The following is a 72,089-nucleotide window of genomic DNA, read 5'->3' on the forward strand; positions in this document are numbered from 1 at the left end:
CACCCAGAGTCAGTTCTCCTTCCATCACCGTATATTTGACCCCCTTTACCTTCATCTATCACCCCCCTCCTCCCTTACCCTCTGATAACCACTAAACTGTTGTCTGTAAGATTTTTTTCTTAAATATCATTTTATTGAGTCTGTCCTAGCCAACTTTTTTAAAGTTATAGTTCTCACCTCCATTTTTCTTCTCTCATTTGATTGCTTTACTTTTCTCTATAGCATGAGAAATAATCATTATTGTATGATTTTACGTGGTTTTCATTGCATATTTTCCTCCCACTAGGATCAAGACTAGACTGTAAGATTATCAAGACAGGGTTTTTTTGTTTCATTTAATCACTGATTTATCCCCAGTGCTTAGAACAGTGCCAGGCACATAGAGATTTGTGATCCAATGAAAGACCTCACAATTTCCTTTATCCTTTTTGTCAGAGGGGATAGTTCTTCAGCTGTGCTCTTCTTGTAATTCTGATCCATCAATATTCTCTCTGTCTCTGTTACATCTCTATTCTTCCTTCTTCACTTTATCCTCCCTGTCCACTGACAACCACACTTAACTATCTACCACTTTCTTCAATCCTAATTCCTCCTTTCTACTCCCTTCCAGAATTTCATTCATGAATATGCTTGCTTCATCTGCTCCCTCCAATTTTTGGTCCCATTTATCCACAATTCGTTTTGTATCGTCCTTCCATTCAATCATTTATTTTACTCCTCATGTTACTGACATTTCTGCAGCCTTTTACTGTGCTGATTATTCTTATTTTATTGTAAAAAATTGTCCTCTGAAACTTGTGACATCTCTCCTTATTCCTAACTCTGTGTCTATACTTTTTCCTTTGCTGTGATTGGTTTCTGGTTCTCTGACTACCTCTTAAATTTCCAAGAAGCCATCCTCAAGTCTCTTACCTTTCACTCTACAAGCTCCACATAAGTGATCTCAACACATCCTTAGCCTCAATCACCAACTAGAATACACAATCCTCAAACTTATGTCTTCTGCCGGGAGCTTTTTCCTGAATTCCAGTATTATATTTCTAACTAGTATACCATTCAATTGAAGAAGAAGAAGAATGTGGTATAGAGAATGGACACATAATCGTAAATTGATCATTTTATTAAAATGTAATCAGGGCCATTTCTCAGCTCATCTCATTTTTTTTTAAACCGGCAATTTGTATTTTTTTATTGCTTAGTACTCCACTGTATAAAGGTACCCCAATTTGTTTATCCATTCACTGGTTGATGGATGTTTGGATTATTTCCAGTTTGGGGCAATTTGGATAAAGCTGCTACAAACATTCACAGTCAGGATTTTGTGTGGACATATATTTTCACTTCCCTTAGGTTTTGTGGTAACTTGTTTAACTTTCTATGAAATGGTATAGTTAATTTAACAACAGTTTGGTAGTCTCATATCATTTTTATAGAATAAAAATGGGCTGTTATGATTCCTTCACCTTATTAGTTATGTGACTTGGCATTGTTACATGAAAAGTTACATGAGTTTTCTGTATTCTCATCCGTGAAATAGGAATGACACTAGTATCTACCTAATGGTTCTGTTGACAGGGTAAGATGAAACCATCAGCATAGATAGCATTTAGACCTATGCCTAGAACTAAGTGTTCAAAGTGTTTGCTAGTGTTATTGGTTATTATTTTAAAATTTTGTAGCACATAGTAGAGTCCTTGAACTCATATGAGGGTTTCAGGTAAGGTTTCCTGGAGGAGGTTATGTGTTTGCTGATTTTTAAAGAGTGGGTAGGAGATGAACCAATTGATGAAGGGTAAGGAGGATGTTCCAGGCACTGGAAACAATATAAATAATGACCTAAAGGATGAAAACATCTACTATGTGAGGAAAAAATGAAAGCAGGTAGATATTTCTAGAATGTAATTTCAAAGTGGAGAATGGCCAAGATAAAAGTAGAAAATCAGACAGAGGGCCGGTCATGGAGAATCTTGAATGCCATACTAAGAAGAGTGGCTGTACTCTATGGGTGTTCAAAAATTTGAATTTTAACCCTGGAAGTCATTAAATTGTTATCTTTTTTCATTCTAGATAAAATCATTTTGGCAACAAATAGTAGGGTGTCATTAAGAGTAATAAATCAAAAAGTGCATCCAGTTATGCAAAAACTGAAAGGACTGTGTCCATAATAACATGTAAGACATCTCTTAGGAACTCCCAAAATAGTTGGAAGTGTTGAGGGATGATAGAGATGTCACACTGGTTAGCTGGGGCAAAGTCTGAGAAATACTGATGATGACTGTTCCTATGGCTGGGTGCAACACAGATTACACAGTTAACTGTAATGTGTCGAACAGTAGTAAATGCAATCATAGAAATATAAGTAAAGCACAATGGGAACAAAAAGAAATAATTAATTTAGAGAGGTAGAGATGAAATATGGAAGTATAACATTTTAAAATGCACACAAAGAACATCCATTGTGGTTAAAACAGTGAGAAATATGGAGAAGTGGTATAAAATAAAGCTTAAAACACAGCTTGGGAGTAGATTGCGAAAGGTATTTATTCTCTTGCCAACAATTTTTAGTTTTCTTTTATATAGGTAGCAGAAATTGATATTTTGTCATATTTATTGGTTTCTGAGTGTGTTTTATTTATTGTTGTGGAAAATGGAATGAAAGAAATTAAATTACTATGGGGAGACAAAAAAATTAAATGCTGGATGACATATTTAAATTCTGATTTTCTGATTATGTGTGTTAGGTAGTAGATTTAAAATGTCTTTTACTTCAGGAAAGAGTAGAAAGGAAATACCAATCAAATGAGAACTGAGGTCTTAACATTAAAATGTGCTTTACAATATAGTCATTACATTTGTAACTGACCCATATGATAGGTTGGCCATGTTTATCGCAGTTATTAATTTGGAATATCTACAGCATTAGGGTGAAGTAAGATGTCAAAACTATTTAGTGAAGTCTATATTCTGATTAAGAATATGTGTGCTGAGTTGGTCATTCATTCAAAGTAATCACAGGTAATCATAATCTATTTTATATTTATATACCACATTTAATCATGAGAGAGTCCGGAGCATTTGATAAACTAAAATGATTCAGTGTTCAGCTACAACAATAATTGTTATATTACTGAGTGAAATAGCATAATACAAATGACAAGAACCTGAAAAAAATCTTAAATATTCATGTGTTAAAAAAACATGGTTTAAAGTAAACACTGTGAGTTCAAATTAATGATCTTGTTTATATACAGAATAGAATCTTAGAATTATAGCATCTTAATAAAGTAAGAAGGGACCTTGACAGTCACCTTCTCGAACCACTTCATTTTACAGATGAGGAAACTAACTTTTACAATTTTGATTTCTTGCTAGTTCTTATTAAATTGCAATATTACCTTCATGCCATTGCTTGCAAAGATGATATCATATTATTTACTAAAGTAATATGAAAAGTATGTATTACTGAATTTGTATTACTACCACCACCACCCAATTCAGAAATTCAGATTCTAAAAGCTCTACCTATAAACTACTCAAGGTGTCAAGTTCATTGCCAGGAGGTACTTCTGTGACTCAGAAATAGATTAAGGTAAGGAGTGATGCTAGTGTAAAATTGGAATGCCCCCATCCTGATATTTTTTCCCCCAAAGTGCAAATGTGCTTGCAATCAATCTAAAGACAGAGCTGATGACAAGCTCTTTGTCATCATTTGAGGGTTCAAAAACCTTCAGGAATATATAATGACCCAGAGATTGTCCCAGCGTTTGAACTGGGGACAATTTTTAACACCTGTTTTCATCTGTTGACTCTGCTGTTAAGAACAGATCCTGAAGTTTCAGCGAACTATCCAACTCCACGGGCTAAGTTCAGGCAACTGCTTTCCCCTGCCTTGCTACTTTTTTAATAAAAGTGTTGATGCAAACTCCTTCTACAAGCTGCTGGCTATGTTTTGAGTTTTATCTTCTCTACCTCATTTCTTTTGCACATTTAATTCCTTTCAATTCTAAAAATACCAGCCCACAATTCCTCTCATGTCTTGATTATTCCAGCCAGCACTTAGGGATCTAAGCCTTTTTATAAACTCAGGGTACCTTTTTCATCTCTATATCACTTAACTTTACATGACCATAACTTCTTACTTGACTGTTTCATGGGAATGCTTTATCTTCTTAAAATAGGTTATAAGCTACTAAAAGGCAAAAACCTGTTTTACATATTCCCTCAGTGCCTACCAGCTTCTTAAGGACATTTTGGCCCCTCGATAAATAAATGTTGATGCTAAGCCATGGAGTTTGCTTAGCTAAACTCTGTCTGTACAGTGACATGTTCATATTGGAATATGCCAATATTTTAGAATGTTATAAAAACATGACTATAGGTGATCAATTTGATTAAAATCAAAGTTTTCAATTATTTAATAATTTTTTCTATTTCTAGAATTAAGCCCATAGAATCACAGTGCTTAAAACTCACTGAAAAAGAGCTGTCCTAAACGTACATTAAAAGAAAACCTTTCTTTTTAAAAAATAAACAAATATTTCATGAATGAAGTAAGAATCACTTTCTTAATTATTCCGATGAGACTGAAGTGAGGCAATGAAGTTCAATGTCAAGAACATGGGCTTGGGGGGTTTATATAATAAACAAGGGGTGAGGTTGCAGCTCAATCATGTGTGAGATGCATGACTTTGGCAATATTACCCTATTGAATCTGCGTTTTTATATATAAAAGGGAAATAATAATAATATGTCCTTCATTGGGTTTAAGAAACTTAAATGAAATGAGAAATGTAAATTACTTAGTCTGGGGTATCTCACGTATCCGCTGAGCCAGCACTCAGGTTGAATTCTTAGCTGTGCGTGCTTAAAATGGGCGTTTGTTACATGAGCACATTGGTGAGCTCCACATGCACTGTTGTCTCTCGCATGTACCAACATGCATGGGGAAAGAAAAAAGTTTGTTTGGTGCCTACATGGTAGGAGAGAGGAGGGATAGAATGGTGGAGAAGTCAGCATGGTGTCTGTTTATTACAGTAGAAGTCTTCAAATATGGCCGCCAAGCATTCTTTCTCTCCTGGATGCACACGACACTCTTTACATTAAGAGGTGGAGTCTCTTTACCCATCCTTTGAAACTGAGCTCGGGAGGCCCTGTGACCTGCTATGACCAACAGAACGTGGTGCTCAGACTGTGACTTCTGAGCTCAGTCCTTAAGAGGTATGTCAGCTTCTGTGTTCTTTTTGAACAACTCTGGCTTGGAGACCATCTGCCATGTTATGAGGAAGCCTAATTTAGTAGAATAAATAAGTAGAGGCCACATAGAAAGAGGCCCTGGAGAAGGAGAAATTATCTTTGATATTTTAATTGCAGCTGAGCACCCAGTTGAATGGATTCATATAAGTGATCCCAGCCAACATGATATGGAACAAAAGAACTACCCATTAAGGTACCTGTCCTGCCTTAATTACTGACCCACAGAATCTTAAGAAATGATAGTCATTGTTTTAAGCCACTAAGTGGGTGGTTTGTTACACATCAATTGGTATTTAAAACAACTACTACTCACCTAGGAGTTATATCCAACCTCTATGCAAAAGTGGTATTTCTCCCATCTATGCAGGACTCAGATTGCTCTAGTTCAATGAGGCCCTGAGGGTATGCAGTATGTTTTGCAATGTGAGGATATAAAGCCTTGGGGACAAGCGGGCACTGCACCCTGAAGGCGGAAGCAGCATATCTAGAGGCAAGGATAGCAGTGGCTTCCCTGGAATGACCTTCCAGACAGCAACTTCCTCAAGGAGACCTGTGCAGAGTTACAAAGGCACACCTGAGCACGTGTAGGCCTTCCTCGGAGGCTGCCACAAACAGTGGAGAAGGGACCTGGGGGCAGATATTGAGGTCCTGTGGTGTGACAAGCCAGTAAGTGTCGCAGATGTGAGCGTGCAATGAGTACACCTGCAAAAACCAGAAGCCAACCTCCAAGAAGGTGATTCTAATTGGTTCAGCTTAGAATAGGTCCCCACCTTTGAAACAACCAACTTGGGGAAAGGTATTGTATAAATGTGGCTACTTGAAGTTAAGCCATGGCACATGTGGAATGTAGGAAGGAAGGGAGGATATAACTCAACTGAATTGCAATTATTTATTAACTTGTGTCTTACTGAAGATTGGGATGCTTTCTATATGTCTAGAAAATGAAAAGTCGCTGGTACCGAATCCGTTCAATAAATATTAGTTTCCTTTCCCCTGTAGCGATTGGAACTGTGTTTCCCCAAAAATAAGACCGGGTCTTATATTAATTTTTGCTCCAAAAGGTGCATTAGGGCTTATGTTCAGAGGATGCCATCCTGAAAAATCATGCTAGGGCTTATTTTCCAGTGAGGTCTTATTTCAGGGAAACACGGTATAATCCATGCCTGTCACTAGTCTTGTTTCCGGCAATATGGCAGTGTGGTCTGGGCTAATAATGATAATGAATAAGGTGTGTTTGGTACTTGAACATTTATCAAAGCACTTTGACATCGTTACAGAATTTATCTCTACACAGTAACATAAGCATTATAATGTTGACCTCTCGGTAGAAAAGGAAGCATTCAGAGAGATTAAGTATCTTGTGTATGGGTTTTCTAAGGGTCAGAAGAAGCTAGATAAAAGTGTAACATTCTTGCCCAGCAGGTCAAGAGGAAGAGCTCGGGTAGGATCCAAGACACAACCACATTTACAGGGTGCCTAAGAAACTGGGTAGTTTCTAAGGTGAAGAGTGAGGGGAATAAACAGGACATTGAGTGATTCTGAGAGTTGAGAGCAGGACCGGGCCCTGTGTACCATGCTGGTTACTTTAAGTAGATGTGGGATTTTATTATTAGCAGGGCTGCCCATTTAAATGGGTCCCAGAAAAAAATTTAAAGGCAGAAATAAATGTTTCCTTAAAGAAGTCTGACAGTACAGCAGGGCCTAGCACAGCGCTTGAGACTCAGGAGGCTCTCAAACTTGTGCAATGCCCCCAAGCCCTCCTGATTTGTGCTTAGCCCAGTTCATGACATCTCCTGCAGCTGCAAATGCGCTCTGCCTCTGACTCCCGGGCGGCCACTTGTTAATCGTGATATCTTGGGCCCCTTTCCTAACCCCTCTGATGCTTAGCTTCCTTCCTTGTAAAGTGGAATCAGGCTATCTGTCTCATATGGAGAAGAGTACATAAGGCAACAACATACAAAGCCCTGATCCTAATGCCTGGTGAGAAAGGCCTTTCTACACATTAGCTTCCCTAATCTCTTCAATGGCAGCAAGAAAAGACTCCGAATCCACTTTAATCCTGTTACATGATTAATAATTGAAAACTTTTAAGTAGACAAAAAATGTTTCCCCTCCAATTTACACACAGTCCTGAAGACTCTGGGTCTCTTGGAATATTGACTCTACAATGAAACTATTGTAGCAATATGTCGCACATACCACATCTTAACTTGGGAAAGTTGCTTCATATATTAAGCCACAGTTTGCTCATCTATAATAATAATAATGCCTCCTTCCTAGAGTTGTTGTAAGGATTCAGTGTGTACTTACAATGGAAATGGAAATGGAAAGGACTTAGCACAGTGGGCATTCATAGGAAGTGCTCAATAAATGTTAGCTAACGTTATAATCATTTAAGCATCAGTTTACTGACCTACAGATTGGGTATTGTAATATCTACTTTGAAGAGTATTTTCAGGATTAAAATGGAGATTATTTATGTAAATATGTGTAGGTTAATACTGTGTACATAGTAAGCACACAGCCGATGTTGCTTCATTCCTTCTTCTTATAAATCATTGCTTACTTAAGATTGGTACTGAAACAAATGCTAGCCTTCATTGTTTGTAAGTACTTGGTGTTCGTGTGCAATGGAACACATTCCTGATACATAGAAATTAGGAGATGTGTATCTCTGGATGTCTTTTGGGAGAGGGATGCAGGTCATTGAAGAAAAGATAAGGTGATTATGAAGAAATCTTCATTTCTATGTAAGATCATCGACAGCAAAAAGAAATGTAAAATTACTAACTGTCAATAAATACAAAATAGGACTGAAGATGACACAAATAAAACAACTGTCATAGGCTGTGGTGTCCTAGCCATACACATGTGAGTGCCCACCAGCAAAGTCAATTTACACTAGGTTTTTTCACGCCCCTCAGGAGACGGTGGTGATCTTGCCTCACTCCCTTACATCTTTGAGAACAAAGGAATTATTAAATGTTGTTTACTGTAACACTTCATTTTACACACATACACACACACACACACACACACACACACACGGTGCCAAAAGAATATATACTCATTTTAAGATCTGCTAACAATTTGGTCAGCGTTGCTCAAGCAGTAGTTCACCGTAATCAGAAGTGTCTGGACGCTAATGTAACCACTTTGAGCACCTCTTGTAATTGCAGAAGTCAAATGTGACTTGTATTCATCTTTTGTTATCCGTATATATTAATAGAGTTTTTTTCTTCCTTAAAATATGTATACATTTTTTTGGCACCCTCCATATATAGGCTAGGGTACATAATAAATTCTGGTATGGGTTCAAAGATTGATAAAAATAACATTCCAAGTTGGCTTAAAGTGATTTCAATTTTGTTTTCTACCAAATTAGCAATATAAGAACTATATGAGAGAATGATAGAACTCAATAGAGAAGACCTACCTCCTAGTTCTTTCCAGAAGTTACATAGTCAACTCTGTGACTCCAAGAGCTAAGTTCTCTCCATTAGGCCAGAACATGAGCTTTTCACCATTTAAGGGTCCAGTTTTACAACATATGCCAGTTTTTGCTATGCTACAATTATACACTTCTGTGTTCTTATCATGTCATTCTAGATTGCAAAGAGACTTGGCCATGTATAGCCTGCCAAAATATGTCATTACCCCCTTTGTAGTATAATAGCTTATATTAGACTTTGATCATCAACTTGTAATTATTTCTAAATACTTATTTTTATATAAAGAATTGCAGAATAAGCATTGTTCTTGCAGTGGTTCTACATGGGAAGTACCCAAAAGGTAAAATATTGGTACCTAAAATTAAAGGAATAAAAAATACATAAGCTGTTTAATGCATAGATAAAAGGAGAATTCAAAGTTTTCTTTATAAGGAATTTGTTTTTTAAGAAAAAGCTTCAATTAAAATATCTGATAAATAAAACTACAGAGGGTTTTAAAGCATTTTGACAAGAAAATTTGATAATTTAACACTTCTTCTTTTCCTTTGAAAGAATGTAAAAATGTAAATCTCATTTACTTAAATGAGATAATGTAGCACTATAGAATTGTTCTTAAAATGAATAAGATTCTTATTTTATTGAACAAGACTAGAGAATTAAAATACAACAAAGAAAAACAAAATAAAACGTGTTGTGGAATGAAATCAGATATATTGATTTCAGATTAAGTTATAAGGAGATATCCAAATATTAATGAAGAAGAATTGGAAAGAAAGCATGTCTGTAATCCTAGGAATTTTTGTGGCGACTTAGAGGAGTACTAAAAATGTTAAGTCTTAAACCAAGAAGTAAAGATTTAGATAAAATAAAAACAAATAAGAAAATTGTGTTAATGTTTAATTTGATTTGTATACTTGAAACCTATATAATTTTGTTAACCAATGTCACCCTAATGAATTTAATAGAAAATGTTTAATTTGAAAGAAACATCTTCTGTGAAGCTTACATCTCGATAGGTGGTCAAGTTGTACACACACATTTATGTATTCCTATTCAAATCATTCAAACTCCACAGGTAAATGGGTCAGGTAAATGGTTCACCCTTATGTCATTCTATGACAGAAGGGAAGCTTGCAGCCAATATGTACTAGTTTGTTATATACCACATCTCTGTACTAAGAAATAGGGAAAGGGAAAAGGAAAGGTCTTGGACTCTTTCTTTCTATTGACAGGACTTTGCTTATTGTCCCTGATGTATCCTACACAGAGTAAGTGCGCTAGCAGATTAGAAAAGAGGATGGAGCAATATGTGAGCACTTGAAATGACTAAGGATAAACATCTACCAGCGTATTTGTCACGTACTTTAAGCTTCTATGATCAAGGGATTTCCAAGAGACAGATCTGGCTCCCCAGAGCTGCTTAATTACATTACAAGTGCTTTCTTCACTCACAGGATGAATGTGAATTATAATAATAATATAGACAGTAACCAAATAATTGTTCCATAAATAATAAAATAAATTATATCAAATGTTTATTTTTGGGGGAACCCTCGCTGATTTAGGACAAAAGCATTTTATCGTCTGGTTTGTTGTAAAGAATGTGCAGAAAACAAAAGATTAAAATAAGAGAACTAAGGAAGAAATATTTCTCCTTGTTTTATCTCTCTTGTTCATTATGTAGAATAACTTTAGAAAATGGTACAAGTAGTATGTTAGTTGTATAGACAAAACCCTATTCTTAGATTGACCTCAAAATAGCCAGGACAATTGCTCCAGGTTTCTTGAATATTTTTTAGCTCAGAAGAAACTATACTTAGACATGAAGGACCCCAAACCAGTTCTGCCAGCATTGGCTGCTACCAGGAGGGAAGAAAAATCCAAAGGAGTGGCATAGACCATGGTCTCTAAATACTATTTCGCGTAAAATGATGAGGGATTCTTGGAGAAATAGCTGGTTTCAGGTCTTGGAAAAGAAAGACACAAGGTGAATCTGGAACATCTTGTTAGTCAAAAGGGGAAGGAGATATTAAACTACTAGGGACATGTCAAAAGGAGGCAGGAACCTGCTTGAAGGAGTCCCACAAGCCATAGACCAGACAATTAGAGTATCAAAAATAGTAATGACTGCAATGGATTAAAATGTCAAATATTTTTAAATTTCATGAGTTTATAATTAACTAAAAAACAAAACAAAACAAAAAACAAACAAAAAACAACCCTCATTGATCACCACTAGAGGTTGCTAGGGTACCAATTTATTATTCTAAAAACTGTTTTTAACAAACTTGGAGTAGGAGGAAAAACTGAGCATTTATACCAACTTTCCTGTTTGAACTATATTTTATAGTTAACAAAGAGCTGATGAAAGAAAATCCTTCTGTATTGAAGAATTCTAGCTAATAAAAGCAGAAAGAATGATAGAACCAGAAAGTTGCACCATTTTACAACTTCTAATGAAATAATGTATCATCACTAATAACCAATGGCTGCTAAACTCTTATTTGAAAGGCCAATGAGGAATTTTGAAATGGATGGACCAGGCTGGCAATGTCCAACCCAATTTTAACAATACTACAAGTGGGATAGCCAGACTTTATATGTTTCCTGATATAATGTAAAGGAATATATAGCACCACTTATGCAGTTTTCTTGCCAAAAACTTAAACCAAATCTAATCTACCCCCTAAATCTAAAACCCAAAAATTCTATGGCTAGAGGAATATGGCATAGAGGCCCATGAGGAAACAATTAGTCAATTTTTTTGACGTTCAATATTATTTTATATCAATTTCAGGTGTACAGCATAGGGTTAGATATTTGTATAATTTAAGAAGTGATTCTCCCTGATTAGTCTAGTACCCACCTGTCACTACACACAGTTATTACCATATCATTGACTATATTCCCTATGCTTTACATCACCGTGACTATTTTGTAACTTCCAATTTGTATTTCTTAATCCCTTCAGCTTTTTCACCCTGCCCCCCACCCCCCTGCATGCCGGGAAGGGGGTGGGCTCCACAAAAAACATTGGCTTCCATCTGTTCCTCCCTCTGTGAGAAAGCTGCCCATCCAGCCTTCACCTTGAAACCAGGCAACTCACTTCCTCCCCTGTATATCTCTGGCACCTTTCAAACTACTGCCCCAGCGCTGGAGCTCAGAGCGGGTGAGTCCATACGTGGCTAAGTCTGTGCCTTTTAAGGGGCCTTTTAAGAGGAGGTTGGGAGTGCAGCCGCTCTTGGTTCCACTCAGCCACAATCTCCGCTGGTTTTCACAACCAGAAATTACAGGGACTTCCTTCTCTGGCACTGGAAACTGGGCTGGAAGCCTGGTGTGGGGCTAGGATCCCATTCTTCTCTTGGGGGGATCTCCATAGCTGAGCTATCCCTCCCTATTTGTGGGGACAGAGTCCCAGAGAGCAGTTTCCAGGCTGTCAGCCTCATGTGGAAAGGTGCTGGCTCGGTTATTAGATGGCTGTCAGCTGTAATCAGATGGCCATCCACTGTGGCTAGTTGGCCATCATCTGTTACCGGTTAGCCATTGGCTACCAATATAACTGACGTGGCTGAGCTGGCAATGCAGTTGGTTGGTTGGCAGAGAAGCTAGCAAGTTTGTTGGTTGGCGGAGAAGTGGGGATAGCAAGAGCAGATGGTGGATTGTGAATCGTGTGGATCCTACTTCTCGAGTCTTTCCCTGCCGCCAGCGAGACTTGGGTTAAGGAGGACCCCCTGTTGAGGTGCTGGTGGATGTTTGCTTCCTGTGTCTCCAACCCAGCCGCCAGTGAGAATATAGTGGTATGACTCCCCTATCTATGCTTCTGTTGGTGTTTCTTTTTGGCCTCACCATGTCCTACGTTCTTGTGCGGGGAGCGGGAGTTGAGTCCCTGCATGATACTATTTTAAATAGTCACACACAGGTGTGGGCCTGGGTCGTTCTGCATCTCTGCCCCTCCTACCAGTCTTGAGGTGGCTTCTTCTGTATGTCCTTAGTGTAGGGCTTCTGTGCAGCTAGACTTCAGGTGATTCTCAATAATGGTTTTTCTGTGATTTATTTGTAATTTTGATGTGGGCGTGAGAAAAGGTAAGCACAGCGTTTACCTACTCCGTCATTTTGACCCTACCCATCAAATTCTGAGTGTGGGTAATTTTACAAGGCAGATGACCCAGATATTTGACTAATCAATAGCACGAAAAAAAAAGAAAAGAAAAAAGAAACGAAATGTAGAGAGGGTGACATGTGATAGGTTAAAAGAAACTTACATCAGGACACCAAACAAATGCAAACCTTGTATGGACCCTAATTTAAACAGAGAAACTGTAAAAAATGAAAAGCATCTTTGAGAAATTTGAACATGAGCTGAGCATTAGCTATTGTTGAAAAAATATTGTTGATTTTGTTAGGTGTGACAAAGGTGTTGAAGTTATGTTAATACAAGGTTTGAACATAACTGAGGTTTTTTTGGAAAGTCAAGGTTTCCATCTAAGATCAATGTTCACTGATACATTCACAACCTAAGACAAGGTTTGAACCTGAGAATTACATTCATAGTTCTTATTTTTCATTACCATGTTCAAAAATTTCCTTCCTGATGACTGTTTTCCACCAGTTACTTCTCATCAGTACTTCGTCTTGTATAGCTATCTTCTAGCTACTAAAGACATTTAGTAAAAGAAGCAATAGAGCTCAGTAGAAGGACAGGGGTTTTAAAACTTTTGCTTAAATCTTAGACATCATTTAGTCACCCCTTTCTGAGCTATGCTTATAGTTTCAAGCTGACCTGTTTTTCTGAAATGCCCTTGTAAAGGAAACCATTCATTTCCCAAAGTAGATAGTGCCACTGCCTTCTGAGTACCAGCTTCAGCAGGTGCAAGGTAACCTAACTGTACGAAATCACAGGGAGCTAAGACCTAAGCATTGGTCTTTCCTGCATGATACTGTCTATACCAAGGACAGAAAGTGAGAATAAGAAAATGGAGGAAAGGAGAAACACCACACTTAAAATATAGACCAGGAATTTGGGGAGACTGTAAATAATCTTCTATAACCAAATCCACATAATCCCCACACACCCAAATTGACACAACACACTGAATTAAGATTTTTTAAAAATTAGGTATTTTCTCCTCTTTGGTTCTATATTTAGTGATAAAGTGGCGATATCATAATTATCTGGTAAATTGGTTCCCTCTATACTACCAAATTGAACTGTTCAGGGATAGGTTGGTTTGTGAATTATCTGAACTGCGTACCCACACTAATCATGAATATTTATGAAATCTGAACCTCACTTTGTGCTCTGTAAACACAGCCTGAATTATTCAGATTGTTTGTCTATACTGTAATAAGTGGAAAATTCTCCTTGTACCTTATTTTTAGTATTAACAAATAGGAACTGTTTTGGGCAGAAGGACAAAATAAGACAAAGGCATTTACCTCCCTTATTATAGCACCCCATTAGTCATGTTTGTACCTGTGAAATGATTTTTTTATGTTAAACTCTATTTTGTGTTTGATGGTTCAATGGTGTTTAACCTATGGCTATGCTTCAAATTAGTTAAGCCTTTAAAACATTTCAGTGATTGTGTAATTCAATCAGATAGCCTAGCAGGAGATTAATTGGGAGCATATGTGACACAGTGGCATCGGAAGTCCCTCCTGTCGTAGAAGAGAAAGGGATTTGCTCTGTGCTGCTCCAAAGCTGTGCCGGCAGAGCAATGGTCAGCACCTTAATGCAGCTGACATGGACCCATTAGGATGCAAACCCAGAAACAGGCTTCAACTGAACATTTAAAAAACTAGGCTTAATGACACACCATTTTATAATTACAGGAACAAGAAGATAAAACTAAATGATTTGTTATTTTATTCCAAAGACTATGTATCTTTGTGTGTGCCTGTGTTTATATATAAATATCATATATAAAAAAATATATATATATATTTTTTTTTTTTCTTTTTTTTTTTTCTTCAGCATAGTACCTTCAAGATGGCGTCAGCATACCAGTAAAATAGCCTGTTTTATTTTACAGGTTTTGCACACTTCTGTAGGCAGCTGAATGGTAGTTCATCAAGTGTGAATTGTTTTGTTTCAGGTTTCACTAAGAAATGAGATTGTCTAGATGATATAAGGAGACAGGATACCCATTTCTTGAGTTGCTTGTGGTCTGTATTGCAGTTGAAGACTAAGGGAGGAATACAGCAAGGGAATTCCCTGGGCTCTTACAGTAAAACCACACTTAAACTCTGAGATTTGAATTTTAAATAACTAGAGTAGATCTAGGTCTATTCAAAAGAGATGGCATATATAAATCCAAAAGCTATGTATTCTCTACCTTTTGTCTTGCTATATTTGGTGTTTAGATATGGCATTTGTGTTATAATTATTTACATGATTTATATATAAGGGGATTAGAAGAAGGAAAACTATATTTTATATGATTTGCTGCAGTACTTCCATAGATAGCTATCATCGCGTGGTATTTCTGTTTGTTAGTTCTAGAGAGTCTAGGCTGGAAATGATGACCTTAGCTGTGAAAACAAGGGACTCTGCAGATCACCTGGTGATATGACTTAAAGACAGAATATGGAGAAGATCTGGCTCTACCCCTCTAAATGCTGGTGAATGAAGGGACTATCATAGTAATGAATGAGACACTCTTCTAAAAAAAAAAAAATACTCTGAAAATGTGGACTAAAATACACCCAGGTTATTTTGAATTTGAAATAAATTGTCAAAGATATTCATCTGCCTCCCCCAATACCACTAAAATGTTCCCAAAAATCATGATAATATTCTCTATTCCTCTTGATTTAATTCTAGGATAAATTGGTACCTTTATTGAAATGCTAGTTCTAATGGCAACAGATATCATCAAATTTGAATCAAGGGGAATTGAATAATGGTTCCAGTGGGGGTTCAGTCAGCATTTGTTGAAGGAACTACTAGGGTATGTCTAGCTGTCCTGGGAGAGAGCTCATTAGATTTCTAAGGAGCACATTCCACCAACAGAGTGTGAGTCAAAATCCCCCTTCTTTTTGTTTCCTTGCTGTGTTAGTTTGCTCAGGCTGCCATGACAAAATACCGTAGAATGGGTGATCAAACAGCAGATAATTATTGTTCCCAGTTCTGGAAGCTAGAAGTCCAATCAGGATGCCAGCATGGTCACGTTGTGCTAAGGGACCTCTTCCTGGTTTCAGAGAGCTGCCTTCTCTCAGTGTCCTCACATGGTCAAAACAGAACAAGCTCTGGTGTCTTATGTAGACGCTAATCCCATCATGGGGGCCCCATCCCCAGGAACTCATCTAAACCTAATTACTTTCCAAAAGCCCCACCTCCAAATACTACTAGATTGGGCTAATTATGGTTTAATATGCAACTGTAATATGCTGTGATGGAGGCTTTGCTCCAGCCCTAGTCAATCAGCTCAGCATTTATGGTTTAGTGAAAGAGACTCCAGCTCCTCCCTATTGCGATAGGGACTGGAATCCAAGATCTGGGTTGCAGCTCTATGATATGGCAAGCTGGGTGTCACCACTTCAGTATTCATGGTTAGAGAAATAACCTATTCCTAGCAATGGGAGTAAGATTTTACACCCAATAACGATGCAGGCATGTGGGGTGTCCCCACACCACCAAGCATTTCTCAGCACCAGCTGGGTGTCCTACAAGTTAACTCAATTTTGAAACTGTCTACCTGGAGAGAGGTCAGATCCCACAGGTTAAAGGCTCAGTCCTACATGAGTCCTCCCTCCCCTGCTCCCACAACTTCAGATGTTAGTTGCAAGTCCAGGTTGTCACCTTATCTGTCACCTATGCTTCAGACGGACTGACTATATACATTGGAAGTTCCAACAGCTCCCTTCCCCCCTGGGGTCAATTAATTTGCTAGAATGTCTCACAGAACTCCGAAAAACACTTTACTTACTACAGAATCAGTTTATTATAAAGGATATAACTCAAGAACAACAAGATTGAAGAGATGCGTAGGGTAAGGTATGTGAGAAGGGTGCTGAGTTTCCATAACCTCTCCAAGGGTGCTTGCTTCTCTGCCTCAAATCTCTACATGTTCACCAACCTGGAAACTCCAAACCTCGTTTTTTGGGGTTTTTATGGAAACTTCATTTATAGGCATGATTGACAAAATTATTGGCCATTGGCAGTTGATTCAATCTCAAGCCCCTCTCCATTCCCCAGAGGTCAGAAAGAAGGAAATGAAAATTCCAACCCTCAAATCACATGTTAGTTCTCCTGGCAACTGGACCCCATCCTTAGATGTTTTCCAAAAGCCACCTCATTAACACAACAAAAGACACCATTATCTCTCTCTTAACTGAGAAAAAACCAAAGTTTTCAGGAGCTCTGTTCCTGAAACAGGGACAAAGACCAACTATATAGGTCTTATTATAAATCACGATATCACAGTGGGCACCCCTATCAGTGGGCAAGTTTGCAGCTAACCAGGGTGTTCTATCTTAAGCAGTGGGCCCACATGGTTCTCCATAGACCTTTGCAGGAGGTCAGTTTTGCAAGAGGTCAGTTTCTTTCTCTTTGAGAATGCAGCTTGTGGAGTTCAGTTTGGGAGAAATTTACCTCTAACTCTCACACCGCGTGTTCATAATCCTCCTTATTTGCAGTTTCCCTTTCCAAGGTTTTAGTTACCTGTGATCAACTGTGGTCCAAAAACAGTAACTGGAAAATTCTAGATATAAACAGTTCATAAGTTTTCAGTTGCTCGCCATTCTGAGTAGCATGAAGAAATCTCAGATATCTAGCCTGGGTTGTGCCTCATCCCTTTGTCCAGTCCCTGTGCTGTAGATGCTCCCAGCCCCGCCCACTGGAGACTTAGTAGCCGTCTTGGTTATCAGATCCACTGTCGCGGTATTGCACTGCTTGTGTTCAAGTCACCCTTATTTTACTTAATAATGGCCCCAAAGCTCTAAAGGAGTCATGCTGGCAATTTGGTTATGGCAAAGAAAAGCCATAAAATGTTTCTTATAAGTGAAAAAGTGAAAGTTTTGACTTAATAAGGAAACAAAAAAATTGTATATTGAGTTTGCTATGATCTACAATACGTATGAATATTCTATTCTAAAAATTGTGAAGAAGGAAAAAGAAACTCATGCTAGTTTTGCTGTTGTACCACAAACTGTGGAAGTTATGGCCACAGAGTGCCATATGCGCTCATTAAGAGGGAAAAGGCATTAAGTTTGTGGGTGGAAGGCGTGATATTATCATGGCTCAGCGACCCTCTTGCTGACATAATTGTCAGAAGGTCGATACAGTCATGTGCCACTGCATAAGGGCATTTTTGTCAATGCCAGACTGCATATATGACAGTGATCTCATAATATTATAATGAAGTTGACAAATTCCTATGCCCTAGTGACATGGTAGACCTCATAATGCAGCCCTAGAGGGACCTGGAGTGTGTCTGTGAGATGGCCGGAGTATAACCTACCTGACTTCCTTTGGAACTCATCCTTCCATCCTTCCTTTCCTCCCTCCTCCTCACCTTCTCCCTTCTCCCTTCTGCACCTGGGCACAGTCCAGGTGGTGACAGTGACCCATGAGCCAGACCCATGACACCTTTCTGGAAACTGGTTGTGTTGCCAGAAAATGGGTTCTAAGTGTACCCCACAGGAAACAGTATAAGGACACACCGAATAAGTCAAAAAAGCAGCAGATTTATTTTAAAAAGAACAGTACATTCTCAAGAAGGTGCAAGTGGGTAGGCCCGGAGAAGAGCAGCTGCCCCAAAGAACAATGAAACTTGGGAATTTATTTCACTAAAAGTGAAGGCACAAAGTATTCAAGATGTAGGATTGGAGTTATAGGCATTCCTAGGTGGGTCCTCACTGATTATTTCTTCCAGTTGGGAGGAGGGATTTTTGTCCTTATTTGGCTTGGTCAGATCTATCATGGTGATACAGGGAGTGGAGATTTCCCCTAACTGCAATGCTAATAATATGATAATCTATTGTAATTAGGGAAAGTTCACCTTGAGGGGCAAGATGGTGCCCTGGATCTGCTGTCGGCCACCAAAATCTAGTTCTGGCCGATCTGGTAGCTGCACTTTTTCTTAAGGAAGATCTCATCTCCTCCCCTCTTTGCCTCCCCTTACCTCCTCCTTCCTTTCCTCCACCTCTCTCCCCATGTCCCTATTCTCTCTGCATACGGTAAGAGTTGTAGCATCGAAAGGCATTACTCACGTGTTAGTAGTGATGCTGGTGTAAACAAACCTACTGCACTGCCAGATATATAAAGGTATAGCACATACAATTATAGCACTAGGCTATCTCACCCAGGCCGTGTCAGTGCACTGTATAATGCTGGCACCAGGAAGAAATTGCCTCACGTTGAATTTCTCAGGATGGATCCCTGTAGTTAGGCTGCACATGACTGCAATGGCCTAACGCTAAGCCACTATGTTGTTTCCCACCCTTTATCTCCTCATGTAGGCATTGTATCATCTCACACATCATCATCAGAAGAAGAAGGGTGAGTACAGTACAAGAAGATTTTTTGAGAGAGACCACATTCACATAACTTTTTAAGGGTGTATTATTATAATTGTTTTATTTTGCTATTAATTATTGTTGTTCATCTCTTATTGTGCCTAATTTATGAATTAAACCATAGGTATGTGTGTATAGGAAAAACATAGTATATATAGGGTTCGGTACTATCTGTGGTTTCAGGCATTCATTGGCAGTCTTGGAACATATCCCCCAAGAATAAAGGGAGACTATTACATAAGATTTAAGAAATATATTCTCAAATTGCTTAGGTTTTAAGATTTTTACATGCATATTATTGAATGTAAGTGTTTAATTTTTACCCTCATATTGTTCTTGTCAGGTTTTCAGTATAAAGATCTTGCTGGCCTCATATAAGTTATGGAACATTCTTTCTTTTTCTGTTATTTGGAATAGTTGGTATAAAGCTAAATTATTCATTCCTTGAAAGTCTGATAATATTTGTTTCTTTTATTTTGTTATTGTGGAAAATTAACTACTGATTCAATTACTTGAGTGGTTATAGAATTATTTAAATATGTTGTTTCTCCTCATGGAAGATATAGTAAGTAAATTTATTTTATTTACAAATGTGACCATTTCTTCAAAATTTTAAAATGTGTTAGGAAAAATTAATTTTTACTATCCTTCTACTTTTTTTAAAAAAGTTCTGTGGTATCTGTGGTTGGTCCCCTTTTTAATCACTATTATTAATGTTTATTTATGCCTTTTTTCTTCTTGTTTAGTTTTGCCAATGACTTGTCAATATTATTAATTATATCCATAAACTATATTTGACTTAGCTGAGCCTCTCTTTTGTATATCTACTTTATGTTTCAGTAATCTTTGCTATTTTCTTTCTTCTCCTTTATTTAGTTTCATAAGCAGTTTTTTCCCTTAACTTTTAAAATGGTGTACTTAGCTCATTAATTTCCACTCATTTTTTTTCCAAGTTAAACATTTAAGACTACAGATGTAACTCAAAAACCACTTTTGCTACATTCTATGATTTTTGTATATCACATTTTCATTATTTTTTTCTTGACTTGCTGAGATTTTGAGTAAGAATATGAATAGGACTGGTAAGAGCAGATACCCTTGGTTTGTTTTAAATCTTACGAGAAATGTATTTAGTCTTCTAATATGAAGCATAATGTTGCCCATAGGCTTTTTAGATGCCTTTATAAAGTTAAGAAAAAGCACTTTATCAAGTTCCTTTCAGTACCTTCTTGATGAGAGATTTTATCATGGATGGATGCTTAATTATATCAAGTGATTGTCTCTATTAAGATGATTATATGTTTTTGCTTCTATAGTCTGTTGATAAGATGAATGACGACTGAATGTGAGACCACTATGCATCCCCAGAATGAAACTCACTTGCTCATGATGTATTTTCCTTTTTATTTGTTGCTGAGTTTGATTTGCTAATATTTTGTTGAGGACTTTTTGTGTCTATGTTCCTGAAGTATATTGGTTCATAATTTTTCTTTCTTGTAATGCTTTTTTATCTGGTTTTTATATCAGGGTAATGCGGTCTCAAAAAATGAGTGACAAGTGCTCCATATTCTACTGTTCTCTAAATGAGATTGTGAAAAACTGGTATTTTTCTTTCTTTCTTTAAATACTGAGTAAAATTCAATAAAACCATTTGGGCTTGGACTTTATTTGTTAGAAAGTTTTAACCATGTATTAAATTCCTTTGGTATATATGTAACTATTGAGTTTATTTGTTCTTTAGTGAGCTTTGGTAGTTTATGTCCTTTGAGAAATTGATTCATTTTATTTAAGTTTCCATATTTATGGGTGTTTGTAATATTTCCTAATTAACTTTTTAATATCTATAGTGTCCCTGCTTTCATTCCTGGTATTGGTAATTTGCATCTCTTCTCTTTATTTTGTTGGTCAGTCTCTTTAGAGGTATATTGAATTTGTTGTTTTGGTTTTCAATTTTATTAATTTCTGCTATGATAGTAATATATTTTTTTACCTGTACTTGTTATTGGATTTAATTTGCTAGTTTCTCAATATATTACACAGAATGTAATAAACATTTTCCCTATTAATTTAGTCTGTTTTCACCAGAGTTAGTGAGGATACCCAATCAAGCATAGTGACCTTAGTTTGGGTTCTGAAAAGAAATCAAAAGAGAATCTTTATGAGAAAGAATATTACCTTTAAAAAACACATTTTTATTTTTTAATCAAAACTGAAATAGTGGAAATGAAAGGAAAAGGCAGGGACCTGATCCAGAAAATAAACCTGGAGAAGGGAGAATAAATGTGAGGAAAACCTAACATGATGCTGAAGTTTTATAAACTCAGCTGGACCTGCTTGAAAGGAAAAAGAAACATTAAAGGTTAACATTTATATTTTGGTTCTACTGCTGCAGGAAATTAGATTATGGGGGGAAATAATTTCTTTTGCTATTATAATAGCAAGTGTTCTCAAACCCTGGAAAATTCAAAGGCTCTGAACAGGCTAAGATTGGGAGAAGAGAACATGAAAGAGGCCCTAATATTTCTAACAGGTCCCTGATTGTCCAAACTCAGAAAGCTACTGCACAGATACACAAAATATAGGAAGTTATGATGTTCTGTTGGAGTTGGAGAAATCCAGCGAGAAGAGTCTGAGTTTGGGATAGTAAGAAATGTAAGGTCATAAATTTGACTCCAAGAATTGTTCATTAGAAAGATAAAGTCTTTTACAGTTCTCTTTAAAGGTGGCTTTCTAACAGATGCCTCCTATTTTTCAGTTCTTTGTGGTGGGTGGAGACCATAAATATATTTGAAAATAAATAATTGGCTGTATTCTAATAAAGAACAGGTTTCACAGGTTACCCAATCTGGGTGCAAACTAAATATGAATCATACAGGAAAACTCACCACATTTTAAATAACGACTTCAGAAAAATAGTTTGTTTTAGAGCCTGCTGACTAGCCTAGGGAGGGGCAGGAGTGGCCCTCATGGGGTGGGTGGGGGGTACCCAGAGACAGACATAGTTGTGGAAGAGATCCCTCTATGTGCTCAATGTATCACAGACTGGGTCAAAGACTTCATCATTATAGCCCTTCAGCTCTCCTCACAGACTTCCAGCAGAGACTACAAACACTTCTGACAAATTCCCAACAGTTTATTTGTCAGATATTTTATTCAAATTGCTCCCTTCTCCTTGCAAAGTATGCAAAAGAACAGCAATATCCCGTCCCCTCTGTACCTCCTGACTGCTGTTTCAAGGGATAACGAGCAAATTTAGATCTTCATTACAATGTTAGTTTGTACAGCAGATCTATTTATGTTCTCTACCTTGCTATTGTAATCACCAGAACAAGAAGGCTGACTCTGGATAAAAGTATTTATTTGGGACCAGTGTTGCAAAAATAATCATATGGTGAAATGGTAAGAACTGCCTAGTGCTGTTCTGTAGGGAGCAGACTGAAAAGCTCATTATGTCTCAACCACAAAGACTGTCTATGAGTATTCGTGGTCAGCTGGCGTCTAAAGGAAGGATATTTTTAATTATCATCCTTTCTGCTTCAGCGTTTTCAAACAGGCAACAATTATCCCAAATATTTGACTGTCTTTTGGAGTTGGAATTTCAGTTTCAAGTATCCCTTTCCTGGGACCTCAGTATAAAATCACACTGATACAGTACACTATAAATATTTAAGTTATAATCTAACAGAAATACTAAGGCAAGGGAAAGTAGGGGGGGAAAAAAAGACCTGGACCAACTGAGACTTCATTTGAATCTCGTAAGAAATATTGGTTCTGAGAACCTAATGTACGGGATGGTGACTAGAGTTAATAATGTGGTATTGCATACTTCGAAGTTGATCTTAAGCATTCTTACCACACACAGGAAAAGAGTTAACTATGTGAGGTGATGGCTGTGTTACCTTGATCTCGATTGTGGGAATCATTCCACAATGCATATGTATATCAAATTATCACGTTGTACACTTTAATTATATGTAATAATATTTGTCAGTTATTCCTCAAAACATTTTTAAAAAGAAATTTTAGTAAGTATTTATTGAAAGAAGAAACACATCCTGAGATAATAGCAATCACATTAACAATCTAAATCTGTGTAATATTTTATAGTTTACAACACAGTTTCAAATTATGCAGCATTCGAAACTCTTTTTTAACAGATCAGAAAAACTTATGTAAGTCTTGAAAATTAAGTAAAATTCTATAATTCAGAAGGAGATTTGGGGCTTGCAGAGGGTAGAATTCCACCAGAGACAATTCCCTGCTTAATGTTGCTATTCCATCAGATAACCAGCTTTTCCTTTTCCTCTATTCACCCTTCAATAGAAGTTTGTATTCTTCTTAGCTTCTTCCTCTGGCTTCTTCTCTTTATGAATACACACTGTTGGTTTCCTTATGCTCTTGGCAGCCAAATCTATACATCCCTCAAAAATAATTCTAGAAGAAAGACTTCTCACCTAAAGAAAAACCCAAGAAGTCATGTTACTAGGGCCTCGGAGAACCAAACAGAAATTGAATAAAGACTACAACTAGGTACATGGGAGGTCAGAATTACAAAGATGAAGATATCCTCCTAAATTTCCAAGAGAGATAAGTAGTTACCAACAGAAGAATAAAAATAGTGTTGACGTAAAATTATTGACATAAAAAATAATACTTGAGGGTGGAAGAGAAAAGTAGCACTATCTCTAAATTTCTAAGGGAAAATGTTTTTGAATCTAGGCAGAATAATGGCCCCTAAAGACGTTCACAACCTAATCCCCCAAACCTGAGAATATATCACATTATATCACAAAAGGGACTTTGCAGATGTGATTAAGTTTACGAACCTTGAGATGGGGAGATTATCCTGGAATATCCACATGGATGGTGCTGTTTTAAAAGAACCTTTTCTGGCTATGTCAGAGAGAGATGTGACAATAGAAGAAGGGTCAGAGTGATGAGATGTGTGCATTCAACACACTGTTGCTGGCTTTGCAGATGGAAGCAGGGGGCAGAAAGCCAAGGAATGCAGTGGTCTCTGAACTCTAGGAAAAGACCTCAGTTTACAACCAGCAAAATAACCGGCACATTGGTTTTATGAGCAGAAGGACCTGAATTCTGCCAACAACCTGAATGAGCAGTAATTAGATTCTCCCCTGGATCCTCTGGGAAGGAATGCAGCCCTGGTGATACCTTGATTTCAGTCCAATCAGGTCCATGTTGGACATCTGACAGACAGAACTGTAAGATAAATACATTTGTCTTGTTTTAGGCCAAGTTTGGTTATTTGGTCACAAATTAATACAAATTTTATGCCCAAAGTGTCAGTTAGTGTGAAGGACAAGTAAAGCGTTCAGATATGTACAGCATCAGGATATTTACCTTCCAATTACTATTTCTGAAATATTCACTTGATAGTTATCTCTGAAAAAAGTACATCAAAAATAATAACAAAATTTTGTAAACAGTTGAACTAACTAAGCAGATGTAAAAAATAAAATCGCAAGATGACATTTGTGCATCGGGCTTGGAAACCTATCATCAGTCCACATGAAAACATTGACAATGATTTTCAAGGCAACGCTAAGGCAAATAGAATGTATTTCGTACAAAAAAGAATAAAGAACAGAAAGATTTTAGTAATGGTGTGAAGCAATTATGTGATTTTTTTCCGCCCACACACAAAAAATCTGAGTGATAATTAGAAACTGCAAGAAGAAAGCACTCTGTAAGAGATGGCATAGTTTGTATTAGAAGTAAAATAAAATGTGACATTATATTGAGCAAGTTGTGGTATGGAAGGAAATCCACATAACTGTGTTGGTGGCTTCCTTCACCTTAGAGTGGGCCAGAGATGCTGAAGGTGAGTTTGTAGAGAAATCCTTGCCCCCAGCTTAGCTTTGCACTGACCATTACTTAATGCAATCCTGATAATGTAAATGTCTGTAACTGGCTTTCAGCTTTTGGAATCAACTACAGACAAGGCAAAGGAGACTTCATTATGGTCCTAGAATGGCATATAAATCTTGACAATATAAGGTAAATGTATATATTACAAAACTAAGAAGGTAGGTAGAGAAAGAAGAAGAAAGAGAGTGAGTAGGTAATATCCTTCATCCTACAAATTGGGTGGGGTCAATAAATACTAGTGAATGTATAAATATAATAGAATATGGCAGTAGAGAAATAAAGACAGAAATAGTTAAACAGTTACATCTGCAAAGTGAGATGAACATATGGGAAAATGAAAAGAAGCCTTTTTGTTGTTGACAACTTCAATACCATTTTATTTATTACTATTACTAATATTATTATTATTATTACTATTACTGTTATTTTGTCTTGTGTGTGTATCACCTGCATAGTCTGTAAACCTCCTCTTCATCACCGAAGACTCAGTTTAAGGTCAAGTTCTGTGTGAAGCCTCTCTTATCTGGACACAGTAAATATTCTCACCTCTCTAATCCCTTTGCACCAAATTCTATTACAATTTGATTTAGCACCTTCTGAAAGTTTTTGTTTACATAAGCCTTCCCTACAAACTCTAAGTTCCTGAAAGGCAGGGTTTTTTTTTTTTGTTTTGTTTTGTTTTAATACTTAGTTCACAGCCTGGAAAATAATAGTCCTCCTTTCCTCTTTCCCTCCTTTTTCTCTTTTTCTTTCTTTTCTTTGCTCTCTCTTTCTTTCAAATGCATACGAACACACATACATATATACATGCATACATAAATCACATTGAATGAATAAATGCCAAGTGAATCGCCAGTGTTCATGTCATCTGCAAAACTGGATTCCCCAAAGCATATATAATAGATAATATAGTAAATTCATAAATTGCTTTATATTTAGTAGTCTTATGTTTAATCTGAAAATCCTAACCTTAGAATATATCTCCAGCAAGTCAGGTCAACTGATTCATATTTTAGTTGAGAGTTTCACTCATTGTCTAGATCTGCAAGTCCTAATTTTTAAAGACACCAAATATTCACAACCAATACAATGTGTTTCATATTGTCTAAAAATCCATTTGAACAAAGTGAATCAACTTACAGTTCTAGTAAGTTTATTGGGAGTACATTGATCTGAAAGGAGATTATTTTTCTTTGATCTGAAATTAACTTTGACTACATTTAGTTTTTGCCTTAGTGTTCAAACAGTAAATTATAGGATGACTGTTAAAATGTGGTTGTTCACCTAGGAGACAAGAGTAAGCTATGCGTGCTCCACTTCCTGGAAAGTTAGTAAATACAGTTTTTAAGCAAAATGTCAAGTCAAATCATGATGAGTAACTGTACAATAAAGCTCTCTTCATATATTTTTGTAGTACATCAAACACTAGATACAGCAGAGAAAGAAATATTTCCTTTCTAGGTCCAAACAGATCAAAAGAGTTCTGAAAAATAAAAGGGGGAGGGGACTGGTAACCCACTGGATGCTGTACTTTTAAGGCTTCCATTAAACTAATTATCATTTAGGGATTAAAGTATAGTCCCTCAGAGAAGACCCTGACATGACGTCACGTGACGTGCCACTTCTTATGAAGATCACCCCTAAGTGGAAGAGGTGCCAAGGTACAATCTGACTCTTGGCAGATTGTTTATTGAAATTTTTTTTATACCGTCTGATAGTGGAACCAAATTGTATTTTTGACTGGAAATAACTCTCTTTTGGAGAACATTGATTTCATAAAGACACATCTACAAGTGTTCAGCAGCACAGCTGAAATTTCACTTTCCTTTTAGCTTTAGGTCATTGTTTAAGTCCAGGTTGAAAATTTCAGCTTGTTAAGTCCTTGGTGGACAGACGTCCACAACATAAACCCATTGTACATAATCTTGTAACTTTTGCAATTCTATGCATTTGAAGAGCCTGAAAAGGCTGCTATGCAGAATACATGACTCTAAACATAAGACAAGGGGAGTGAGTGAGGAAGATGGAAAACCCCTTAAGATCAGCACAAAAACATGATAAATCTGATCTTTCTCACAATTACAATACTTCCATTTTAATATTGACATCTTTTTAATTAAAAAAGAAAATGACTTTACTTTGAATTTTATACCACAAGTATTTACCAATAAATGTATATGAGACAATGACTTACCAGAGTCTACACATTGTATATACACATTTTTTATAAATCCACTGATAGAAAATTTTGTCTTCATAGAAAAAGTATTTTTCTAATAATTTAATAATTCTTCTCAACAAATTATCAAAAAATCACATAAAGTCACACAAATAAATTGAGTTATAGATAGGAGGAATTATACATTTAACTACAAATGCAATTGTAAAAAGAAGAATGCTTAAGGTAGAAACTGATGTTTGTTTTGATTAAATTTATTATAGTTTTATCAATAAGTTTATATCACAATTTGCAAAGTTAGGGAGACTGAGAAATTTCCTATTTTAAAAATCTAGAAGTCTCATTAAAATAGAGAACTGAAAATAATGATTTTTATTTGTTAGTAAAATATTTAATGGAGAACCAACTAACATCCCATTTCAAGTAATTATTAAGTCTAGGTCAGTCCTATAGTGCAGGACACTTACTGGTTTTAATGATGACAAACAGTATTGCCAATTTTCAGAGAAACTGCTAACATGTAACTTTATTTTACGCCTTGCATTGAGATTTGACTGAGATGTATAATGAAAATAATCCTGAAGCCTAGCTGTAAACCAACTTATCTCCAGTCACAAGTTTTTTGACAGGTGACCTTGGAAAAATCATTCAAACTCACTAAGTCTTGATTAATAATATGCAAGTTTTAGTTCATTCAAAGTAATGGGAATGAAACAGCTGGAGCATGCCTATGAATATAGCATATATGTATATATATGCTATATATATATATATGTATCTCCAACTGGCCAACTGGTTCTGTTTCTCTGGTGGAACCCTCTACAAATGTATTGTCTGCTGATTTTGACAAATTTTGTCATATCAGAATTTCATTCACTAATTACTCAGGGTCTTTCTACTCTTAAATGAAAGCTTTGCCTTTTCTTCCCTGTCCCCTCATCCCGTGGATTGAGCCCCTTAATTAATCTTCCAGTTAATAGAACACATAGAGGCCTTTTTCAAAAGCTCTTTGCCTCTGTGTGTGTGTGTGTGTGTGTGTGTGTGTGTGTGTGTGTGTGTGTGTGTGTGTGTCCCAGCGGGTAAATATGCATTCCCTCTTCCTCTTCCTTGTTTAATAGAAGTTAGCAATGATAACTTTGATAAATTCTATCTGCAAACACTTTTACTAAAGAAATAAGAAACCTAAGTATTTTCAGAAGGCCATCACAGTTGGGAAGTAAGCTTGTTATGCCACTCTCTTAATTTTTACAGTCCATTATGTAGTTGCTGTGAAGTTGCTTTAATGTCTACTCATGCTTGCTATTTCTTCGGTAGGTTTCAGAGAACATGCTTTTTATGGTAGAGTTATTACCCTAGAATTATTATGTTGAAATTGCTAATTGACTCTTTAAGTGATGTCTGTGGTTTTAGAAACGTTCAGGAGAAGAATTCTTAATGCCTTTCAGGCTGACTGCAAAACCCCAAGTGGAGCTAAGTAACAAGAGGAACAAGGCTCAGAAATCCCTTTCCCAGGAAAAATTCTTTCTTCTATAGAACTTGCAGATTCTCTTTTAAAAGCCAACTTAGGTATAATTACCAAGCATAAGTAAGCATTTTATTCAAAACAACAATAACATATGCACCAAATATTGTTTAACTGATTTTAATTCATCATCGAATAGAGTTCAAAGTCTCTTATTTACTCTACAGTCACCTTCATCAATCAGAAATTATGATTATTACATTTATGTTTTGCTTATTTTCCTTTGCTTTCTAAATAAGTTTTCTCTTTGCTATAGGAGGTCATTAGATGTTTATTATGTATGCTAACACTGGAAGTGACTCATCACTTTATAAATTCTGGTGGGAAAATCTTGTCAAACTTGTTGAACATGACAATGATTATCATATTTGATAGTGCCTGAAAACAATAAAACCTAGAAATCCAATTGTTGAAATGGAAAACACCATGGAGAACAACCCATTTAAGCACAAATGGGACAGATTGTACATCCTAATCCCTACTTAAATGGACAGAGGTCATTTAAATTTATACAACTTTCATATTTTCTTCTGTAAAAAAATTCCTTGTACCACTTTCTCATTTGAAAGATTATATTGCTGTCTTCTGCAGAAATGCCCAAATTTTATTCTGAGAAATGTTCCACATTGTAAAAAGATGTTAGGCAAAACTAAAAGTTTCGAGATTAAAAATGATGAGAAAAGGTTAAACATGGTTAGATGGCATTTTTAATAGCAGGTCATCTCAGCATCTGTAAAATGCTAATGTACACATCAATCTCCAGGAGGGGGTTTAGGATTGGCAGGTTTCTTCCAATCATTTAATCACAATTCTTTATCCCTAATAGCGTTTTGTGTGCAGAGGAGCATTTTGAGAAATGCTGATCTGTCGGAATCAAATCCATAGTTTGTGGTGGGCCTTCAAGATCTATTATTTTTGATTCAAAATTAACTTCTGCTACTTCCTTATGGGTTCTCCATTGGAGCCAGATCGGCCAACTCATGGTTTCTCAAACACAGCTCATGCATTGTCAATTCCAAGTCTTTGTAGGTGTTTATCCCGAGCCCCAAAGCGTCTTTTCCTCCACTTAACAAAGTCTAACCATCATTCAAGACAGATCCACTTTTTGACTTCTAGTGATTCTGATATTTATGACATATTTAATTTTAGTTGTATCTTTTTACAAATTACTTTTTTACTGTGTGTATTTTCCTATTACGATAGTTACTCTTTGAGAACAAAGATCATATGACTTATATTTTCTTTAGAGCTCTACTTAAATCTCATGCAAAGTTTTATGAATATAGCCATTATTTAGTTTGTTCATAAATGATTAGATGAATATTTGAAGTACCGTGGACACTCCTCATGGCTAGGAAGAAGTAAACCCATTCTCTAGAGATGACAGACAAATGTGAGAGTCCCAGACATGTTTCTTACTTTGAATTACTTAGATTTGCTTTCTGCTCAGAAGGTATCTGAGTATTTCTCACTATTTTGTTTAGATTGTTAGGGAATAAACAATAGAATAAGAGAAGAGAAATCTTGGAGATTCTCAGGAAGAGAGAAGTATAAAACCACAAATTTCAACATGATAGAAAAGCATAAAAAATTGTCCTTTCACATATAATCTAATCCATGCTTGGTTTCAAGTGTTTTCAATTTCTCCTTACTCCCATGAACTGGTTCCCCAAAGTATGAAATCTATTAATACAATGGAATTGAGATGGACTTGGGAAGTGTTTGTCAATTCTCCCTATGTGATTTAAAAAAATGATTGAAATAATAGAACAAAAGTCTTCTCTGCTAAGATTACTTGGAAAGTTTGTGTTTAAAAATAAATAATAATACAGATTGGTGTAAAAGGAAACATCAAATAATGTCAGGAGCTGAATTTTATAGAGAAACGTCTCTTTCTTATTATCCATCTCCGTGACCTCAGGCAAGCCTGAAGGCCATTGAAGCCCAGGTTTCTTCACGATCTCTACATTTTTTTCTGGTGCTAAAATGCTATGATTTAATGAATGAATCATTGCTTCTATTTATTAGAGCATATGCTCACTGACATATTAAAAGTGTACTATCATTAAAATACAAAAGGAAAATTAATATTTTCAATCTGATTGTAGCATGTAGTACATAGTGGATAAAATGGGCACATGGGATGGCAAATCCCCCTTCCTAACACCTCCATGCCATATTAACACGTGGTAACCCCAAGGTAGGCATGTGCACATCTGGTCAAATGGATGAAGAAAAGGAGAACAATATTGTATTTCACAAAATGCTCAAATGCATTTGAGCAGTTTGGGCATTACTGTCATGTTCCTATTTCCATTTATAAATTAATTCTAATTAGTGCTGCTTTGAATTTCACCATTCTTAAACATTTTACATTGATACAAATGTGTGGTACCTTTTTAAATTTTAAAATAAACCTTTCATATGTGTTTTTAAAAATCAGCCTGTAGTGTGATCTCAAAGATCAAGGCAAAACCCCACCCCCCACCCCCCAGTGATCAAAGTTTGATGACCTCCAAATAAGAGAAAACACAATAAGTGGACTTTAGATCACAAGAACAAAAAAATGCCCAGAAGCTACACAAGTCACTGCTGGTGTTCTTTACTTAGGATCCTTTTTATGATGGAAGAATAAAGCACAGCCTGTCAAGAGGTAGCAACTTCCAATTCCTTGGTCTGAAGCCTCCGTCTGAGTAACCAAACAAATAGTATATATATATATATATATATATATATATATATATATGCACAAACACACTCAGGAGAAAAGATATAAAACTACAGAGGGTGGGGCAAGCCTCAAGGAATAAGATTTGAAGAAGAAAATAAAACAACAGGTCAGAAGCAGAGATTCAAACTTGAAATTAGTAATCATGTAGCTCACAGTTCAGCTGTACTGAAGAACTTCAGAATCATGGAAAAGGTTTTCTTTAACAATTATAGATAGAATGTTTTTATAGATAATATGAGTTGTGAATTATAAAGGATGTCCTTTGTTCTCATACTTGAAAAAATTATTTCATTTCCAAAATGACAGAATCGCTACACATCAAGACAACATTCATTGAAGTCCCGCAGTCACTTATAAACATATCAAAATATTCTGCAAAATTTAAAACCATTAATTTGGGATCCACTAATTTAGAAGTGTTGATTTATTGTTTTACACAACATTTATCCTTCAATTAATCTCTGCCTAAAATTAGTATTGTAAACAGGGAAATTCTTACTTTACTGAAGAAAATAGTTTTTTTTATTTTTTTATTTTAGAAAGCACTTTAAAATTGCTATTAGCAAACAGTTGAGTTATCTCATTCTTCTTTTTGCACAAAAGTATGTCTGTTTGACAAAATCTCCTCCCTATACTTCTTGAACATGGTTTTATTATAGTTATAAGTTTCTCGCTACAACCATTTTCACCAACAACACTACCTGCTCTCTCTAAAGACTGAAAGACTTCAGAATATTTAAACCCAGACAGTCACAAAATCTGGGAAGTCTTTGACAATCCAGATGTGGTTTCTCCACCATGGTCCATCTTACACAGTTCGGAAATTGTCATCTCCCGCAACTGTAGCGCATAGTATCACTCTCCAATTACTAAGCATTCAACATTATATAAAGAACAAATTATAAAAGCTTATTATGGCAGTAGACATATTTCTCTCTCTACTCTCCTAACAGACCCGAAAAGCCAATGAAACCTGCTCATTATTTCCCAATTCATCTGTACTCTCTCCATACGCTTTCTTAGACTCATCTCTTTATCCGAAATGCTGAACTTTTGAATTCTTCCTAGTCCTTTAAGGCTTGGGTATCAATCACCTCTTCCAGGAACCCTTTCATGCTCTTCGTCCCACCCCAGCCCCATCATCATCTCCCTGCTTGGTCCTCTCATCACACCGCGTTTGTCCTTTTCCAAGAGCACTTCCCACAGTTGGCTCACGGATGAGCTTTCTGGGAAGAAGTTCCCTGCCCTGGTGGATTATGAATTCCCTGAATCAAGGCTCCATGCCTTGCTCATTTCAGTGTTCCTCATATTGTCTGGTGCATCCTTTAATCCTAGTGAGTTCCAATACATGTGTATGGAATTGAGTTGAATTAAATGAAAATATTTGCTTGTGTTAACTTCAAAATATTACTATGATCATCCAGAATCCTCTACTGAATATTTTAAAATAGTAGCATTAATGTAAAGTAGCAAACAACAAAACTCTGTTTTAGGTATTGAAGATCAGATAGAAGGAACAAACAACACATTTTTATCCCTCTTTAGAAAAATCATTACATTTCAATGATAAAATGAGTCCTTCCAGTGAAAAAAACAATATAACTGTAAGTTAAAAGCATTTTGTGTTTCTCTTTTTTCAAAAATGAAAAGAAAGTGAAAAGGAGTTCTGATAAGTAATCTGATCCTGCTTTGGAAGCAGTTTAAGTTTTCAGGATAAGACTCTATATAAATCTGACATTATTATTGTTATTTTATCCCCTTATGAACTTTCTTGCTCTCACATTGAAATATTCAAGATGCTAATGGCACACCACTAAAATTAAAAAGTATCCAGGGACCAACTTCTCATTCCGTGCTGTTCTAACAGAAAATTCCTTTCTTCTCACTGAAATATGGGTATCTTGAGTGTGGAGGTATAATACCAGCTAACACTTATGACTTCTCAACAGGGTGATAACGTGAGGTAATGTGTGTGCAACCAGAAGTGAGAGATAAACACATTTTCAGCCTCTGGTCAAAAGTGGTATTTACGAAATTCCTTGGGATTAATGAGAATTATATACATAACCCCCTGAAGATACAAATTAATAATTAGTGCTGAATTGTGAAAATGGCATCCATCAATAAACATATACAGAAACCAAATTGCTTATAAAGGTGAAGGGATCATTCTTCTTTTCAAATAAATCCTTTGCTTACAATCAGACAAATGGGAATTGTTTTATTTATATACTATGCTCATGGCTGATAATTTTCTCACTGACACATGGAGTCGTGTGCATGTGAAAGTTTAGAAAACAAAAATGTATGTATATTTATACTCTTTAAATTAGCATATTTTATTGAAGGTAAAATTGTTCTTCACTTGGTATTTATATAGGATATTAGTTATCTTTTAATGTAAAGAAACAAATACTATTTTAATATCTATAGCAAGTACAATGTAGATTTCTAAGAATTCCTTTTCTCTAGCAAATATTCACTGGAATTGGTTCTTGATCCTTTATTTTTTATTGATGTGCAAATTTTAGATTAAAACAATTAAATTATATTTAAACATGAATTTATTTATAAGTGAACTTTACTTTTTACTGTAAAATTCAGAGTACCTAAAGCCCTGTCTCATCTGAGAGGGGAAAAATGTGTGTTCTGTATAAAACTGTGGGGCTCATCCACTAAGGATATTATAAATTTACAACAGTTTTTTCTTAGAAGCATTGTGCTTGAATATGTTATTGTTTTTCTTGTTATTATTATTGTTTTTATTGCTACCACCATTATTTACTCCATGACAAGTATACATTTTTACAGTACTTTATCTAATTCAAAATAGACAGTACTAGAATTATTAGCTTCATTTTACAGGTAAGAAAATCATAATTGATAGGAGTGAGACTTGTGCAAGTTTGCTCTTAGGGAGGCGCAGAACTGGGATTTGAACCCAGCTCTTCTGATATCTCATTTTGCTCTTTATTCACCTTTGCCTCCAGCTCTGTTGTTATTGGGAGGGAGAAATCGGTCACCGCTTTATCTGATAAGGAAGTCCCAACAGCAGCACGTTGTTCTTTCAAGAGTAGATTTCTCAAGGTCTCCCTTCCCAGAGGATACTAGAGTTGAGTAAAAAATCAACTCTATTCCTCACGTAACTGGTTTTAGTTCAATTCTCCCTCCATTCATTCATTTATTAACTTATCCAAAATGTATTGACTGAGCACCTACTGTGTGCTAGGCATGTTGCTAAACACTGAATTCATGAGGTCTGATCCCTACTTAGGACACTTAGAATACACTGCATGGTCCTTTCTAAATACCATACAAATCATGATCCACTCACCCAGTGAACAGATAGATAAATGATTGAAAATATATTTTTTTAACTTTGGTTAAGTTGTATAGTTCAATACCATGTGTTTCCACCTTTTATTTTTCATACCACTATAAGCATCTACCACACTTTTAACAGCTTAAACAATCCAGGCAAGTACATTCAAATGTCCTATTCATAAAATGTTACTATAGGAAACGGCTACTTTTTTTGGAAGAAATAGTAAGGAAAATTAAGAAGTCCTTACCCAGGACAAATAAATAAAAACCTGCCTAATCTAACGTGCACCTGAGGTTTTAGTGACTCACAAATAGCATTAAATGAAACATAACTTTGTTGATGGCATTCACGGGCTATCAATAAATTTTATTTGTATTAGAAACATTTTACAGACATTGGAAAAGCAAACAGGATTGAATCAGAGCCCTGACATGTGGGCTCTGAGCCTTCCAGAGATAGTCAGTCTCAGCCCTTACAATTGGTTACTTTGCCCTTGTAAGCTTCTATTTCGACATTTGCTAAGTGACTGGTCTTCCTGTTTTCTGCACTGGGAACTGAACAAAATAATTCATTTCCTTTATTTTCCACATGTTCTTTGAGATGGCAAGGCAACCTACACTTTTGGCAGAAAACAGCCAAGGAGACGCCAAATAGAATTAAAGTAGCTACTTAATTTATTATTACATTTTTTATAAACTGATTATTATTCTGTAACTACTATATTAATTATCCATAAAAATATGCTTCAGACATGAAAAATACATGCATTCATCTACTTACAATAATTTGAGTGGGTTGTAGTAACAGAATAATGGGATTTATAGTAAGAAAACATGGGTTTAATTTTGGGTTTCACTCATTTAAGTAGCTTTTTAGGTTGTGATGAGTAAACATAAAAAATAAACTCTAAAGCCCTACAGAGATTTTAATTATTACCTGTGAACTAATGCCACTTCAATTCTCATCTTCCATGAATAATTTACTCAATACTCAATTTGTCAGTAGTCTTGCAGGTTTACTTTTCACCTTTCTTAATTTATCTCTTATTAATTAATCTAAGCCTGATGTCAATAAATAACACTACTCATTTTATTTGAAAGAAACCCTCTAGAACATTTTCTGTGCAAAAGTGATCGAAGTAATGATAGACATTTATCCACCTTTGGCTAGAAACATAGGAGATTTACAAGAGTACCAGCAACTTGTTACCCAAAATTTAGACCCATAAGTGAAGAATGCCATATTAAAATGAAATTGATACAGAATGTTGAAGGGAAGAATACAATTATCTAGACTAGGATAATGAAAGGACAGCACTACGCTTTTTAAATACATCAAAGTATCTTTAACAATTAAAATCTGTCTTTTTGAACATTTTACCCCAACCTAGCATATCCAACAAGGAAATCCACCCAGAGAGAACTGGCCCAAGTAGCTCCCATGCCAGGGGAAGGGCGCCATCTGCTGCAGCTTTGCCAAAGTCCTTTCTATACTGTGTGAGATGTTTTGGGGGAGATGTGCTGACTGCTGACCAATTGTGTATTGCAAAAGTCCGTTTCCTTTGTATTTTAGCTCCACCATCTGATGGGCATAGTTCAGAGAATGCGTAGTAGTCACAAATAAATAGCCAATAGCAAAATTAATAACATCCTATCAGTCAACCATATTTAAGCTTTACAATAACATTGCAAAATGTCTATTTTGTTTAACGCTTTTTCCTCACTGAAGTTCTAGCTTTGTTATCCTACATCTCCAGCTGACATGAATTTAGTTCTCTATGTCATTTGAGTAACTTCAACGTGTGATTTCAGTTTGTCTTCTTTTTCCCATCATGAAGAAGCAGCTCTTCCTTGAGCTGTCTTCATTTTTAGATGTTGGGAACAAAGGATTTTACATTTGGAGGATTGGAGCCTAGTGAATCTTAAAATGCTATTTTCTCAGCAAATCAATAGAAGACATTGTAAGGTGAACTCACATCACCTCCTCTGCTTCTGTTTTTTTCCACTTGAACTTGAATGCAGAAAATATACTGTGTGACAGCCTGAAGGAGATTATCTCTCTTTCAGAAGAGTTGCAGATTAAGGGAGAGGTTAATTGGATATTAGCAGAGACCTCAAAATGATATTACTACTTCATTTTGGGCCTCCACAGGGCATAGAGGGAGGATCCAAGTGTCAATTTCTTTTTGTAAAAGACTGATGTTTGGAATAGGAAACGTCAGAGGTATCTCCCAATGTATAAGGCTTTAAAAATGAAATTACCTAAAAACTTCCATGGTGCCTGAGCTCTAGCTAGGGCAATTTTATGCTAGTGTCAACCATGATTGGAAAATGGAAACAAGAGCACAGAGAAAATTTAACATTTAGCTTTAGTTCACACTCTGAGAATTATATTCTTTAAGAATGTTGATATTTTTGATTGAAAATGAAAATTAACCATTACCAAACCAGCATGTGAACAGATTCACAGAAAGCCTTTTTGATTAGACCTCCTCAAGTTGAGACTTTAGATAGACTCCTATTTTACCTCTTGATTTTTGTGACAAAAACCTGAAAATACGAAATTTAGTGACACCATTCACATTATTCTGTTTAGCAGTTACACAAAATATCTTTGTTTAGGGAACCTAATAAAATTGGTCATATAAAGAGGAAATGAGATTTTTAATGCAAAATGAAGCTGACAGTGCTCTTCTATTACCAGGGTCTTATTAGGGAAAAATTCTCTGACATCTGTTTATCCCCTGCAGCCAACCTTGTATTCAGAATACAGTAATTGATTCACAGCATCCACTGGGGATCTAACTGGCTCACTTTTCCACACCGCACTACACAGGTATCTCTGCAGCTAATTCTGAATGTACATCTACATCGTTATCTCCTGGTGAACTGTGACCCTAAACACTTTGGAGGCCCAGATGAAAGTGCTTCCTCCACCCTCCAGTGCTAGGGGTGTAGCGGATTCTGCAGCATGGCAATTCACACAGGACATCCAATCAGAACCATCCCCTTTGAAGCCCTTCTCAGCTGGGAGACCATGAATGATTCATAGCTTCTCTACACAGACTAAAGAGGAAGAGCAAAGCTAGTGTGTATTATTCAGGACTGCATCCTCAATAAGTCTCCATGTTCAGCAAATTGCTACAATGTTTTTTTGCTTAGTCTTTACTTCCACACAACATCTCTTTTGTGTACAAGTTTTAACAAAGAAAGGTCGTCTGTTTAAGCAAACTTGTTGATTGGGTTATTTCCCTCCCCTTTAATAAACATTAGTGGAGTCATAGATTTCATGCAAAGGAAAGTGGCTGGCAGGGACCTGGTTTCCAAGGAGGACCCGGAGATCCCAACTTCACGATTAACTTAGAAAGTAAATTTGGTGCCAGCTTTCCATTTTTTTTCATGATTAGGGTCAAAATATTAATTTTGCAGTGTACCCAGGTGCAAAAGCTAGCTTCATCATGCCACATGTAAAACTAAATGAAATATTTTACCCATTGGAAAATACTTTATGCTGCGCAGGACTGATGTGCTGTCTAAGAGGCCTAAAGCAGGCCCCTCTCGTTCAGCCGCCATACCCAGCGATCATCACAGTAACAATTACTAAGCATCTTCTCTGTCCCGTGATTCTGCAGGCACAATCACTGGATATTACCCCCCAAAGAAACATCAATTCTGGAAGCTTCATTATTAAACAAGCAGGATTTTCCTTGTGTCACAGAGGGTTTATTATCCAAGCTGAAATATAAATACCAAGAGAAAACTACAGAAATCCTACCAGCAAGGGATAATGTCACTCAACATCCTGGAGGTTTTGTTCTAGAAATACCAGTTTTCTTTTACTTGTGACCAAATCTATGGGCCGGATGTTAGTATTCACAGCTATAACCTTGGTATTCCCAAGCATCTTTTAGCAATCCTGAATTTTAGAATTTTCCTAAGCATCTTAAATTTATTGCTTTCACATATGTAAGAATGTTTCCAGAAATAATGTATGCCAAGAATTTTTTAGAATTAATTTAGTGACAGAGTAAATATTTGGTAGTTTGGAAGTATTTTAGCTTAACCTGATAATTTGAAGAACATACTCAAAAAAAGAACTAAAATTAAACAAAAGTTCCCAAAATGTATGAAAGAAAAGTTATTAAAATATGAGAAGCTGTATTTGTTAAAACTTCCAAATTGTCCATATTTAGACAATATGACATGCTTTTTTGGAAAAATATTGCCTTAAAAGTAAATATATGAGGATTTTATCCATCTTAGATCACCTTGCATTTTTTTTCTTCTTTGGCCCAGGTTCCCATGTGGACTACCTGATTTGCTCATTGCTGGAGCTGATTGACAGGTATGGTGACAAAAATGCAAATGATATGCAAATAGACACATTAGGGCAGTCCTTTGTAAATAGAATTGCTGCTTATGTACATATGGTACTTTTTAACAATGGGCTTCTATCTTTGTCAATGCAAAACACTCAATTTCCACAAACATGAAATGCTCAGGTTTTGTTCTACTATTTTGAAAGTAAAATGCAAGGTGACTAGATAACTAGATATGAATCATGGGAACAACTTCAATATATACATTTCTTTATCCATAATTATATACACTTAAAATGTCTTCATCTCTTTTATTATATTTTTGTAGTGTGTGTGTGTGTGTGTGTGTGTGTGTGTGTGTAATGCTTATGGCACTGTCTTAATAAATGGTTATAAATGTGGGCTTGTTAGGATGAACTTATATCTCTGTATATTGTCTATAGAATCGCTTAGTTTTGCTTACTGTATTTTTTGGTTCTCAAATTTACATTTGATTCTTCTTGACATCTTCCATTCCTTTGCTAAATTTATTTTTCCATTGGTTTCAAGAGTGTTCATGATTACTTGAAGCAACATTTTTATAATAGCTGCTTTAAAGACTTTGTCAGATCATTTTAACCTCTGTGTCATATCAGCATTGGTGTGTGTTGATTGCCTTTTCCTGAGATCTGAGATTTTTTTAGTTCTTCACATGTTGTATAATTTGGGATTGTGCACTGGATGCTTTGAATATTGTTTTATGAGACACTGAGTTTTCTTTAATGCTATAGGTAGTGTTGACAGTTTTGTTTTAGAAGACAGTTGATCTGGTTAGGTTCAGGTTGTAAGTGCCAGCCTACCCTTGGTGTGCTGCTAGTTCAGTGTTCATGGCCTTTGTGGTGCTATTTGGATCTGGGCCATATATGTGCCACCCAGTCCATCATTTTGAAACCAGAGGGCAACCAAGTCCACTGTTTGTGCTGCCTGCACCACTCTGCCAATAGACTGACACAGGACTTGGGCTATAGGATAAGTGTTTGTTGTCAGAGCACTGGAGGTCTGAGAAGGCAGCAGGTTGACACCTTCAAAACTTCCTTAACATTCTAAAACAGCCTAAGGTATTTAAGGGAAAATCTGGGCATTCTTCCAGAGGCTACGTGATGCTTCTGGGGGTCTGTTCTGCTTCATGGAGCCTTTCCCTCTGTCAACCGGGCTTTTGGTGGTGTTAGCAACCCAGGAACAATGATGGGAGTAGCCTAGAAAGAATGCTAGACCAAAGAGATTGTGATCAATAAGCCTAAGGGTATTAATACTAAATTTCAGGGTAGTTTTCTCAAGCAGGGAGCTGGGTAAGACAGGGGACATTCTGAGCTCACGCCACAGGGGGACAATCTATTACTAAGCTATCGGTCAAGGAAAGGTGAGACTGGGGACATGGTGAGACCTCTACTATGGGGGTTCCAACTGGACCCTGCTTCAATATGGAGGTTGCTCTAGTTGTTAGTTTAGATCTCAATGTCTTCAATATGATGGATAGAATCAGTTTCACACGTGTGAGCTCAGAATTGAGCCCATAAATTCATAAATAACTTTATAGAATCACTTTCCAAAATTCTTGTCTCTTGATGATTTCCTCAGTACTTCCAGTTTCTGGGGCTCATCATTTTGGTCTTCTGGCTAGAAAAGTGGGGCTTTCTTCACCTTGCTCTTCTGTGCACTTCTGCATCTGAGTATTTGTCTGATGCTAAGTGACAGGAATAAATAAAAAAAGAGAGAGTTGGCTCATTCTTCTTGTACCCATAGACCCACTGAATGTAGAGAAATGTACTCTACCTCAGATTTTCGCTTTCTGTAGTCTCCTGGTACCAGTCACTGCCACTCCTATCATAATATTATTTGGGGTGTGGGCATGGGAGAATGGAGAAAAGAAAAAGGAAAATAAAGGGAAGAGTCTCACATTTCTCTCTGTGTGTCATGAGTTCCGTTTCCCGCTCTTTGAGGCAGAACTGAGGACTTCTTCTGGAGTTCCTTCTGGCTTCACTCCAGTGTGTGCATCTACACATTGATTGAGAAGTACTGGAATAATATTTTTATTGGTAAATTCATTTTTTAATGATAAACTCATGCTGGTTCAGTGGTACTTTAATTCTGGTATTCTTCCTTAAGCCACCCGTTACTGTTTATTTTCAGAATTCTCAAATAGTTCCGGTTTTATACCCACATTTAGTAAAAGTGACAGCGTAGAGTGTGTTTATTCCATCTTACCTGGAATGAGAACTTTTTACAATTACTTTAAGTGTGATGATATTCTTGGTGTTAATCATGAGAGCAGAAATTGGATTTTCTTATCTAGAAATCAGAACTAAGAAGGAAAAGGATGATTCAAGTTACAATGTGGGAATATGCTGTTTTGGGTTTGCCCATAGGGATGATGAGAAGTCTAGGAAGAAGTTGCTAGGCGATGGCGTGAGAGATGATGCCGTCCCCATGAAATCAGACATGAAGCTGGGCATGGTTTCTACAAGCTTAGACCAGCCCGTTGCCTATTATAAGATGGCTGATAAAATGAATGCAGGATTCAAGCTAGTTTTAGGTGGAGGAATAAGTTGAAGGGGATTAAAGCAGTAATATATCTGTTATGAACCTGCCCCTTATCTCTTTTTTCTATTTCTTGTTTTTTAAGAATTAATGAATTTTTCTGGAAGTACTATCTCAACTTGTCTGTAGGAAAGGGAAGCAAAGAAAGGAGGATTCAGTTCAACATTTATTCCACACATGTTTATGAAGAACTTGTGAGTGTCAGCACTGTTATGAGCATGGGGGTACACTAGTGAAAAATAGTTTCTGATTTCACGGAGTTCATGTTCTCAGGATATTCTAGTTTTCTTATTTTCCAGATCTTGCCCAAAAGTGTGATAGACGGAAGTGATATTGTGATGATTCCAGGATATAAGTGTGAGGCAGCAATTAAGAGAGTAAGAAGACACTAAAGAGCAAATTTATGACATCTACCATGGCTCACCTGCAGATAACATTTCTTCTCTGTACTAAACCCTGGAAGTTCTGGATTCTAACTGAAAAAGAAAAGTGATATTCTCATTTTCATAGAAAGCGTGTATGTTCACGGCTTCATACAAATTCTTTATATTGATCACTTCGACGATTATATTTTCCCAATCTGCCTAAAAGTGGCTTTTCAAATGTATTGAGTCCTTACTTACTTTGTTCAAGAACTGCGATCAATACTGGAACCAGAGATAAGTAAATATGGCTACGATATTCAAAGAGAGTATAAACTAATGGAAAAGATTGAAAGAAATTATTTAAAACAATACAAGTTCCAAGATTATAGGTTTTATTATACACTGAGTGCGTTGAGGAAAAATCTTTTAGGTTCTTTGAAGGTTCTAAGTTGATCCTTAAAAAATGGTTGAAAATGAGAAATGCTTTCAGTTAGTATAAACAGAATTTATAAAAAGCAAAATAAGAAAAAACAAGGCTTGAAGCAGTATTGTGATTTTGCACAACATGAATTTTGGTAGAGAGAAATCTAGGTTTGAATTTCAGCTTAGTCATTACTGACTATGTGAACATAGACAAAAGAGTTCTCTTCTTCAAGCCGGAGTATCTGCATCTAAGGTGGAAAAAATGGCATCTACATCAAGGATGGTGAGACTTTAATGAAATGATAAACATAAAATGTTAGCACAGTGATAGCATCAAGCATACGTTATGTTCATAGTTTTTCTCTTTCTTTCCCCCTCCTCCTCCTCCTCTCCTGCCCCTTCCCTTTCTTGACTCCTCTTTCATATATTGATAATACTAATTACTACAGTTATTATTGTTATCATTAAAATGCCTAGTGTGAGATGGGGAGAGGTGCGATGTACAGATGGACATCTAGGGACTAAGTCACGGAGGATCTTGTATATCTTTCTAAGGAACATAGAATTTATCCTATATTTTACATGGGGAAATTGGAATAGGGACGTAAACATGGTCCAAACTGCATTTTCTACAATGGGTTTAAGTTTAAAGGGGCAGAGGGTGAAAACTGGGAGTGGGGGAAAAAAAAAAAAAAAAAAAAAACAGAAAGTAACTGAAATAATTTAGATAATGATGAGAGCCTCAAATAAGATAGCGGGAAAATAAATAGAAAAGTGGGACTGATTTAAGAAATATTTATAAGTAAAATTAGCAGTAATATATGACTGTATGTAGGGAAAACAAGGGAGAGGAGAGAGAATAGAATGACTCCCAGTGTCTGTTTTATCTGAGGGGATGAGTGATTGTATTGTTTTTTCTCAGCTTTACTGAGGTATATTTGACAAATAAAAATTGTATATGTTTAAAGTGTACAATGTGATGATTTGATATATGTATATATTGTAAAATATTCACCATAACCAAGTTAATTAACATGTCCATTACTTCACATACTAACTTTTCTTTTCGGTGAGAACTCTTAAATCAATTTTCTTAGCAAATTTCAAGTATACAATACAATATTATTAACTGTAGTCGCCAATAGATCCTCACAACTCATTCATCTTAAAACTGAAAGTCTGGACCCTTTAATTAATATCTCCCCATTCCGTCAATCCCTAGCCCTAGCAATCACCACTCTACTCTCTCTTTCTATGAGATCAACATTTTTTTTTTAAGATTTCACATATAAGTGATATTATATAGTATTTGTTTTTATCTATCTGACATATATCATGTACACTAAGTGAGTAATGGTATTATTAACTGAGAAACAGAATGCTGTAGAAGAAACAGTTTGTGGGTAAAAGGTCATGAGATGAAGAAAACACATGAGCATGAACATGTACCCCAAGCACTTGTTATCTAACTAGTCTGGAACTCATGGAAGACCTGAGAACTAGAACCACACATCTAGGAGAAACACAGAGTGTGGGGATGAATGAGAACAGTAGAATGATAAAAGCAGTGGGCCAAGAATCGAACCTGTTGCACGAGAATTCTTAAGAAACAGAAACAAAGTATGCATTCCAAAGAGGAGATACATAAGGCACACTCAGAAACACAGGTAAATGGGAGTGAAATGGGAAGTGAAGCAGTAGAGAGAGAAATTTAAATTTTTTTTTCTTCAAAATGAATGACTTTTGAATAGATGAGAACAAAAGGAATTTCAGCTGTTTTGGGTTATTTATTGTTAAGCATTCAGTGGAAATAACATAAAACAGCTTTATGCTCCTAAAGTTATTTGTATGAAGTGAGTCCATATACGTTTTATTTACGGACACTGGTTTAGAAAGAATGTTACTGATTCATATACTAATCTTTTGGATGGCACATTTACCAGTGCAAAGGCTGTTAATTGATTTGATGGGTAAATTTCATAGCGCCCAATACACTGGCTTGCGCAAAATTAAGTGTTATTAAATGAATATTGAATCAAACTGATGTGCTAGGTTAGTGGGACTCCATGTGATCAGTCCATGATCACCAGGTAAATCCACATGCCGCCGCTTTTATCCAGAACGTCTTTCTATTGAAAACAAAAAACAAAGCCTCAGCTGAGCGAAGTAATGGACTTAATATTACAATTGATTCAGTTCCAGGCCAAGGGACTTATCTTTTCTTGGGATAATAGCAAACAGTTCGTGGATCTGTTACTTTGAATAGCACTCCTCTAGGTCACTGTCCTCTACTGTGGAGCACTTACAACCTCTGAGGGGTGCCCACAATTGTCCACTGGGGTATAAGAAGAAAACAATCATTGTTTTGTATTTATATTTTTATCGAAAAATAATAAAGAAATGGAGCTTTATCAATAATGTATCAGTCAGTTGCTAGAAGTACAGTATATACTATATGAATTAATACTATATATATATGGGTTCTATCTCACTTTTCATTCTTTTACTGCATTAGTAACCATGACTTGAACAGCTATGATGAGCAAGATACTGTTCTTGGTGTCTATGGGAGTAAAAAGATTAGCGACAGATACTACTGTAAATAGATTTACAAACTATTGGGTAGTTGGGTAGACAAGATATAACCAAATGAACTGCAAAATACAATGTGAACAAAAAAGATCTTGAAGGAAGGGTTCAAGACAATAGCACAATAATTGCCACCAGAAAATATTTGCCATATGAACATGACAGACAATTTTGTACTGTTGCTATTCAGAGGATGGATGTTGCTCCAGATGGAGATGGATAGAGAGAAGGGTAGGCATTTTCATTTGTTCTAAAGGAAAGGTGGGATTTAGACAGGTGGAGAGGAGAGCATTGCAAGAGCCAGGGATCTGAGAGCAAATGCTGAGGGGCAGAGAATCATTGGGAGTGTGGGGAACAGCAAGAAAGCCATTGGGTTGAGGTGAAGTGTTTCATGTAGAGGAGAAATGGGAGAGAAGGCTTTAAATTGAGATAGAATCCCAAATGCAAAAACTTTCAAGTAAGAACTATGGGCCTTTTGAAGACTTCTGATTATATAAATTATGTAATAAATGGGGTGTGCTTTAGGGCTTTAGGGAAAAAAATTGGACGTAAAGCTGTAATACAATATATATGGAAGAAAAAAACCTGTAATATAAAATATATATGCATTAAATCTATATTCATTAAGTGCTTAATTATGTGCAGCTCTGTGCCAAACAATTTTGTCTATCATTTAATTTGCCAAGTACTTTCAGTGAATTAGCAGCAGACTTGAAAGGCAACCGAAGCACTGAGTCCAAAACCCATCATCATAAGCACTATTCTCTAGTGAAGGTGCTGGGTACAGGAAGGGTTAAAAGGATGAGAGGGAGTTGGGATGGTGGACGGGAAGACGGAAGCAAGAAGGTCTTCGGAAATTATTGTGATACGAGTAATAAGTAAAGACCTGAAATCTGTAAGTGGCAATGGGCATATAGAAGAAGAAATGGATTTGAGAGACATGTCATGGGAAGCAAGGTGCCTTGAACAGTGCCCAGACCCTATAACAGTGCCTGTGCACGGTAGAGTGTCAATATATAATTATTGAATGAGTGAATGAGTGAGTACATAAATGAATGGAAATGTTTTGGAAGCAAGGGTAATGGAACACTGGAGAATGCTAGAACCTTTAACAACTGATTTAGCAATATAGCCTAGAGGAAATCTATTATTATTGCTATTAAGTCAATTCATTGAATTGGGCATGTAGTGGGGGAAGGGCCTGATCCAGATTTGTGCAAAGATACGTGTAAAACAACTGATTTTATCCTAAGGACGGAATTGTTCAAGATGTTAAGTATATCGGTATATTAACCAAAGGGCGATGATTTCAATGAACTTATAATGACTTTTACCAGAACCGTTGTGACATTTACTTTTCTCGTTTGATGGGAATAGTGATAGGAGTTTGCAGGGGTGCACCTATAAAAGAGTGACATTATAATTGGTGGAAAAGGAACATGAAGCAAAATAATATTTTTATTCTTTGAAGTGCTACTTCGTTGTTGCAAACTAAGAAGAAAAAGCAAAGATTGTATCTGCATGGCAATATGACATCATTTCTCCTTTCACCTCAGGAAAATTGAAGGGCATATATTTATAGTCTGAAATAAAGCAAGAAATGAGAACCTGTAAAATATTCTGGTGCCACAAAGCAGTATTACATTGATGCACCAGACTTTTTATTAGAACCAAAGCCATGTTATGAGGGAAAACAGTGTATTGCATACAAATATCTATACTAAAATCATATACTTATTAAAAATCTCTTGGATTTCATGTAATCATAAATACTTGGCAAGATTTAAAAATACATAACCGTGGTAATCTTCTGACATATGTATAGGTCAGAAAGCTGCAACTTTCATAATACCATCTGATTAAGGCAAGAGACCAGATGAATGGCATTATCATTTCATCTTGAAAATTATTCTAAATTTACAAAGAAGGTTTGATGCTTTATTTTTCTAAGCAAATTCTCATAGCAACTGAATTTGTACCTGACTCTCATGTTAGATAGTTTGGATTCACTTAGATACGGGTTTCAATAATATTGGCCCAATGTACTTCTTTATAAAACCTGTCTCTGGATCAGACCCCAGAAGTAGGGAATTAGACACCTAGGGTGGGAGTGAAGGGCCTTGCATTGCAACACTCCCCCCCTCCCTGTGATTTTAATGCACACTAAAGGTTGAGAATCAGTAGAGAATCTTCTGTATCCAGAGAAAAAATAAGTGATTGCCTCTTATCTCCTATCCTATGCCTGCTCTCATTTCCCCACCTTAGCTACAACTCATGAGTAGTGAAAATAATTAGCCTGGTGTGTATTAAATATTCAATGTTTATTTTTAAACTGTAGATGGGAAATGATTGCAAATTACATAATAAAAATATATTGTGAAACATGTTTAAATGTATGAACTATAATAATGTTCATAATAGAGCAATATTCATCATCAATAATTTTTCATTTCTCTATGACACAGAAAATGCAGATAAATTGCTACATTTAGGAGTTCTCTTGGATAACAGTGAGGAATGTGGCAGAAGATCCACTCAGCCTCGCAGGCTCCCCACCCCCCAAAAGAGTATAATGATGCCAGTGACCATGGTTAGAATCATTTACTATTTTGCACTGTTTAGTGTTAAAGTGCCAAATTAGTAGAAACAGCAAAGTGCCTCTATATAAGCAAAGAGAAATTCATAGTTTAGTAGTATGTGGATGAATGTGTGTTATGATAGTGAAAAACTCAGTGCTTTCTTTTTAAACCTCTATTATAATATTTCTACTATTATTGTCCAAGTCTCAAGAATGAGATAAAAATGCCATCTGATTTTTTTTTTCCAATAGGGTCTTCTGTAGTGATAATGACTTAATGAAGAAACCAATGCTATATTGAGTTTTCTATAATTTATTTGAACTGCACATATCACTGTGTATTCAATAAAAACTCAGTTATATTTTTCACTAAATCAGGAATTTTGCTATGCTTTATGTCTCATTATATAACATATTTTTAAGTCATTTGGATGTTCATATTTTAGAATTTTAAGATTTTATAAATAACTAGGTCATGTTTATATGATAAAAATGAGCTAGGAATAAGATGTTTTAAAAATATTTGAAATAAAACAAAATATTAAATATTAATGTGCTTTATAAAATAATACTCATTTTATTCACCAAGTTTACAGATTAGAAGAAAACTATTGAAAGTTCAAAGAATAGAAAGAGAAAATAATTAGAAATAACTCATTTATTTGGAAAGGTGTTATTTAAAGTCCTAAACACATGGTCTCTCAAAATGATGATTTTGATCAATTCAAGCTCATCACTGGGGTCTTGACCTTGACAGAGTTCTATGCATTGTTCTAAAGTATTGAACATATTTTCAGAGCCTTCTGCCCCTGATAAAACAGATAGGATGCTAACAACTTTAAAACTCTTGTAAGAAAATGTACAGGAACCAGATTCTGTTCATATCAGAACAATTCCTGAAGACTTGGGAGATTGTGTTTGTCTCTAAATGTTGGATAATTTCCAGGATATTTACAAGTCAGAATCTAACTACTGATAACAAAGAATAATCCCAGAATTTGTTTTATTTATCCACATACAAATTTCAAAAAGAATTTTAAAACTCATTTTGAAATGTCACATACTGAAGATATCTCTATTTGTACTAAACGTTGGAAGATAAATAAATAAAAATGCTGTTTATTTTAAAACTAAGAACCAATTTACATTGACTTCTGAGTAATCCGTGTTTAATTCCTCTCACCTCTCCTTGCGGATCATAATGAAAAAAGTTTTCTTAAGTGATATTACATATGTTTGTTATTAGAATCTCCGATTCATGAGCAGTCCCTCCACCATTTTATGATGCATATTCAGAAATTGAAGTTTCACTTGTCATTACAGGCTATTTGCTGTTTTGTAATGGATAGCGGCTAATTAAACTTGCGATGACCTTGTTGTTCTAGTTGCAAATACAATAGTGTCTTGAGTCATTTACTCAGTTGTCAGTGATGGATGGAAGTGCTTCTCAATAATTAGGTGGTGAGCAATGTTAACTGAGCAGTAATTCCCACTAGCATTGCTAAGGTATTTTATGGTAACATGGCAAATGACTCAGGACTGCCATCTTTGTAATATGATGCTAGCCCCCCAGATAAGTCATATTCTTCATTGGTACAAGAGATACTAGAATATTATTATATTTCTAATAAGTCAAAAAATATATTCCTCTATCAAATTTGTCCTGTGCACAAAAGAGGCTTCCTCTTATAACGTTCTGATTTGCAATACAAATTGGCAACTTTCCAGAGTGGCAAGACAGATGGCAAACATTTTTATTATATTGGCTCCATTGTTGTAGTTGACATGAGGACACGAGAACACAGTGAAGAGAATTCTGATGGTCCAGATGAGCATTCAGAAACATAATAAAATAAAATAAATGTGTTCATTAGAACAAATATTTGCCCTTTTTATTGTATTTATTTTCTCCTTTAATAACCACTCATACTTTGGCATCCGGATCTGTTTAGAGGATACAATTTCTTAATATTCCTCAACGTTTTGGTAAACACAGATTTTTCTTCTGTTTTGTAGAGTAAGACACTGTGGTATAAGCATGATTAAACGGCAAACTGTGACAAAGTTAAACAATTGGTGTGGAGGAAACAACCCAGGCCTTTAGATTTCAAGTTGAAAAGCACCGTCCATGTGATGGATTTCAAACTGTGACTTCAATAATAAAATTATGCCTACGTCCTTAAGCCGATTCTGAAACCTGATTTTCACGAAGTGTGGAACTAATGAACGGCTACAATGAGCAGACCATCAACCCCCATGCTAGAAATGAAAGGAGCTAGGAAGATCACTAATCCCTTTATTTTCAGAAGAAGAAATTGCAAGGCAATGCTCTTTGCTTGCCTATGGACATGCAGGTAGTTGACTGCAGAATTTGGAACCATGTAGAGTGGAATGGAATTCAAATGACTCAGTGGCCAGTTAGGTGAGGCATGAGTGAGATGAGTGTTAGACCACAGCGGTATGTATGGTGACCACCGAGAGGGATGCATACTCTGACTCAATACATTCAAATAGCCCACAGGCCACCTGTTTAAAATGTTTAGCCAGAGCTTAGGTTTTCTGACTACCTGTCTACGGTTACACCCACCTTTTTATCATATCCCATGAACTGTCTTAGCCTTTAAAGGATTTTAAGCAGCTATTTTACTACTCACTAAATAATAACACAATAATGTGTTATTTTCTTTCTCACTACAAAAATACAGAGGATGCCAAAAAAATGTATACACATTTTAAGAGAAGAAAAAACTGTATTAAAATTACACTGATGGTAACCACTTTGCGCACCTCTTGTAATTGCAGAAGTCAGATGTGACTTGTATTCATCTTTTGTTATCAGTGTATATTGAGTGTCAAAATTTTAATACAGTTTTCCTTTTTTTTTCTTTAAATTTTATTGGGGTAGGAGAACAGGACTTTTATTGGGGAACAGTGTGTACTTCCAGGACTTTTTTCCAAGTCAAGTTGTTCTTTCAATCTTATTTGTGGAGGGCGCAGCTCAGCTCTAGGTCCACTTGCCATTGTTAGTTGCAGGGGGCACAGCCCACCATCCCTTGTGGGAGTCGAGGAGTTGAACCGGCAACCTTGTGGTTGAAAGCGCACTGGCCCATGTGGGAATCGAACTGGCAGCCTTCGGTGTTGGGAGCACAGAGTTCCAACCACCTGAGCCACCAGGCAGGCTCCCAGTTTTCCTTTCTTAAAATGTGTATATGTTTTTTTTGGTACTCATACATTGTATTTCTTGAGCCAAACAATGTATGTTCCCAAAGTTAATGGAAATTTGGGAGGAACAAAAGTAATGTCTTTATTGAAGGACAGGCATTCTGGATTTTCCCAAAATAGCAGTTTTAACCCTCTCCTCTTATTTGCTTCTTAAATAGACAAATTTATCAACTTCTATCACTTTTACTTCAGATACACTTCTCACACTTCTCTCCTTCATTTCCTCTCAAAATTGTCCCTTTATATTGACTACTTTGGTTTAGATTCCATCAGTTTTCACTTGGACTGTCACATTAACTTTCTAACTGGCTTCTCTCTGAAGTTAGAAATTTACTCTTGTTTTAGTTCCCAGCATCTACCAGAGTGCCTGACACATAGTAAATATTCAATAAATTGTTGGTTAAATAAAATTCAGGATTAGCCAGATGCCAAAACAGGTATGAGAATGTCCATTTCTACATGCAGACCTCAGGATCCAGAATCTGATTCTCATAGACTGAGAGACTAACTCACTGCCCCGTGAAGCAACAAAGGCGATCCCTATTCCATTATAAGTTTTGACTTCAACTGATGCCTAGGGACCTTGCTTCAAGATATTTACAAATGTAGAGTAATCTATGAAAAAAATATTAAACTCGGGAAGGGAAAACCTTGATAATTACAATGAAAATTATAATTTTAATTGATTTTATAGAGATGCATACTCTTTCAGCATGGGTATAAATGTCAAGGCTATACCACTTTGTTGTTTGAGTCCAGCTGTTCATTTGTGGTCAAATGCCTCTGCCGCCATAAGGGAAGGTTACCTCTTAGTAGTCTTTCTCTTTGTAGATTCATAACTTTAGGGTTTAAATACTGTTTTCTTCATGCATATAATTAAGTCTGCTTAGTAGACTTAGAATTAATTGAAATGGAAAGAGTAACTCGGAGAGATTTTTCATGTGTTAGGTCCTTTAGGGGGGAAAGAAGGTTAACTCTCTTAAAATCAGATGCTGTTAAAGTTATTGAGGCATTCATCTTTGAGCCCAAGAACAAAGTTAGAAAATTACTTATCCAATAGAAATCATATCATTTATAAAAATTCTTCAGATCTTTGCTGGGAGCAATTTAACATGTTTATAAGATCTATATTTTTTTCACGGTACTTTTCTTGTAAATTTGAAGAAAAAATGCAAAATGTGAAATTAGATAAAAGATGAATAAGCACTTTACAGTTTAGAATTCTTTTGATAAATATTTTGGAATATGACAATGTTTGAAAGATTTCTATAGGACAGGAATTAAGCACCACTCGAACTCGACTTCAAATTGCTGGGGTTATTATAGAACCTGATATCTGCCAGAGATTTACAAATACATTTCAAGAATAAAGGAATAAATGGGTGAAAAAATGAAATCAATCCATTGTGCTAGGCAGCAGTCAGGGATACTGTACTGAAAGCTGGAGCAGGTTTAATGACACAGTAAGGCATAAGCTCCCACATCAACCCCAAGGAACTGGACTATGTAACTATGGTTGTAGCAAGATATTTTGTTTAATGGTAAACGAGTGGACCCTTGAGAGCTGACATTTTCCTCTCCCTTCCCTCCCCAGTTTGATATAAAAAGGCTTACACAATTCTCTGACCTGGTGATTCCCTCCTTCATGTGGCTGCTGTGACCACTAACTTCAGGTCGACATCCACAAGCAACAAAGGATGGTCTGCAGACGTGGGGTCCCTCACACCTCCACGCATCCTTGGTTATGAGCATGCCCTCAGCACAGTTGTTTTACTAATTTAGTCATAAAGAATAAGAAATGTACCTGAATTTCATCTGAATTATCATCCCTGCCTGTTCTCACATCGGCACCAAACTTTGTGAGGTAGCCAGACTTGTACATCAAGAAGTCAGGAAGGACAAATATTAATGTGCGTAAAATATAACTTGAGTCTAACTAACTTGAAGTTTTATCAACATTCCAACTGGGACACCTTAGAAGAATATTCTTCACTTGGATCAAGTAATAAGCTACTAGGAGATAGCTACAACTCAGAACATATATCATGTATTTGTTTCCAGCAATTTTTATTCCTTAAATTCTGTAAAGCTTTTTTTCTTTCTTAGCTTCCTGTTACTCTGCGACCCATGATCATACGGACCTTGTGGTTGATGAGTCATTTTCTAAATTAGCATAAAATCTTTTCCTTAATACACTCTGATTCAACTTACATAAAACTGGATACATTTTAAACTGTTTAAGTGGAGTATGAGATGTAGAGAGAAGTGCAAAAATCATAGTCAATAAATAACGCAAAATGAACACACTCAGGTGACTAGCACTCATGTCAAGAAACAGATTGCCAGTACCCCAAAATTCCTGTTTGGGTCCCTCATACTCCTGTCCCAACATCTATATCCTCTTTCCTCTACAAAATTAATCACTCTCCTGACCTTTAACACCATGGATTAGTTTTGTATATGTTAACTTATATAAATGGAATAATGATTTTATATATATATAAATATATATATATATATATATATATCCAAAAGTGTGTGTGTGTGTGTGTGTGTGTGTGTGTGGCTTTTTTGATTCAGTTTTATGTTTGTGAGATTAATCCAAATTGTTGCATGTAACTTTAGTTCCCCCCCGCCCCACATTTTCATCATTGCACTGTATTTCATAAACACATCACCACCATTTATTTAATCTGTTGTGTGTGTTTTGGAATGACATTCCTGGGCCGTAAGTTCTGTGGCTACTTAATTAGCTATACCAACCAACTTTCACGTTATATGAGGGATTGACATACACATCATTACCAACACTAAAAATTGTCAGTCTTTTTCATTTTAGTTCTTCCCGTGGATATGTAGTTATAGAATCATCTTTAATGGGATTAATGTCCACTGAGATATCCTTTTTTAGTGAGATTCCTGTTCAAGATTCTTACCCTTATCTCTACTGGTTTATCTCTGTTTTTCCTATTGATCTGTAGCTGTTCTATACATATCATGCATGGATATAAACTCGTCATCAGTTATATGTGTTGTATATATTTTCACCCATCTGATTGACATTTCACAATAAATAAAATCTTGTCAATTTAACATAGTCTATTTTATAAACATTCTACTTTATGGGTTTGCATTTCATATTTAGATCTATCCTCAACCAAGAATTGTATATGATGTGCGGAAGAGGCCAAGTTTTATTTTTATTTTTTTATCTATATATCTAATTGACCCAACACTATTTACAATATTAAAAAGACTACCTTTTCCTCACTGTTCTGTAGAGAAAACATTTTTTTAATAAATCAATGTGCAAATATTCATGGAAGCTGAAGCGTTTCCTGCTAAAGGCTAGGACTAGGATAGAAAGTTACATTTTACCTCTGACCAGTTCATTGTAAACATCTGGGATAATGTACCAGGAAAGATTCTGAGGTCACTTCTGGACTCAGTGAAAGAATACCATGATTGATTAACAATGCATGCCATTGCCTCGGGAAAAATGATGAGGGAAGCAGCATCTATTTTATATCCTTGGACTAAACAATGAAAAGGGAGAAGTAAAATAACATGAAAAAAGAGGGATTGAACTATATTTCATAAGACATATTATCCTAAATTTTATTCCTTCCCAATTCCCAACTTCCTCACTGTGCTATAGGTCATATTCGAAAATGAAGAATTCTCAAAGACTTCAAGACTATCCTATTTCTGTCCCAAGAGCATGAGGCCAAGAGAGAGTATAGATGTCTTCTCTCACCCACCTAATATCCACCTTGCCTTCTGTGGTCTGTATCATCTAAGATCCCTTGCAATTATCCCTTCCTCCCGGAGTTTTTCTTCTGAGATTAGGTTATAAAAAGACCTGTCTCTGTCTTGGGTGCTCTAACCCTGTCTTGATTCACTCACTGTAGGGAAAGCCAGCTGCCTTTCTGGAAGCAGTCCTGTGGAGAGAAACGTATAAGTGAGTTTGGAAAATGGTCTTCTAAGGCTTGCCAACAGCCAACAGTGGAAGCAGATCTTCTTTCAGTCAATCCTTGAAATGACAACAGCCCCAGCCTATAATTTCATTATAGCCTCCTGAGAACCCGGAGCCAAACACCCATTCTTTAAACTGCCCCAGGATACCACCAAAACTGTTGGCTGTCTTAAGCTTCTAAGTTGAAGGGTGATTTTCTATGCAGAAGAGAGAACTGATACACTTTCTTTGTTCTGGTTTACGCTCAGAGCTCTTATCTGTAAAAACTACCACTTTCAGAATTCTGTAATATAACAGATTCACCAACACTTGTAAAAGACATGCATGTACAAAATGGAGAGTCTGTTGTTTTATGTGCGCATCTTATTACTACCTTCCTGCTTTTAAACTTTCTTTTCTGCCACCTGGAATATTCTCACCTTTGCTGTTCATCTATCTACTTGTTACCCAACCTTCAAATCGTTCTTCAAGTGCTGCCTCTCATATAAAAACTTCTTTTTACTATCAAACCAATATTAACTAATAACCTCTAAAATTCTATGATATATTTTCCGCACAGTACTGTTCAGCAGTAAAAATGTTTTGTCAGCTTCATGTATTTTAGTATTTGAAGTTAGTTATTTTATAATATTTAGGATTATCTAGCTTTGTGTTAAATGCATATCAAGCATTTAATAAATCCTTATTATATTGTCTAACAAGTATTGAATAATAGTACCGAACTATCCTAAACTTTACCTTCCTAAGAAGTTTGAGTAACTTCCATTTTGCCTCACCATTCTCTTACCTTGTCCTGTCTGAAAAGCAGCATTAATGTATGATTATTATGAAAACCTAGTAATGTTTGATTAACTAAGGAAATAATTTTTTTAAATGTTGCTGATATAAGCATAAAAACCAACACAATCCTCAGTATTTGGGAAAGATCCTGTTGAGCCTGCCCGCATAATAAAGCTCACTCTCCTAACTCTCTAAACAAAACAAAACAAAACAACAACAACAGCAACAAAACCAACACAATCAAAATACTTCAGTATTCCTCTTTAATAAAAAAAAGATTGTGTGTGTGTGTGTGTGTGTGTGTGTGTGTACCATGTTCATTTGGATAGGATGATATTAGAGGTAGAATCAGGTGAGAGAAACAAGCTAGGCTTCACTAAATATGATGTTCCAATTACAAATAGAAGTAAAGATAGTTATTTAGGCATAATTTACCAATAAGATAGCTACAGTGGAAACCTTAGTTTAATGATTTATAAAATGCTATTTTTCTTTCTAATTTCCCATGGGTCATATGGGTATTTTAGGCAAGGTTGAAGCAAGTAATGGGCATTTCAGTACAGTATGTGTTTTTCCTTGCTTCATGATTTTGTATTACACTTATAAGGGCCAATTTTAGCCAATTTATGCATATGCATAACTCTCTCTTTGATGAGGAACGTTCAGTTCTCTAAGAGTTCTACTGCTATCTATACAAATTTCCAATTAGAATATTTCTTAATTATTGGAAATATATTACATATCAAAGAACTACTGGCCAACCTCACCTTCAACACACTTAAAGATGCAGATTACAAGTATCATTTGGGGAATGAATTAGGGGGAAAATATAACAAGAAGTGTTCTGCTGGGGTCAGTTCCCAGTACAGTGCTATTTAACATTTTCTCAATGACCAGGATGATGAACTATCAAGTATGCTTGTTAAGTCTGCTGATGACATCAGGTAGAAGAAATAGCTAATATCTTGGAGAATAGAATTAGAATTAAAAATCACCATAATAAGTGTGAACAGTGGTCAAAAATGGAGAGAATGTCATTGAATGTGTATGCATTCTTGTTACATCTGTCGTGTAGGATATGGAATGTGCAGATATGATAACAAGGGACAAAGAAAATACAAAACAACAAGAAAATACTTTTTTAAGGTCAAAGGAAATAACGCAAATAGAATATCATTTCAATATGAAACTCATTTACCTTTAAAAAGGGAGGTGCTAAATAACTAAAAGAGCAGCCACAACAGTGACGGAAAGGTTTTAGGTATAAATATGAATGTTTATATAAGACACTATCTGTAGCCATATTGATAAGCTAAAATAGCCAGTTACCACAAAGATGCCCTTCCTTTATGTACTATCGTTTTAAAAGTAAATTATCTCCCTAAGATGGTAATAACTTAAATGGAAAATTAAGCAAAATAAGAGCATTAAACCAATTTAAATAAGTTATACATATGTTTTTTACTCATTTGAGTCATTGTATGTACAATTTTGACCTCAGAAAACACTTCTTTGTAAAGTTTTATTCACATATGCCTTGTCTTACCAACTAGATTGCACAATTTGGGGGTGCAAGGATTGGATATTTTAAGCATGCAAAAATTGTACAAAGTAGGAATCATATTTTTCAGATACTTACGGCTTAAAATGGTGGAATTTTCTAGTTAAGTTTGGTCACCCTGACCTAGCACCTGGACTGCCATAGCCAACAAATCACCAAGTGAATGGTAACAGAAACTATTTTGTACATTCAAGTAGTTACTTTGTTTTAGCCTTTTGGGGACCATGAGGTAAGGATTTGCTATATTTATGTTAATCTGCACTGTGGGGGTTACTTTCATTATGCCAGTAGTTCTCACGGTGTGGGCCAAGGGCCCCTTGGGGCTCTTTAAGACCTTTTCTAGAGGCATATAAAGTCAAAGCAATTTTCATAATAATATGTGTGAGGTGTCATTGAGTCAGATTCCACTCCTAGTGACCCTCTAAATGAGTAATGTCCAGATGTCATGTCCTCAACTGCTCTGCTCAGCTTCTATAGACACATACTTATGGGTTCTCAAGGTATGGGTTCTATTATTGAGTCAATCCATCTTATATTTGGTCTTTCTCTTTTTGTGCTGCCTTCTATTTTTCCCAGCATTGTTGTCTTTTCCAAAGAACCCTGCCTTCCCTCAGGACCCCTTCTGCATAAGGCCACCCAACCCAAACTGAGAGACACAGCAGATCTACCTACTACATAGAAACAAACACAGAAAGGCTGCCAAAATGAGGAAACAAAGAAATACATTTCAAATGAAAGAACAGGAGAAAATGCCAGAAAAAGAACTAAATGAAATGGAGGCAAGATACCTACCAGAGACAGAGTTCAAAACAATGGTTATAAGGCTGCTCAACATAGGGATAGATAGCAAGCATGAAAAAGGACATAGGAACCATAAAAAGAACCAGTCAGAAGTGAAGAATACAGACACTGAAATGAAGAATGCACTAGAAGGAATCACCAGCAGATTAGATGAAGCAGAGGATCGAATCAAATCAGCAATTTGGAAGAAAAGTTAGCATACAACACCTAATCAGAACAGCATAAAAAAAATTAAGAGGATAGTTTAAGAGACCTCTGGGACAATATCAAGCATAACAACATTCACCTCATAGGGATACCAGAAAAGAGAAAGCAAGGGATTGAAATCCTATTTGGAGAAATAATGACTGAAAACTTTCCTAACCTGGTAAAGGAAATAGACATACAAGTCCAGGAAGTGCAGAGAGTGCCAAATAAGATTAACTAAAACAGTCCCACCCAAGACACATTATAATTAAAATGGCAAAGGTTAAAGACAATGAGAAAATCCTAAAATTAGCAAGAGAAAGGCAACTAGTAACTCATAAGAGAGCTTCCATAAGACTGTCAGCTGATTTCTCAACAGACACTTTGCAGGCCAGAAGGGATTGGCACAAAATAATATTCAATGTGATGAAAAGCAAGGACATACACCAAGGATAGTCTACCCAGCAAGGCTATCATTTAGAATTGAAGGACAAATGAAGAGCTTCTCAGAAAAGAAAATGCTAAAGAAGTTCACCATCAAGCCAGTATTACAGGGAATGTTAGAGGGACTTCTTTAAAAAAAAAAAAAAAAAAAAAAGATCAAATATATGAATAATAAAATGGCAATAACTATGTATCTATCAACAATTATTTTAAATGTAAATTAATTAAATGCCCCAATCAAAAGACATAGGAGGGCTGAAAGGATAAAAAAATGAAACCCTTACATATAATGCCTGCAAGTATACCACCTACATATACTGCCTTACATATACTGAATAACTTGAGATTGAAAGACACACACAGACTAAAAGGGATAGAAAAAGATATTTCATGAAAATGGAAACAAAAATACAAAAAAAGCTAAGGTAGTAATACTTATGCCAGACAATATAGATATTAAAACAAGAGTAAACTGAGGACCCAGCAAACCCACTTCCAGGTATTTATCTGAAGAAACTCAAAAGACTACTTTGAGGTGATGTGTGCATCCGTATGTTCATTGCAGCATTGTTTACAATGGCCAAGATGTGGAGGATGCCTGGGTGTCTGTTGATGGAAGAGTGGATAAAGAGGTGATACATATATACAATGGAATATTGATTGGCCAGGGAAGGGAATGTGTTCTTGCCATCTGTCTCCCTCCTTACCTGTTTCAGGTGCTCCAGGAGTGTCCCTTGTGAGGGTTGTGTGTGCCCTCCAGTTATAGTTGAACCTTGATTGCTATTGGCACATCAGTGGATGGGATTGACTCTCACACTGATTGGCTGTGGGGTTTGTCCACATCCACAGCTTATGGGGTGCTATGCAGGGGGCTTACTAACTGAGTGGGATTCACTCCAATGGGTTCTGGTGCCTTTGAAACTCCCCTTTGTGTGGCTAGTTGGGTGGTGCTCTGCTGAGGTCTGAAGCCAATCTGCAAGTATGTTGGTTCTAGAGCCTCTTGGGAGGGGCTCTGGTGCAGGTCCAGGTCACCCACTGCCTGTCACTGGCCAGTGACTACCTGGTAGGAGCTACAAAGTTATCTGAAGTTGTTTGCCACCTGTGCTAAACCTGAAGGTGTGTGGGAGAGGCCATACTGTGAACTGAGGATGTCTTCCACCAGTACCATGCCTGGGGTAACTCTGCAAAAAGCCAGGACACCCCGATGCCTGCTTCCACCTGCGGAATCCCTTAAGGTTCAGCCACTGATAAAGCCTCCTGTGGTTACACAAGTTGGGTGAGGCAGGGTCTTAGGGAGTCACTAGAGTGGGAAGAGTTGTGTTCACAGGTTAATGCAGATTCTTGTTTGGTGCCAGTGCTGAGCCTGGTGCTACTCAACAAAAGTCTCAAAGCACATTGTAGTCAGTTTCCACCCACCTGGGGCCTGCAGACTCCAATAGTTTTCCCAAAAAAAGTGCAATGCAGGTGGGGCTGGCTGCTTTCAAGAAAGTGTCTCCAGCATCCGGTGAGTTGGGTGGGATGGGGTCCCAGCAGAGCTCACCAGACCAATCATATTCAGAGTTGGCTGAGGTAGGGACAGGCTCAACACAGGAAAGATGGCACCTGCCTGCTGGGCCCCTCACAGGGAAAATGGAGACTGTCTTCCAGCCCTTGCTCTGCAGCCACACACCTCAAACGTTCCGTGAATCATCATCCTTTTGCTGGAGCACAGAGTGAGTGCCTGCGAGTGAGTGAGGCTGTGCTCATCCTTTAAAAGGACATCTAGGTTTTCTGCAGCCTTCTGTACCACCTGGCTAGTCAGAATTACCATTGTTTTTCACAGCCAAATATTGTGGGGCTCCTATTCCTGGCACAGTACTTTGGGCTGGGGAGCCTAGTGTGGAGCTGGGGTCTCTCTCTCCTCTTTGGGGGATCCTCTTCAGCCAAGATATCCCTCCTAATTCTCAACTGCCACAATGAAGGTTTGGGGCCAGCCCGTTTCGCTTCTCTGCGCCTCCTACCAGTCTCAATGATGTGGCTTCTTCTTTATATCCCTACTTATAAAACTTCTGTTCTGCTAGACTTCAGATAGTTTTCCAGGTTAATTGTTCTATAATTTAGTTGTAATTTTAATGTGTTCAGAAGGAAACAGGCAGTATTTACTCTGACATCATGGATCTCTCGAGAGCTAGTATTAATTGAAATAGAGTAAATGTCAAGAGATATAACCCACATCAACAAAAGTGCTTCAGGATCTTTAATAATCTAAAATTATGTAAAAGGAACCTGAAGCAAAAGGCATGAGAGCCATTGAATTACCCTAATGTCTTCTAGTTTGTTAGGAATCTCTAATTCCATGAAACCATTTAACACCAACTTCTAGGTTGCCAGATAGAGAGGAGGATTGATATAGATCAACAGATCTCAACTTTGGCTGCACAGTGAAATCTCCTGGAAAGCTTTAAAATAAATATTGATGCCTGGATGTCTTTTAAATTTTACTTCATTTGTTGGTATTATTTTTGGGGGAGAGGGTGTTCAGTTTCTACTTAGGCATCAGGATTTAAAAGATTTTCCCCATGTGTTTGTAATATGCAGACAAAGGTGGGCATGTATGAGCTAGACCTTCCTTCCTCTATGCTAGTCTGATGGAGGCTTTAGATTTCTACCACACAGTATGATAATGCCTCCCCAAATGGGACAGAGTCCAAACAAGCCTTGGCCATTTCCCATGTTATTATCACTGGGTAACATCTATGATGTACTACGTTGCAACGTCCTTTTTTTTTTTTTAACATTGTGAATTTCAAGTAGTTCCTTATGGTCCCTATTTTTCCTCATGATTCACGGTACTGACTTAAATTATAATAATCATTAAACTGGTCACTTCCATAAAGTCATAGGATGGCAACTTCAAATTTTATGGGGAAATTAGAGAATTTAGGTTTGGGCTCTATATCTCACCCCAGTTATTTTGCCTTGTACCCCTTTTAATATAAATTATTCATATTGAACTTAGTCACATAAGAATTTCTTAATCTTCCCCTCCACACTGACTATATATTAGTCATACAGTATGTATGTTGTCATTAATTTATACTAATTTCATAATCTTTAATACTTAATAGAGAATCATATTTCTTAAAATTAGAAAAAAAATAGAATTTTTAAAATGATCATGTATCTTTATAAGGATGGTAATCGGTTGCAATACTTACAAAAATCTCTTTTGACGAAAAACTCCCTAATTTGAAATTTATTATTTGGACCATTTACAGAAATTTGTGCAGTCATGGCTTAAATGTCAATAATGTATGCTCATTGTAGTGTGGTGTTTTCTGACAAGGCATGGAATCTCTTGTGGGATACTATGTACAGATCAAAAGATATTATTCTATAAACTGTTTTCCATGTGCAGTTGAAAAGAAAAAAATATTAGATTGATTGATTTTCCCATATTCATGCCCAGTTCCAAGTTTCTCTGTATTATGGAATTATTTCTAACAACTTTTGTCGTCCCTCAAAATCCAGTTTACTGCAAAAGAGGCATCTTTTACAAAAAGATTGTTAATAAAATATTAAATTGCCTATTAAAATATTTTAAATGATGTTTCTTTACGTGAGTTTGTTTATGATGGAAATAAAAGAAAACTTTCTTAATATACAGCAAATTAACCCTTTTAAAGTATTAATGCATATTAGGCTGAAGAGAAATATGTTTACCATGCACATATACTTATAAATATGTATTTTATTAGATATAATCTTCTCATAATTTAAATTTTATATCAATTTCTAAGCAATTAGTGAGGAAAGCAAAGATCCTACCTTGTGATTAAAACATGATAGTACTTTAAAGCAGTCTTGATTTTAGTGTACTATTTTCTTTCCCTTTTTTCTTGATTACTACTTTTTTATTAAGTTATAAAAGATTTTATATATCTTAAAACAAAATAGTCTAATTTTTTTCTTATGCTAATGTAATGTACTGCTCATGAGCTGTAACCTAATTTTTCTGTGCTTTAGTAAATAAGCATGAAATATTAATTATCAACAAGTGAAGCTTCTAAACCATATTGTGCACAATTATATAATAGCTATATAGAAAACTTTGTCTCATAGTAACATTTCTTAGTGTTGATAGGAAAGTACTCATTAACATAATTCTCAGGCAAGATGAATGAATAGAATTATATAAAGACAATCAAGTAACGGGTACTTTAACAATCAATACCCAAGTAAAATGTGTTTATTAAATAGTTTATTGATTGTTTACTAGTGAAAGTGTAGATTCAATTTTTTACCTTTGCTTTATATTGTTTACTCTTTTATGAGACTTTTTCCATTTATTTGTGTACTCTATATTGCACAATGATTTTAAACATTATAAAATAGCAATATCAAGCTTATTTCTTCACCTTTTACTAGCTTTTATTTACAGATTCTTTTTTTTTTTTTTTTTTTTGGCTTATGTTTTGATATCACCAACTGTGTTTTTCCCTTTTTATTTCTTAAGTAGGAAAGAATACGTTATATTCCTCATGGTTGCTTTTTCCTTACAGAATTCCCCTGGCTCGCAACTGACAGATCTTGATATCCAAGAGGGAGTCAGCTTGCAGGATTAAAGGCAAGAACCTCAATTAGACACTCTCTGATTTCTTCAGATGTTTTTTCTAATCTTTTAATATGGGATTATAGGCAGCTAGAACCTATGTTGCTGCTATAAAAATAGTGAAGACTCTTTGTTCTAAATCATAAGCACTCAACATTTTTAAAATGTCTATTTTTCTTAATTTGAATTAATTCTGGTCTAGATGAGAATAATGAACTTTGGTCAGCTCTTTGCGGTTCTGAGTACAAAATAGCTTGATGAGCAATGTGAAGTGCACACACTCTCCTCAGAATCTGCTGGAAACTCCCTCAGAGACTGATTAGCTCATGCTTGTCACAAATAGGGGAGATAATTATGGGGCTTAACAGTCTATGTGGTGGATCTTTTGAGAGGCAATGGGTAGATCTAAGACTGTCTTTGGATCAACCCTAATTCTTATTATTGCACATATCTTGTGAGGTGTTTTTTTTTTTCCCTTGTTTTTTTTTTTTTTTTTTTTGCACATCCCCAGAGACTAAACATTGTCTCTTCCCAGAGGATGACATCACATTTCTTTTCCAGAAGATAAAATTGTCCAAATTAGATTATCTTTAATTAGTCTAATCTTATGAGCCATTCCATAAAGTTTATTGCACCCATGCTGGCACCATGTTACAAGATTCTTATTGAATGAACTAATCTTTTGCCATGGAAATGATGCTTATAAACAATGTTGCTGATTCCTTTATTATAATAAAGATTTTCTCCTCTGAAGCTTCAGGTTTCAATAGCTGTTTTATGGTTCTCAGAAATATCAGATGACTTTAATGAGAAGGTTCACTTATTCCAAATTTTACTTGTTACCAAGTTATTCTACTACAAAATGAGTTCATAGTGGCAAAAGGCAAATAATTAAAGTTACAGAAAATTTTATTTTTATAAAAAGGTATTTGAGATAATGTTATTTATTCCCTGTTTTAAAGTAAGGACCATCTCCTTTAAAACAGCCTCAGTTTCAGCCTCGCTTTTTAGTAAAGGAACAGCTTGAAGGGCATCTAGTTACCACATGAAAAGATCTAATTCATTAAAAGGTAGGTTCTAGATAGAAAGATAAAACAAACTAACATTACTAGAAATTATGTCCTATTTTTCAAATACATTTTCCGTCTCATGCCATCTGCTTAAAATTTATATAGGATGTTTCACAAATACATGCTTATTTTTTTAAAAAAAATCATGGATTAAAATAAATTACAACCTCTAAATTAGAATTGTTGACAAGATGATCCTAGTGATATTCCAAGTAAGATGAAAATGTCTCTGACTTAAATTTTTAACTCTTTTAAAGCCTCTTAAAATTCTCCACATCAAGCTCTTCACTCTTAATTTTTAGAATTCCAATTGGTTTGTGAGTCAAGTCCCTTAACTTTTTGGGTTTTTATGATCTTTGTAATTAGAGGGTTGCAAAAGATGGTTTGGAAATCTCTAAAGCACTCTAATTCTATGACATAAAATGCTGTTTTTCTCTGGGGACTCTCTTCTTTCCTATAATGTTGCTCAATTGTTGAGAGTTAAAGGAATTACATTTGCCAAAGGGCTCCTCAATTTCTTGAATGACTAGAGTAACTTATGTTGCATAACTTCTAATAGAACTATTTTAATACCACTTCTAGTTCCTTAGACCCATTTTTTAAAAAATATTAAGTCTTCTCAGGAACAAAAAAATCCCTCCTTTACATAGAATAGACGCTTGTCTTTTTCCTGTATGAATACCTTCAAAATGAAATCAAATAAGTCTTTTCCTTTACCTCTAACATATAGAAAAGAATGAGGATTATTAATTCACTTTGCTCCATTATAGTGTAAACAGGAAAGAACATCTTGTTGCATCAGCATAAGTGCATCTGTTTCACAGTATTTTTTTTATAGAACGAAAAACGAGAAAGACCATATTCTTATTTTTCCTTCATAACTTCCCTAGAATGAAAGTATTTCAAATGGGAAGCTTACTTTTGGTAGTTTGTGTTTGTAAATTTTCTTACTAAAACAAAAAAAAACAAAAACAAAAAACAAACAAACAATAAGAATGAGATGATGATGATGCTAATTGGGTATTTTGAGTGCTTTTTAAAATTAAAAGACTATTTCATCAGAGAACTTGAATACTAAGTAAGTTGATGAGATCATATTACTTCTTTGGGCACAAAGGACATCTCTTCACATTCCCATTCTTTATTTTTGTTGTTGTTATTGCTCTCCAGTCCTATTCCTTCCCTAATGTTGAATTTCAAAAGAAGAGGCCTCTGCTGGTTTCTGTCTGGCTTCATTTGCTTAAGTAGAGAAGACCAGCATTCGCCTATTTCCACAGAGCAACTGAGACTCAGTCAATCACACTCAGGTTATTGATTTCGGATCTGAGCTGCAATGGTGCCTGTTACTGCTAGCCACCCTGGTGAAGCCAACCCAGGCCTCTAATCCTCTTAAACAGCAGTCAAGAAATTGAGATAAAAGCTGGCAATTCAACTTGTTCAAATAACAGATTTGACAAATTAAGAGGGTTCAACCTTATGATAAAAAAAAATTCAATCTTGTGATTATTATATGCTATGATGCAACAACATAGATGAGATGCAAATCATGTCATTAAAAAAACCTGTTATACTAATAAGAGGAGCAATTCACTTTATTTTGTAATTCACTTTCATTTAATGAAAATGAAATTATAATATAAATGAAATCTCAATATAACAGAACAATAATCCTCAGAATTCCAAGTCAAAAATCATATGTTGCACACTGTCAATTTCTGTCATCTTGTATGGGAAAAATAATAATAATACGAAAAATGAAAGTAAAGTTGAAGAAAAATTAATTTTGCATATATATGCCTTTGGCCTAATGACATGCATAACTTAATTCCGATGAATTAGATGAAACCTGAGCAGATTTAGTATCCGCATAATAAATATAAACAGTGGAAATATTTGTCCTGAGTTAACCATGCAAATAAACTAATAATCCAGCCAAAAAATTATTTGATATGTTCATTGAATTTGCTAAAATTATTGTTCTATTTAGTCAATAAAAGATAAGATTCTTATTTCAACAGACACAATGGGTTTTTAATGAGAATTTTGTCCTAGACTTGATGTTACCACAGATATATCCTAAATTGCTTTTATATTATCTTACATTATCTTACTACTTGTGTTGACAGGTAGTACAGAATGCCCTTACATGTGTAAGAGGGAAAAAACAAAAAACTCTAAATTTTAATTCTATTTAATATTTCATTACATCTCACAAAAGGCAAAAAAAACTTATTTTTATAAATTTCATAGTTATTTGATTGCATGTGTGTAAGTGTGTACTTCCCAAGCTTAATAATTTCAGGTACCTTTCATTTTCTCTTTGTTTCTATTGTTTTTTCTTTCTGACTTTGTATACCCAACACTTAGAATAATGCTTGAAACATAATAAGTTGCTCGATAATTGCTGTTCTTGGTGAATGAATGAATGAATGAATTAAAGTGTTTTAATCTAGTTGAATTTTAGGAAACAGAGTAAGTAGTTGTGTGGGGGGCATTTCATAGTTCCTATCTGGCACTCATAATGCCATTATTTCCTTGGCTCAAGTGAGGCTCAACATACTGTTTATATGTATTTAAATATAAAACTGTTTTTAATAATGACTTGGAGATTAACATTTGGCCAAACCTATGAGTTACCATTCTATGAGGAGTTACTATGCGCCTTGTGACCAGGGATTCTATCTAATTTGTCCATATATTTCCAGCACCTTACATGTGGTAAGAGTACAGTAAATATTAATTAAATGGATGGATGTATAAATGAATAAATGATTATGTGATCAACTCAGCACTTCAAATATTAGTTGTATCCATTATACAAGTGCATTGAAAAACTGTAGCTAATTGGTCTAAATCTGCTGTCTGGGGAGCAAGGGCAGTTGAGGGTAGTCAATGTTTATTCAATTTAATTTTCCATACATTTATTGAGCCGATATTGAACATGTGTCCACTCTTTACAGAATTCTATAGTTGATCCTATGAAAAGATACTTAGATATCGGGAGTCTATACCAAACAGACAAATTAATAAAAACCAAAAATGTGCTTAAGAATGTATTAAATAACACTCCTGAATAAGCCACCAGAGGAACTACAAAGTGAGAAGTATGAGAGAATATGTATAACTAGCTTTTAGGTAGGTGCTTTTCTATCTGAAGTGATTTGAGATAAAAAGCTGGCCCCCAACATTCTACATTTATATTCTTGCTAATTCATTGCTTTACTTGATCATTAATGTTTTCTCACAGACCTATTTTTAACTAAAAATACCTTGAAGAGAGGTAACACAGCAAACCTTCAATACTTGGGTGCTCCCTTTCCTTTGTTAGAACCATATTCTCCACCAAGAAGGCTTTGGGTGTTGGGTTGCAGGGAAGAAAAAAAGTGCACAAATAAGAGAAAAAATACATTTGACAGAAGAGATGAGCGTTTGCCATGAGCAATTTACTTAATTTCCAGATGTTTGGCTCTCGGTGATAATAGAAGAGGATAATCTCATCATTAGGAGTACAAAGAGCTCTAGGTCTAGTTCATAGCTTTTCCAGTATTGGATATCCCTGCCTCGGGGCCATTGAGGGTCTGTCACAAATTAAAATAAGATTAATATGTGCTTGATGCCTATTATTTATTCACTTACCTAACAAAGTTACTTAATCCAAATTGCTAGTATCTTTTTTACTGTGGATTAAAAATAATTAAAACCTCATATAATGGCATGTCCTTTGTTAACCTAAAATAGGGAAAGGAAATTTGCTGAATCTGGTATTTTTACCACCTATTGAAAATGATTCCAATAAACAGTCATTGAATATTCCCAAAGGAAACTTTTCAGGCAAAACGTCAATATGCTGATCAAATCAATGCAAATAAGAATACTACACCTGATTATATCTCTTAAGGAAATATATATTTATATAATTTAATGAGAATGAAATAATTGACCAAAGTAAAATCTTATTAATATAGCTCATTATTTGGCATCACAAACGAAATTTCTGAAAGTCAAAAGTCATGTTGCCTGAATTATAAAATGACAAAGCCTGAGGTAGAAACCCTGAATCATTTAAAAAAATTGTGTGACAAGAAGAAAAAAAAATTATGAAATTAGCCAGCGTAGTATGAAATAATCAACATCACTAAACAATGGCAGGGTTTTACTATTCGGAACAAACAAACAAACAAACAAACAAACAAAAAAACACAGAAGAAAAAGAAATACTTCCCTGTATTGTATGTGGCTCAATGACATATACATTTTTAGTCATAAAAATTGTGGTGTCCCAACTGTCAATCTCCTCTTTGCATCTTCTCTGTCTTTTATCACCTCAGTGAGAAGTCAGACCATTTATTGAACACCTAATATATAACAACTGCATTCTCACAAGAATCATACAAAATCCATATTTCACAACGTATAAACAGCAGTCAGGGATTGCATATTGTGATTTGCCTAATGCCAAAGTTATGTACTTTTATATATATAATATATGTATTTGAATTATGCAATGTTTTCTTCTCAATTAAAATACAAATACAAGATAACATCTCTTAAAATGTGTATACATTTTTTTGGAACCCTCTGTATTTTACTTTATGTGGGACATAAACATTGTGCTTTTGAAATCTAGAACCAGTAAAAAGAGTGAGATACCTTTCTTCATTGCAAGTTATAGCACTGAAAAGTTGGGTGAGAAATATAGGGCAACCCAGCTATGGAGTTTTCACGTCTCACAAATGTTTATTGAGTGCCTACTATGTACAAGGTCCTGTTTGATCCACTGGAGATGTAGCAGTGAATAAAAACAGACAAAAATCTTTGCCTATGTATAACGTGTATTTTAGTAGGGAAGACAATAAACAAAGTAAATAAATAAATACATACATTATTTCAGATGGGAAAAATGAAGCAGGTCAGGCGGTTAAGGTTGAGATTTTCAATAGGCTGGCTAGGCCAGAGAAGGCTTCCCAGAGGAGGTGACTTTTTAAATAAAAACCTGAAGTGTGAGAGTAAGTTGCATGGATAGCTGTTTAAAGAGCTTTCCAGAAAACAGAAACTGCAAGCTCAAGATCCCTGAGGCAGAGTAAGGTGATTTACTAGAAAAATAGAGTTGCCAATGGTTGAAATAGAGAAAATAATGCTTCAGGTTTACATTAGAATATACCTGTAATCACAACTCTTCACCTTTTTCCCCTGATAATAACTATAGGACAGTGACTGTACATTTTTCTAGATTACAGATCTCTCAAAATATTGAGGAAAATTGTTGACACTTGCCCCAGAAATTTTGTCACACAGGGCAGAGGACAGGGGATGAGTATTTACAGGCTCCATAAAGGCATCCATGGGTTCCTGTTTAAGAAGCCTGAAAAGAAATCTGATTCTCACTTCTGCTTGCTAAGGCAAGTGTTACCCACAGGCTGGTCTGCATTTTCTTTATCACCATGGACCCCTTTATGAGATCCTTGGGGTGATACTGAAGAGTTTGTTATATCCCTGACCATCCTTTGGCTCTTCTCAACTTCCTACAAATAAATTCTGTAAAAGCAGCAAAAATCCCACTGTTTATTGGCATAATTTATTTGAAAATGAATTCCATTACTACTCCTTATTGCTTGATTCATTATTTCCTGCTAAGTTCTCCCAATAGGGTTAGACGCTGCAACACTCTTACAACTTAATTTCTTTTCCAGGAGGACAGAAAGACAAAGTAAAATTTGGGGATTGAGGAAAAATATTATTTGTTACGAAAATTTACTTTACCCTTATGCTTTTATTTAGGTTCATTTAATTCAATGACTAATGATTACTACATATATTAACTATCACCAGTGTGCTGAGTATACAAGATGAGGTGAAAAGATGTGAAAAGAATAATATAATCTACTTGAAGAGATAAAAATATAAAAATCCAAAATGTTTAATATGAGCTCCCTCATTTGGCTAAGTGGTGAAAGAGTAATTGAAAATAATGGTTAACATAAATCATCAAGTATGGCAACCAAACTTCCCAGTATCTTCACCTTCCCTGCTTTCGTAAAACTGCTCATCTCTAAGAGCAGCACTCCATCTGCCACTCTCTCAAGTGGAGGCTATTAATTTCCCATTTCCTGAATTCTGTATCAAGATGTAGCTTTGGCACCCATCCAATTCTCTTGTGCCATTATTTTTCAGCATTGCTAAGGCACTATGCACTTCTCCTAGCGTAGCACTTTCCCCACAAATTGAAACATCACATTTCCAAAACAAAACAAAAACCCTATGCATTTTATAATTGCAAAAAAGTTACATATGAAAGCAAAAAACATAGCAATTCTGCCCACCATTGACACATGTTGATAGTGGTTGGTTGTATTATCTCTAAATTCTAAATAAATAGACTTACAAACAAGTAAACTGTTCATAGGCAGGGGTTCTCTAAGTATTAATTGTCTTTATGTTCTACTGTCTCCACCATCTGAAGATGAAGGTGGAGATGGTGGTCATTTTGTTCCTAGTATTGACCTTAAAGAGATAGCCAGATATTTCTACAGCAAAGAGGGCTTATTCAGGAACAATAAAGAACTGCAATTTGGGAGATGCTGTCTAATGAAAAACTACATGCAAGTCCAGAGAAACAAAGGAGAGGAATGCTCTCTTATGGACTTGGGAGAAGCTACTGTAAACACAGTTAATTGCAGGAAACAAAGTTTGAAATATAGTGACCTTCTCATTGGCTTAGTCATGGTAGTCTCCCATTGGCTGAGCTGTTACTGGGCCAGGATCTTTTCTTCCTCCTGCTGACATAGTAAAGTAGTATCACTTCCTGTTGGAGATGCAAGGTACCTCTTTTCTTGTTCAGGTCAGTGGGGTGGGTTGAGTGACACATGCGTGAGAGTTTTCTTGTAGCCTTCGGACTCCATTTTAAATTAGGTTTCTTTTTACTGATTTTCACATTAGTTACAGCCTCAGAGCGGAAAGTAGAGTTTAGAATATATGTAGAGTATTACCTATTAAAGTAATTGCTGTTACCTGCCTAATTATTCTTATTCTGGGAGAAATCTAAGCCATAGTCCCTATTACTCTAGGGGTCATATTTTGTAAAATATTCTCTCTCTTCCCTCCCCCTCTTGCTAACAATTCTGTCTTTTGGGAAACCATCCCTTCCCATTCTCCTTTGTTTTGGGGGGAGAAGTGGATTTATCTCAGTTTCAGGACTGAGTTCTAATTGTCTTAAGCAAATACATTTTTTTCCCAAATATTTCTAACCCTTGTCCCAGAGCCCGTGATTGATTTAAGATATATAATTTCTCCCAAAGCCTGTGAGGAGCAAGGGGTTTCTGAGAAAGAGAAGTTATTTCTTCCTTGGGATCTAGTAGAAGTACTCAGTCTCTTCTCCAGGACTACTTGGTATGAGGATATGAGATCTGACTGCTGTAACTGCTGAAGACATTGCTATAATGAGAGTGAAAATCTAGATTTGCCAGGGGGCCACCATTTGAAGCATAAGAACAAAACCAACAATGAATAAGATATTTTAATTGTGTATCTTGGTGTGGGCCTGTTTGAGTTCATCTTATTTGGGACTCTCTGCCCTTCCTGGGCTTTTATGTCTATTTCCTTTGCCAGGTTAGCAAAGTTTCCATTCATTATTTCTTCAAATATATTCTCAATCCCTTGCTTTCTCTTTTCTCCTTCTGGTACCCCAATGGTATGAATGTTGTTACACTCGATGTTGTCCCAGAGGTCTCTTAAACTATCCT

Source organism: Rhinolophus sinicus, chromosome 16 (genome assembly GCF_057876585.1).
Source record: "Rhinolophus sinicus isolate RSI-liver-muscle chromosome 16, RSI-T2T, whole genome shotgun sequence".
Taxonomy (NCBI): domain Eukaryota; kingdom Metazoa; phylum Chordata; class Mammalia; order Chiroptera; family Rhinolophidae; genus Rhinolophus; species Rhinolophus sinicus.